The 72,089-nt window shown below is 42.3% G+C and overlaps 1 protein-coding gene across 1 annotated transcript; it reads left to right on the top strand.

The window, feature by feature from the left end:
* The first annotated feature begins 15,661 nt into the window (after positions 1–15,661).
* Positions 15,662–47,029, top strand: LOC128471998 (heparan sulfate glucosamine 3-O-sulfotransferase 3A1-like). Its single transcript, XM_053453986.1, has 2 exons — positions 15,662–16,205; positions 46,141–47,029. The coding sequence occupies exons 1-2, from the start codon at positions 15,682–15,684 to the stop codon at positions 46,760–46,762; spliced, it is 1,146 nt and encodes a 381-aa protein (XP_053309961.1). The 5' UTR covers positions 15,662–15,681; the 3' UTR covers positions 46,763–47,029.
* Positions 47,030–72,089: the final 25,060 nt, after the last annotated feature.

Below are 72,089 nucleotides of genomic sequence, written 5' to 3'. Positions count from 1 at the left end.
CATCTGTACGCCGCGGCACAGGGGAGACCGAATGCCACTTCGTGAAAAATAATAATCATTTTTACACTAGAAAGAGCAGAAAACTATTTACAAAACAGCAATTAAAATTAATGGCCCAAGAAAATAGAAAAAAAGATCTGCTCCTACATCATATAAAAATATCAATTATCACATTATATGGAAAAAGGTAGTCCTCTTGTAATGAAAACATTACAAGAAAGGTTTCTATATTTCTTGTAAACTCCTTAAATGCATAGGCTGTGTGTTAACCCCTAAAAAGTCTCAAGCTGCAAAAAATGAAGATTATGGGCCGTATCTGTGGTATACGAGGCAGTGTATCAACTACCCTTTCTGTTAAGTAGTTCCTCGTGGTCTTCCCGCTGAGGTTTAATGCTTTCAGTTGTCAGATCGCGACCACTTGTAAGGGACACACTTGTGTCAACTTCTGAAACAATAAACAGGAACCTGGCTCAGTATTTGATGGTTCGCAGTACGAGTCGGGGAATAACGGGGGCCGGTCAGTCCGAGCACATGTTATGCTAAGAATCAGTAAAGTAGCCGGCGAGGTATCTGAAAGGCCCACACTCCGGTCATCGGGTTACTTCACGCACAGGACACGTATCTGGGGTGTGTTAGATACTAATGAAATAAAATTAGAGCCGGTAACACCGTTTGTTACTTTGTTTCAAGGCTTTGACCCCTGGGAGAAGGTAAACTACCGACCTTTGAGGTTGTCAGGGGTCAAGCACTGGGCAGACGCTGTAGTTGGAGACATAAGGGTTCAGTCTCCTTCCCGGCAGACTTAAGGAAACAACGCTGCCTCTCACAGGGGTACGACGAGCTCTGCACATTTATATCCGAGGCTTTGAGGCCCCAATGGTTAGATAAAGGTCGGGCTATATCACAGAGGTGCAAGGCTAAATGAATGTATGCTTCAAGTAAGTACTTGGTATGAAGCTTAGTATTCCTTTCAGTGTAAAAATTAATGAAGAAGACATGCAGTGGACATTTGAATGCACGGTGATGTCATTTAATCGATGTGGAGTCTCTATGACACGATTACGGTTAACGTAATACATCTAGGGAAAACGAAGCCGTGTATAGGGACCCATAGAACCGCCAGGGCTGAGACACATTATTCCTGTTACTGTATATGTCTTCCGGGAATACGGAACAATAGCAAACAGGGAAAGCGATGGGGTCCTCTGCCAAAGTAGGGGAAGCAGGTGTTTATTGTCGTTCATTATTCGGGGCCACCCATCTGGCATTTGGTTGGTGCAATTATGGACCAAGCTGGAGTTTAGTTACAGATATAGGGACTGCCTTCTCTAATGAGAGCTGGAGATATTTATGTGCCAAGAAGATTGGCAGACGTCGGATTTTGAAGCTCTCTGGGGACTGGCCTTCAGGATCTGATCAGAAAATAGAAGAAATATTAGCGAGACGAGAACATTTAGCCCCTTTTCAGTTTGGATGAGAGCATGTATCAAATCTAAAGGCCTTAAGAAGGCTCTATCTCCACCCATACCTAGAGGTCATTTTCATAAACATTACTTGGCTTTGAGCGTCTACGTTTTCTGAAATCATGGTAGACTCATGGCAAAGATGGCCAACCTTGGAATTACTTGGGATAAATGGGCATATTTATGGGCGACAGACCCCTTATCATCTGTCGTCATACAGAGCAAAGTGTTTGAAACAAAAACACGTCAGATTGCATTAAAATCTATCAATCGTACAGCGAGTCACAAACGCATTACACAATGGGCACGAGGACAGCTGAAACAACCACATGGAATGGCTGAAGATTCGGAAAAACAAAAATAAAAAATAAACTTTTTGTCTTTTTTTCTTCCAAGGAGAATGAATATGTTACTTTACTCCATGGAGAAACAACGAGGTTTGAAAAGAAAATCCAATTTGAGTTTGTAGACTGAGTGCGGATGGGATGCTTGTAGGATGATCGTAAACAGATGCAGAAGCCTCGGGGTGTCTCGGCGTAACTCACTCGCTTAACCATGCCTTGCCAGTTAGTGACCGTACTCCAGAAATTGACCAACGTGTTTACATTCATAGGCATCTGGGGGCTGAATAAATTAGAACAGCTCCGGCAGAGGCGATGATGTGGAGGAAGATAACGTGGTCTCATGTTGAAAGATGGAGACTGCAGGTAACGGGTGTCTGGATGCAATCACTTTCAATAAAGCATTCTTTGTTCAAGAGAAGGCATGTGCCGTGTCTACGCCTTTAATGTTTGAAAGCTGCCAGGGTATCGAACCCCCTCGACGGCCATGAAGCCCGACCCAGTATTATCTGATTAAGTTGTAAGTTAAACGTCAATGTACCCAACAAGCCTGTTATACAATGTGTCTGCGTTGTCGACACTCCTAGAACCCTACATTTTAGGGGTATTTCCATAAGTATAATGGTTGGACCGACCCATGGAGATGTGAATTTTAGACTAAAACGACTGAAATTTAGTTGTAAGTGTATATTTGGTTAAAAATCCAGTTGATAGGATCAGGACTGTGTTTATAAGAAAAGCTGTGTTTTAAATAGCACTCCATTAATTCCGGCTACCAACTGATTAACAAGATGCTGGAATTGTGTAAAGAGACGACAATTCCGCTCATACATATTTCATTGAGTGGAATCTTTTGTATGTTCAATATGTTCAATATTTTTGTATTTCCTCGGGGCTTCTGTTAATGGTAATTAGGTTGCTCTCCCTTTATAATGAGGTCTTGTTATGCAATTTGTGTGAATATTCCTGAAAGTGACTCCTGTAATAGTATAACAACACCTTACACTGATGTAGCAATTTCCATCGACGAAACATTAGGCAATTTATCATAAAAAAAAAAATAATAGTGGATGATCTCTCCCAGACGAACATTATCTCTAGTCCTGTGGAAATCCTCTAGTGGTTCCACCGAGCCGGAAGGACCATTCCACTGGTGGGACGGTGAGGAGTGTCTGGTACCCGCTCCAGATGGCTGAGAGGTGTTAATACTGACATAAATGTTTGTTTTTTCCCCTCCTCTTTAATGTTATCTACTTTAGAAGAAACGGAACATGAGAATATCTGCTTTAGAACAAATTATTGTCATGTGATGGATTTGCATGCCCTCGCCTCTAATAACTATTTTATTTCTAGGCAGCATGCAGTATTCCATCTATGTAATTCCAGTACAGGGTTATACTACCTACTTCTTCCTTTAAGATATCCTCTGTATAATAAAAGTATAGCCCCTTTGTGCTTCACGTTCCTTTCTGAAGCATTTAGACGCTGGTCTTCATTTCTGGCTGCCGCCGTATTGCCATTTCTGCTGCCACGCACTTTTCAGGTAGAGTCACCAAGAATCTTTCACACATGGCCACCTTTAATGGAGCGTCCATGCTGCAGATTTAATTAAATTAACACATCAGAAAACAAATATGGTGGGGGAAAACACACACACAAAATATTCAGTGTGTGCCAGGCGTGAAAAAATGTATTACCTGCCAGTGACACCCGCAAAAAAAAAAGACATTCATTAGTTATTTTCCATGCGACCAGGTCTGCTACGCAGCAGAGAAGGGAATTCCCATAATTTCTTTTTTAATATTTTCTTTTTGCCTGATCAGTGATGAGAAACACCGAGGCTACTATAATAATTCAGTACATATAGAGCAAATGTCCATTTCTATTTAATATGTTTGCGTCCTTCTAAATGGATAAGCGGCCCCTGTATAGTAACACGTCATTTGTCCAAAAATGGAGACAATGCTTGACTCCTTAATCTGATCTGACTTCACCCAATATGGCCTCTTTAATGCTATAAACTTTTTAAGCAACTCTCGTTAAAATACCTGTCATCAACTTGAATGGAACGTTTCCTCATCTATTTGCAGATCCAAACTGGAAACATGAATCGAAGCTGCCTTAAATTGGCCCAAATCGGAGGTTCCTTCATTTCTTTTTTTTAACGCGGGTCTGTTTTGAGGCTGATCTGGCCAGAATCCGGGTACATTTCCCTTTGAATCCTGGTTACAGAGAGAACCTTTGGTATCTCTTTGTTTGGATCTGGCATAACCATGAAATCACTCTCAGATGTAACGAACAGAAGATAATTATTAACAACAAACGGCGCACGGAGCTAAGGGTACATTCTACTAAAAAAAAACTACTTCAAACAGGATGCAAAGCTCGGAGAGAAGGTCACAGCAGGACAAAAAGGTTCTGTGTAGCCTACACGTTCCATGCTGTGACAAACAGATCTTTTTGGAACCGGCTTGTTTTTGAAGCTATCAGGGAACTAAAGGCAATTTGTCCAAATTGAAATTGTCGATAAGCGCATGGGAGTCATCTGCATCTTTATCCAGAGAGGCTAATCCCGCGTATCCTCAATGTTACTCCAGCCATAGGGTGACCGTGAGCCAATGCAACACCCCGTGGTTGAAGGATCACCCCTAACCATCTTGTACTGTCAATTTGGAAATTGTTTTAGAACTCAATACAAACCTTTTGTAAGCCAAAGAACGGCAGAAAAACAATAATGTAAAAATACATTCAGCCTGGTCCATATTGGTGTAATTGGTGCGGAATGGTGGCAAATCCCAACTTCGTGGCAGAAAGTGTTCACTTTGTTGCAGGACATCAAAAGACTGCAAGTGTTAATAGGAAAATGGCTGGCTTTGTGTCTCTTGCCTGGAGGGCTGTGTGGGTAGGACTTGGGCTAACAAAGCCTTGCATTATTTAATAACATAAAAAGTTCTGACTACAAGGCCCTGTTTAGCTTAGATACCTGTTACTGTATCTGTGTTCATGTATCAAGCTCTTAAAGCACACGACACAACATGATGAGAATTAGGAGATATGTACTCAACATTTAGTGTAAACATAAGCATTCAGTCTGTCTGATAAGGTTTATAGTAAAAGACCCTTACAGGAGAAAATCGTACAGAACTTTATCATTTGGATAAACATTCCTCAAAACGTAGTTGTGGGAACCACAAGCCATTGCCTTCAAAGAGAAGTCCAGGTGGTTGAAGGAGGAGGACAGACACCACACAAACATGGACAAATGCCAAACCACTCCAAGATAACCATCAACGTTCTCGAGAAATGTATCATCCGGCCACATACCCACACTGGATCCCACCAGGACAAACCCTGGCCACCTATACTGCCTTCTAATCAAAGAACTAAACTCACAAGGAAATCCTGGAGCAAGTGGAAGACATGGTTTAGTAGATTTCCATATCTACCAGGATCTAGAATCCAGACAGTGTTTCTGGATGACAGTAGGACCTCCATCCTGACATGAGAAGAGATGTTCCACTGAGGGTAGAAGGTATCAATCCATTTTAAGAACAAGTCTATAACTTACAAGTCTTGCTACATTTAAAGTATCTCCGGCTCAACTGTATTTGACCAATGGAAGTCAATTTCAGTTTAATAATAATAATAATAATAATTACTTATCATTTGGGGGCAAAAAAAAAAGTAGAAAAATATCGGACTAACAATTATATGAAATAAAAGCAGATATCCAATTGAGCCGCTACATCTGGTGTGAAGACGGGCCGACGGATTCCTGACTCCCTTCAAATACTGGATTTCTCTTTTGCAAAGTAATTGGAAGCTAATATTTCAACGGATCCGTAAAGCGTGGAGCTCATTAGCTTTCACAACCCGCGAGCGATCATAATGATTAAGTAATGCTAGCAGCTCGGGCTTAGTGCACTATCTCTGGGCGTATTGTATCGCAAGCCGCCGAGGGCTGCCAAGTTCCTGGCCGCGTGACAAAGTGCCCAAGAAGAACATCGCAAATAATACAGGAAACAGATGTCACGCACGGAGATTTGTAAATATTTTACGACGGGCCTGTTGTGGAAAAAGAAAAGAACGAGGGGGGGGCATCAAGGTAAACTAAATAAAGTTCCACGTAATGAGATGATCACTAATAAGTTTTGCTGGACTAAACAGTGGTAACGGTGTTACCAATAAATGTTACGTTTGGCGAGATCGGGGTACTTTAACACAGGAATACAGTCCGTGTTGGGTGTATGCAAATATGTTCTTCATTAGGGATGGATTTTACGCACATCCAAAGGAGCTTAAATCATTTAAGAACAGCTTTGCCAACCCTGTAGAACGTATTTGTCGCTGTTGATCCAATCCCTTCTTTTTTTATGTAAATTGAGGGATATTCCACTTTTCGATGAGTTTTTTGAGGTCCAGGAACATATATTGGTGGCCTCTTGCTGGATCTACCATAGGGGAGAAACATTAGGCATATGGGGTATGGCCTGAGTTAATGTATCCCAACACGAATGTTATATTCTGACGATCTGTGCTCACCATAGCTTGGTTGTAGACTTGGTTGCGCATGGTTCAAGGCAAAGGCATAATTACTACCTTAAATTAATTACATTTGACTAGGGATACGGAAAAACGCAAGTATCCTCTAAGTAGACCTGTAGACTTGATATGAGTCAACGTGGAGGCCATTCCACAGAACCACCATCGTTTTTAAATGAAATAGTTCTTCAGCATCTCCTGAGAGTTAAGTGGGACTCTTTTTAAGTTTTGTAAACCAACGAAGAGCTCTTTGCAGGAAACCAGCTTGTTTGGATGAAACAGTTTATTTTTTATGAAATCCGATCCGTTAGAAAAATAATCAGCGCTCGGGTCTTTCATCAGTGGACGGCTGTTTTTCAGCTGGGAAATCACACCCTTCCAAGTGGAGATTTCTTGCCATGTGCCAACTCCCGACCGAGGAGGTGCCTGGACTCCCACCGTGCCTCAACTAAGTGGACTTTTTAAACTTTTGAAAGTCAACTGCACAGGTTATGACCTCACCGCGTTGGTCCAACATTCCTAAACACAATATCAATTTAAATATTCAACGTAGCCGACAACAAAAATACACTGCAGAAGAAATAAACAAAATGGCGTCACAGGACAGACACTGAAGCAAAGCGTGTACTAAATCTATGGTCAACTTGACCCTGGTGAGATACTAGCATCAACTTAAAGGGCTGTTTCCCCTCACGTCTCTGTTAAAGGGTAGAAAAGCCATCCATGCTTGAGGTATCTGGGCCATTTTGAGATCGAGGCAAATAATTGACTCTCAGTCAGTTCAAAGAGCATTCACTACATCTGCGCGGCCGTCATATTTCAGATGTTTAATCCTGAGATTAATACTTTGCTCTGTTACATTTTCAGAGCTTGCAGAAGGTGCTGCGCTGCTGAGTGCTTTCTTTGTTCCCCATCCAAGTGAGAGGAAGATGCTCTTAGGATGCCAGTAGTTACGTGCGGGATAATTACTGCTTCGCTGTATTTAGAAGAGGGCAATAGATTGTTTTCACAGGTGGAATGATTTGATTTGGTTACAGTGAGTCTCCCACATGCCCTGTCATTTAGTTAATAATAAGGGGTATGTAGGGGGGTGGTCCGCGCCTCTGCTGACTCAGCCCAAGCTGAATCTTTCTGTGTGAGAGGACGAGGTGCGCACCGCTTATCCGTCCCAACCCAAACCTCAATTCCCAAAGGCCGATGCAGGTTGGGGGTCGAGGTGAATCCTTTACTAAAATAGATTTCTGTACAACGTTTAAACTTGGTGGGTTTAAAATGTTCTACATCAGCAATAGAAGACAGGAACCCGGGACGGACTCGTCACCCATCTACTCCCAGAATTCCTCCATTTCATGCTTTGTGACAAATCTCTGATACCCTCTGAGTAAATTTGAAGGGGCGACATTTGGGAATTGTGGCCGCTTTGGCTCAATTATCCTCGAAAGTAAATATTTTGATCTCGGTGTACTTTCCGTTCCGTTCAGATGGACAATTCTCCTTTCTGCTAGCGCCTCGGCTCGATTTGCATCATTAAGGGAAATCGGGATAGAACAATAAAGTAGTTTGATAAATGTTATTATATTGGCGCTTGCGTGTTCTCTGCAGGTTCCTGGCGCTTAGCGGCAGAATTCAGCTCCTTCTATTTGCAGCACGATGAATACCGAGTCGGGGGTATTCAAAATTGTAACTTTATGGTTATAAAGATGTAGTTAGAAAGTTATTACTTGCTGAATGTTGTTAAGTGTAAAGGTGAGCTTCGTGTCTTCTTAAAGAAATGCCACAAAATTGAATGAGGTTGTGGCGAACCATTATGTGGAAAAAAAAAAGCTGCTTTGGAGAGCGTCTCCCTGTAAAGACTCCAATTTAACAAACCCATCCTTCTGTAAGATGATCGTAAGAACTTGGGTGGCACCGGCATTGTATCCTAAACCGTGACATCTGCCCATGAGCCACCCTTTCCTCCCACAAGCCTTTTCCTACTCATGGACTGCCAGTAATTAGGAAACTGGTGGCTCTTTCGTATGCAAAACAGCAACTGTGTCTTAGCAGATCTGAAACATTTGCTTCCATCCCTGTTCCTTTTTTTTTGTAAGGAAAGCAAAGAAGCCCTTTGAAGACGCAGAGGAACGGACTGGGTTTGCACCGTCGGCTTTCTCCTTTGGTGGGCCGTATGGAGCCGAGTTATACGTGGTCACGTCGTGCCAAGTATTTCAGATGAAGATCAGGAGAGAGGTGCGGCAAAACCACATCTAACGAACGCCGAGGAAGAGGAAGATCAGCCGCTAAGCCCCAAGACGTTTAGCCTCGAATTATCATTACTCCTGTTTATAAAACGCAAACCTTTTCATCATACTGCTCCAATCCACGGCTCGCTGCTTATATGTAAATTAATAATTTGGATCGGCATAAATCCGTGGAATCTGTATAAATAAACGGCAATCTTACATGAATTATTTGCTTAGCCTCAGTTACAATTGTATCAACAATGACACTCATTTTCTTAAAAAAAAAAAAAAATCGTCAACTATTTTTTACGCAAACTTAAAAAAACGTTACTACAAATATCTCTTAACATTGTTGCAAAAAAAATTACAATATTTTTAATGTCTAGAATTACACAGTTATATGAAGCCAAGGGGAACCGTGTGCAGCGATGACCTCTTTCCACGCTGCATGCAGACAGAATGTAGTACGGCAGATATTATTAATAAAGCACCAACATACTCCATGGCGCTGTAGGATATAAATGTATGAGTTTATGGAGATTATCCATGGAAAAGGACGCAAAAAAAAGTGCTCACCATATATAGGGAGACCGACAGGAACACTCTGTGTTACATCACACAAAAAAAATGAAATTGGAGATTTTGATGCATCTTCGCAAAAACCAATTCTTCCAATGCTGAGAGCAATTTGTGATCAGCCCCATTCCTGTCTGAGAGTCATGGGAGTTCTAGTCCCACAGAAGGGTGCTTTCCATAGGCTGCCTGTCCCTCACTTAGCGGTAAAGCGGCTTAGCGCCCCCGTATCCTTGCGACTCTTACACGTTTCTACCGACCACAGCTGGAATCTCTGGGCTTAGCCGCGGGTTCTGCTCACGTCACCGCCGCATGTGTCTCAAACATCTGGCTTCAAGGCTTCACCGTATTACACCCAGAGTAAAGCATTGACCACTTTTTCCACTGCCCCACAGTCTGCAAGATAAACCCAGGAAAGATTAGCTCCATTTGATTTCAATCTACAATCCTGTTCACCTTAAGACCCGGGAGAAGGCGATTTATAAAACCTGCGGCCAAGATCCAACAGCTTGCATATCCCTCCAAGTATGCACATAAAACATTCTCTTACCCCCTCCACCAGACTGTTACCCCCTCACCTGCCCCGGGGCAGCCCTCTGATTAAAATTAAGTAACAAGCACTGGGCTTACAGCATTATTAAAAGCTCATGCAGATAAGATAAACATTTTTTATGGATGAGATGGCGTTCAAGATGTTCCCGGAGGGAGAGAGAGAACAAAGGGGACCGAGGGGTGACATCATGTTCAGAGGTCCGAGGGGTGACATCATGTTCAAAGGTCCGAGGGGTGACATCATGTTCACTTCCAGTTTCTTGGGGAGCTCAATAATTCCCCGTGAACGTGAAGACAGATTGAGGTCTCATTAGTTTCCATAAAGATGTTTTCAGATTTTAGGAGGTCTTTAAAAGCTCTCTTCTGCATCAAGACAACCCGATGAAACACGGGGGGTTTGTAGGATGGCACCAGCTGGGAATCTTTGGATTGGCACTAAGCTACCAGGGGCCAATGGGTCCTAAATGAGATCTATAAGATTCCATAAGAATACGGATTACTGCGCAACGGTATCTGAAAAGCCTAAGAGAGCATTCGCTACCGGAATCTATTCAAAGCGCAGTTTCTGTGGGGCAGTCTAATGTTGACATTTGCCCCTGGGGGCTGATTTCTGCCTTCAGTCACATAAAATCTGCCGGCAGATTGGCCCCATTCGGCCCCCGTCTAGTCGCCCATTTCTCCTGCTGTAAAGACTCAGACCTTTATCAGTCGTTGGTCTCGTCTTAGATTCAGGAGCCGTATGTCTATCCCATGCATGTTTAATACCCCCTGTACTACCCTCTACCACTTCTGCTGGGAAGCTGTTCCACTTATCTACCAAGCAAAACTTGGCTTTTACAAGTCCCTGAAGGCTCTTGGCGTGAATGCGCACTTGTGGTCTGCTCTGCTTTCAGATGGTGGAATCCTAAAAAAATTCTCTCATTCTGGCTCGGAAAACTTTTATTTTTAGTACAACCCGGCCGGAGCCGGCTTTCTACCCCTCTCTCCCGGATATATAAGTTTAATTATCCTGCTTATTCCAGAAACACAACACCTAGAGAATCCACAACTGGGTTTACATGAATAGAGCTGGGTAATGAGGAGGAAAAACCATTCCCTTTCCAAAATGCAAACACCTTTGGTTCTACGGGGTGGTTTCTCATCCCGAAGAGTGCTAAAAGGGGTCAGTCACATTACAGACCTCCCTCCCTACCCATCATAGATATTATTCACGCGCCGAATAAATCATACTATTTTATCTGTCAGCCGGCATGGTTTGTGGTATAAGGGGAAACTTGATTACGGCTAATGTTCTGAACGCCGGATCTGGTTCCCTTTCCGTAACCCCGCGCCTGAGCGATGCATGACACATTTGCATATAAATCACGCTAATTCATTTGTGTCACCACTTGTGCGTCCCGCGTCTGCCACGTTCATTTGTGTGTGTATTGTAAATTATACGTATATATTTCAGCGCCCAGCATAAAGGCAAACTGATAAATTGCATGTGAATACTGACTTTGAACATTCATTATTTACAGGATAAGTGGAATATCTGAATAAATGAAATCAATCATTTCTGTGAAAGGAGGGGGGCGGTGGAGACCATTCCTATAAAACAAAACCTTATAGTTATAATATCCCAATTTATACCCCTTCCCTGCTGTTTCTATACACATTATCGGGGCTTTTAGAGCCGTAGAACCCTGCGATACCCTCATACCCAGCAAACATTCTGAGCTCCTAGAAAAGAGGGGCATCAGGAAGGATAAGCTGCTCTATTGCCCCTGGTCTGTATTATATAGTGGGGTACAGCCTGCACTCCTAAATCCCAAAGCCAAAAAGTGAGCGTGTAACCTCTCCTTTAAGCTGTAAAGCTAGCCTCCCTGGCGTCTCCTCTTACTCGCGCTTTATTAATTCATGCGCTCGCTATCTCCCAGATGCCCCTGGTCTTTGCCAAGTCCCTTATAATGCCAGGCTGCCCTCTCCCCTCCCCATGGCAGAGGTGGTATCGGAGTATTGTGCGTGCAGAACAGGTGGCAGGGCACTGGAACGAGATCAGATTAACCCTGTGGATGCCAGGTGAAGGGCTTTGCAGGTAAACTCAACAGGTTAAGCATTCTTACTGAGGGAGGATGGCGGTGATCCGCGGCTGGTGCATTTCTTTGGGTTTTCTCAGCCCACCTGGGTATCTTTTATGTGCCGTCTAAAGTCTCCCATTGTGCTCGTCGGCGAATTATCAGAGTGTGACGCTGGATACAATTTAACACCGCAGGGCTTATGTATAAAAGAGAGTTACTTATCACCTCCTGGCATGAAAACCAGGACAAAAATGCCGCATTGGGTTATAGATCCCCAGTTTCCACTTACAGCCTGTGTTCGATTGCAATTAACAGGCACGGCAACTGAATAAATTAATAAGAAAAAGGGAATATTTGTGAGTTTAAGAAGATTTTCTCATACATTGACTTTTTTGTCCACATTTACAAGCATTTGAAGGTTGGAAATTTCGATTAATGACAGCTCTTTAGTTATTAATGTCCGTATCTACTAAATAATGCTCTGATGTGAGTTTTAATAACTAAAAACAAGATATTAATGCTGATATGGCAACAGAGGCTTACAACCTATTAGGGTCTCTTCCGTGTATATTATAACTATGCATGAAACATGTTATGTGGCTCCATGCTCATCTGGCATTACCAGCTCGCACTGCAAACCTCACAAATACAACCTCCAACTTTCTAGCTGCTGTGGGCCTCCACTCTAATGACCCTCAGCCAGCTACGTAGCATAGTTTGTACCGTCTGTGACACCCAGATCCTCGCAAAGCCTCCCCGGCTTTTTGCTGCTAATACAAAAAGAAAAAAATATTCTTTCCACAAAACTCCTTTTGGATTTGACTGCAGGAGACAGATTGTAATTTAGGCAGCCGGGGCGATTAAAGCATTTTAATTACATCTGTGGTCAGAGATTTAGCGGAAGTATATTTATGAAAAGACTGAAGAGGAGGGGGCTTTGAATTATTCGGATATCAGTGTTTTCTATATAAAGCTCAGTTATAAAGTTGAAATTGTACGTGTTTCGATATAATGTGGCAGATACTGGCGTGCCCCCTGCCCGGCTCAGAGGATACGGATGGGATTTTGTGGCATAACAATGCCACACACATTACGGATTTCACTAAATATAAGAGTGGCATGTGCTGGAGAGAGGACCCTGCCTGCTGCTTTAAGGTAATGGCACAATCTGTGCGCCCCTTCTGTGTACCCTGATAACCTAGCACCCCCAGCCTGCTTTATGGGCATTTAAACGCCATCAGCTATAACCATGTTATTACGGACTCATTGTTACTATGGGCCGTAGAGCAGGTACGAGGCGGGTTGGCTCATGTTAGATTTTAGGGATCGGGAGCCCTAGGCACAAAGTGTTATGGGGGGAAATGTAGTATCAGTGGGGCCACCATTAAGCCCCTCCGTTTGCCCCTGTGGCTCCTCTAAAATAACTGTGGTTGAGACCTACGGCCTGCATTCTTACACCAGATTGCTGCCCGTCATTGTTACCGACGGTTTGTTAGCGGTGGATACACAATAAAATGTTTCTTTTTAACGGTAACATTTATAAATATCTCAGCGAATCCTAACAAATAGCGTGTTTTATAGCTCTATTAACATATGACATGAATCACACCAGCTATTACCCCTTTGCGTAAGTAACAAGCTGTAATTGTGTCGGGCGCGTTATTAATACAGTGTGTGCGCTGCGTTATTATATATTCTTTTACATCAGACATATGAAATAATGATAGCAGTATGCGCCAATGTGCGCACGTATAACTTATGGCTGAATCCCAGCTATACATATTAATCGCAGCTGTAAAGGATAGCGAGAAACACATGGATTGGTGACCCGGCCTCTCCGTATACAGCCGTTAGAAGGCGCTGGCACTCGCCGCCACCATCACTTCTGGGGAGGTTAATGGGCTAAGAATCCATCACTGACCTATTATAGGAATATTCTTCCTCTCGGCACGTGTAAAATGGGTATACGATGACAGGGTGGCCGGGGCCGGGCGCAGAGCCCTATTTCAAAGAGATTTTTTAATGTAGGATTTTAACTCCTGTGATGCTCAAGTTAATTTGGCTTGTTTAATTCTCCATATGCAGTCATATCCTTACTGGCTTTAAATGGTAACATAGGGCTCAGCAGCTAAATGCATCCTTGTAGCCGTTACCGAACTACAACCCCCTTCACTCTATAATACCATTTAGCTTGAAGGGTTGGCAATAAAAGGGTTAATCCCACATAGTAAATATAGCCCGGAAATATCGGACTTTATTCAAATGGGAGCGCAGCTTTCCATGCAAACTAAAGGCAGCTTGATTTCCATAGACTGCGAGGCTCGCGAGCTGCTAGAACATGGATCATTTCACTAACGCTTTGAATACATGAGACCTGCCCTGTGTCCACTACCCCTGCTCTCTAATGAGGCATGTAACTGGCTAGAGGAGAGAGAGCTTAATGTCTAACACAGCATGATAAGAGTGGCAGTCCATTGGGGTAGAACAAAGGGAATAAGGGCACACGAATTGTCTGGGTCTGGCAGTGACAAGCAGACTTTGCTACATCTCTCACCATGCACAGCACTTGCAATGCGGTCTGAGCATGATGTGATTTGTAGCTACAGTAAAGCTGAATGCCAGGCTCCTCTAGATAAGCATGATAGGAGAGATAGGAGTGGGAAGGATGAACATTATGGGAGTTGTAGTTTACAGCAGGTGAAGAGCCAGGCACCTCTGGTGAGGGGGTAATTAGGCACAGCGCCTGGTAATGCATGATGGGAGCTGCAGTGGGTCAGTGACTGCATTGTCAGTGCTTTGTCCTCACTTGGATCAGTGTGTGGATGAGACAAAAACAGAAGCAGGTGTGGTAGAGGTGGATGCAGAGACAGCATCCTGCGCGGAGAGTGGGTGGATTGGAGGTAAAATACTAGGAAACAGCTACACACACACACACACTCCCTCACACACACTCTCTCACACACACACTCTCTTACACAAACACTTTCTCACACACACACACACACACACACACACACTCTCTCTCTCACACAAACACACCCTCTCTCACACAAACAGTTTCACACACACACACACTCTCTCTCACATCCACCTCTTTAATTATAAGGACTATAATAAAGCCAGAAGCGGCTCAGATAGTGGGTGTCTCTCTGAAGCCACCCCCTTCTTTCAGCTTATTGGTTCCTCCCTTCTTCAGTGATCCATAAGCAGGTGCCCATTGGCTATGCGTCTGTCCCTGCTCAGGACTGTGATGTCATTGAGAAGTTTTGAGTAGAGAAACCCACGTGTGAGCAGCAGTGACAGCAGATGCCCGGCTGCAGGGGAAGGATACCAGACTGCAGGGGCAGAAGACCAGACTGCAGGGGCAGAGGGGCAGGACACCAGACTGCAGGGGCAGAGGGGCAGGAGACCAGACTGCAGGGGCAGAGGGGCAGGACACCAGACTGCAGGGGGCAGGATACCTGAATCTGATAACCTTCACCACAATAGAAGCCTGTGCCTCTGAGCTGACAGCAATGAGTGGCTCATAAGAAGAATAAGTTGGGGGCATAGAGGACCGAAATGGATTTTTCAGTCTGCACTGATGGAGACATAAGGACCTAGGCTGGATTACCCTGAATCTCCTGTTCTTCCCCAATGTGACATGTGCAGCCCCTTGGACCCTATACCCCACCAGCTCTCAAATCAGACTGAGTAACCAAAGCTCAAGGCTTTACATGGACTGCCATACACAGAAGGCTGCTGTTCTGTAGAGCTTGCAATCTGATTTCCGGCAACACAAGTAGATACATGATTTGCGTGTGAACTCAGGGAGCCCACCCCAGGACCATTCTCTGAGCTGGAAGCTGATGTGCCCCCATTTTTGCTAGGTGGCATACCCCACCAGGTGTGTGCCCCTCTCCGGGCAGCCTAGCATGGCGAGCTCAGCATGCCCTGGGCTAGCATGGGTTTCCCCGGGTCCCTGCCGGAGCCACTGCCCAGGGGCACATTGCGGAGGTTCATGCTGATGCTCTTCTCCCTGCTCATGTCCCTTTATGTCTTCTACTGTCTGGCGGAGCGCTGCCAGCCCCTGCCTGCACCCATCACTGGGGCTGCTGGGCACGGGGACTGGGTACTGGACTCCTGGCAAACTGTGAGCAGGAACAACCCACAAAGGGTTAAGGTGGTCCAAGGGTCACTCCTCAGCCGCCTTTTCCCCAGTTTTGGGGTGGCATACTCTGTGCAGGATGGGGTGCTAACCAGTAGCAGCAATGTCAACCTGGAGGGAGGCAGCACCCTCACCCCACTGGGGGAGGGCAGCAAGAAGCTCCCCCAAGCTATCATAATTGGGGTGAAGAAAGGAGGCACCCGGGCTCTGCTGGAGTTCCTGAGGGTGCACCCCGACATAAGGGCGGTGGGAGCTGAACCCCACTTCTTTGATCGGAACTACGACAAGGGACTGGAGTGGTACAGGTAAGAACTGTGTGCTGACATGGGTCTATACTGCCCCTCACTGGCCACAACCTGCATGCACCAGCAGCTGCCAGGGCAAAAGAAACAGCACTGGACACACAGTCCCCTGTACCCAGCACACACACACACACAACCCCCTCTACCCAGCAGTATACAGCACACACAACCCCCTGTACCCAGCCGTATCCAGCACACACACACAACCCCCTCTACCCAGCAGTATACAGCACACACTACCCCCTGTACCCAGCAGTATCCAGCACACACACACGCACACACACACGCACACAATCCCCTGTACCCAGCAGTATACAGCACACACACACACACACAACCCCCTGTGTCCAGCACACACACACACAGCCCCTGTACCCAGCACGTGCCTGGAACATGATACACACAGACCTACTCTCACACACTACATGCTGCTGTAGATACACAGACTACCAGGCCAACGTGTTTCTAGCACACTAGGTTTGGTGTAGAGATACCCGATATCACTATATATAGGATCACCACAGACATGCAAGTTACAGGCTAGGTGAGGCTAGTTGTTAGTGACCCCGGTGTCACTGAACCAGTTTAAAGAAAATCAGCGCTTACTATGTGTAAGATTTATACCTAGTGAGAATGTTATCCATTGTCCGTATCTATCTATCTATCTATCTATCTATCTATCTATCTATCTATCTATCTATCTATCTATCCATCTGTCCATCATGTAGATGACTTTGCGGTACAATGAATCTAAGTATTTACATCATATGCGGGGTATAATGTAAAATGTCCTCTATTTGCAGCCTTTATTTTTCAGGAATTAACCCGTTTACTTTGAGCCCCCCTCTATTGTGAGTATCTTGCGAGGAGGTAGATACAGACATGTAGATTTCTCCAATGCAGAGAAATAATGTCCTGATCCTCGGAATATTACAGCGAATGGGCATTGCCGGCTTGTGTTATGAATGTAATATTTGCACAGAGCTCATTCAGACGCAATCATCACGACTTCAAATATTTAACCATTTGTGCGTCTGCGACAGCAACTCAAGCAGTAGGGAAGAGATGGTGGGAAAGTTTACGAGATTATTCCTGTTTTGATATAAGAAAGGGCTATATGAATATATGTAGCGATTAACATTACTCCAGCCCGTGAGCCATTAAGTTACCCGTCATCGTACGTTCAATTATTTGGGACAAGTGAGCAACTTGTGCGTAAGCCGATCCTTTACAAGCCAAGTTTACTAATGTCACGAGCGTCTTCCATCAGCGTTAAAGCTCGGAGCCCTTTCATTACGGAGAGTAAGTCATCATTCCCGTGTTTAACAATCTTATTTTCGCACTTCTCTTAAAGTGTTGTCAGAAAAATCAATCTCCGAGGAGTTTAATCTTTGTTGGGATTTTTCTGACAGCCATCAAACAGAAATTGCCGTAATTGTGTAGTAAAAAAAAAAAAAAAAGCCCAAGAAACTTCTTTAGCGTCGAAGAATGCACTTAAAAATGTTACAAAAATGTAGTCTATAATTACGGGGAAAGGGTATTTTCTGAAATATTACACCGAGTTTCTGGATATAAAGGCCGTCTCATAAAAGCTCCCTCGACTCTTTCATTTTTGATGAAGTCAGAAGTATCTTTTCCAGCTGATTAACTCAAAATAAGCAATTCCATTATAATTTGCGAAGATTCTTTCTTGTTTTATTAAACCGCAGTCACTTAAAGCCGCAGTTAAGGAAACTAATTATTTTCTGTACCAATGAACACCGAGGTGATGTGTTTGACAGACACCTACGAGTAACGCTTTCCCCGCGAAAGCTGATCGGGGCTACGTATCGAAAAACGTTAAGTTTCTTTTGTTTTCTATTGGACGCTGAATAAATATTTGCAAAGTAAAAAAATATGTATTTTCAATTTTGGTAGAAAATTTTAAGGAAAAAAAAAATGTCATCAATGAGCCGACGCTTTGAAATGTTAATCGGGTGATAACAGCCGGTTTTGCTTGTAATATAATACAGCCGGCAAATTAAAAATAACAGGTTCTCGGAAATCGGAGATTTTTATGTGTTTGCATTAAAATGGTTTTGTTTGCTTTTTTTTAAATGTAGAATCCTCAGAGTGAGACTGGGTGTTATTAACCCTTTAAGAGACACCAAGTTTGGCGTTGCGCTGTCCTGCTAAATATGTTCAACATGTGGAGAACTTGTTTTGTTTAATAGTTGAACTTTCATCATGTGTTAAAATCTCCTCGGGACATTCCCACCACTGCTGGGTGACAACTCCTCGGATCCACTTATTGTGGGTTTAGTAACTTTGTTGCGCCAATTTGATTCCTAAGTTTTTAATGGATGCAAATAAAGTCAATTAAATGTCTGAGGATGGCAGACTGAGTCTACAAAACCCTGCAGTGTCACGGATGTTTCTTTGCTTTCTTTTCTTTTCATGATTGGTCAGAAGTTGGCGTCTCTGTCTTCTGGTTGCGCTCGTTGTAGAGTGTTGGGGCTGTTGCTTTGTGCACATTGGAAACTGGGAATTCCTGGCCAAGGGAAGGACAGCTATAAACACAACTTGTAAATTATTTCTTATGTAGCTGAAGTTGCTGAAAATAAGTATTTTCATGAAGAATATATTGTGGAGTCCACGGGTGAGTGCACAGAGTTGCTGCCAAAACCTGGACAAAGCAGGGTACTTAGAAATTATGTTTTGCTATCTGGCAGCCTCTGGCACCTCGGTAGTTGTGTTTTGGGTCTGATTAGGCACATGGAACAACCCAATGGAGTGTGCATTTGCTTCATCACTGCATTATATCCATGGGTACCAGAAGATTGAGGCTACCCGTCCTGTTGGCAGGGTATTCCACAACCCCAGGTCTAGTTCAGCAGAATGAATGCCTTCTGTAAGTGGCCAAGCACTTGTGCATTGACCACTTGTTCTGGACTATGACATCACCCAACAGCGGCGTTAATTATTGTGTCCAATGGAGGAAGGCTCCTTACCACTAGGCATTGAGTTGAAGGAGTGCAGGGTTTCCATGAGTCCATCCTCATTTTCAATCCCAGCTGCTTTACCCCAAACAGAACTGCTAGCTACACCAACCACAAACCCTTCAGAGCTTTTCTCATATCAAAACTTTTTCTTCTGTAAACAAAAAATATCTGCAGTCTGGGACCTGGGAGACCACAACTTTGGCTCAATGGAAGTTCTTTGCCTTAGAAGTAAAACAGATTGTTGTCTCAGTGTAATAAATTAACACAATTATGTAAAAGAACAAGAAATTAAGAAAGGAAAAGATTGCATGTGGAGAGTAACTCACAGGGAGATGTCTTATTAAGACCATGATTAGGAATATTTAATCTGAGCTGCTGACACCCGGGGGTCCGGCGCGTCTACGGATGCCTGAATCCACTGCAGAAATAAGAATTTTTTTTTACATTTATTTTTAACTATTAACAATTGCCGTTGCCTGATGTAGCAGTAAACCCACTGTCAGGGTACATACAATATAAGCTTTAATATATAAATATTGCTGTAATTTTCTGTTTTTATACTTAATGCACAACAAAACTAATATTCAATGATAACTGTTCAATATGATTCAGATGTTTGTGTTTGACTTGGGCCGTTGCACTGGAGCATCTAATGTACATTACGGTTCGGCATTTTTGGCAACATTTTAAACTGCACATCAATCTCGTCTTTACTAATAACTACCAGGCTGGTAAGGTATGGATGCTAAAACTGTGCCGTCACAGTCCGAAAGGATGGAGAAGACTTTATTTAGTCTTTTTCCTGGTGTTTCACGCTTTTTCGATTCAGTGTTACGTGTTCTTCGCCCAAACATGTAACTTTGCAAGTGCATGTTATCCACTAGCGTAGGGTCACGGAATTGTTCTCAGCTCACTACGGATCTTCTAAATTCCTTGCGACAGCTGTGTCCGGCTGTGTGTATCCATCCCACGATCCATTTCCAGCCCCGTATCTGAAACGTGTTTCACCCACAGAGACCATGAGAAGAAATCCGAGAGTTTGCGGAGGTGCCAGATTCGGTCTTCCACTCATATGTTCTAAAAATGCGCTCAGGATCATGCGTCGAAGGTCCAGAAATTCCTGCCGGTTCATGGCGTCTCTGCCGTGGTCTTTGAAATCATTGTGGCGAGAGGAAAACAGTGTGACAAAACACAAGGGACCCGACACATAGAAATACCTCTAGACTTCTTCTGGTATCACTTTATCTGTAGCCGAGAGACTTTGACTTCTTTAAATTACCCCAGAAGCTCCTTGGTGCTTTTGTTGTTTCAAACTAAGTAATATTTTTATTACTTTTCGGCTTTTACGCTGCCACTTATCATACATGCACATGGCTTGATCTGGCTTGGGTTGAAAATCCTGAACCCCCCTTCATCTCCTTCATTTTACCACTGATGGAGCTGCTTGGACGAACCGGCTTACACATAGGGGCAGAATAAATAGCCGTAGAAACCTGGTGTATCATGTATATTCTTGGCAAAGGGAGGAACGTGGCCCAGCAGCAAAGCTTAAGGTGGTATCTTCTTTCTCCGTGATGCCAGTTGTAGGGGTAACCAGGATGTCTATAACATATACAAGCCTTTAGACACTGACATTTCTTGGTGGGACAGGGGCAATCAGTGACACAGGACAATATTGATAAATCAGAGAAAGTTCTGGAAGTGCTGCTATTGCCATATGGAATCTTTCTACCGCACCAGAGTTGTGCAATAGAATTGTCCTATGTACATAAAGTCCTTGGCCATAATACCCCTCTTCACTCATTTAGGTTGGGTGAAATATCTCAGACCCCCTTAAACACTGCGTGCCACTCCTGAATGTGTGAGTCTACGTTAAAACAGGGATGCTTCTTGCAGGAAAGTTTCTGAGAATGTTACGAAATGCGTTGGAGTAAAAAGATCCATCGGCAGTCATTTGTCCTGTAAATATTTTGATAAGTCGCCCTCTGTTACTATTTTGTTTGCTCTGCCAATAACTTAATGTTCTCACTCAAATCTAATCTTGTTTGGGACAGAGAGCAGATTACCTGGGGGTCACTGCTCATTAGAGAAAATGACCTAATCTGCTTTAGTGAACTAGAATAAATCATCACTTTGTGTGCTAAGAAGGCAAAGCCGTCATTCTAACATGTATTGTTTAATTAACTGAAATGGTCACTGGTCACATGACCCGATTCCCCAATCACATAGTTTCTTAACATTATTCCAGAAGCCAACATAAGCACAGATGAAATGTTGTGCGTTGAATGCTTTTAAAATTTTCAGAAAATGCACACTTTTATAAGTCTTTAAAAGCAAAACAGTGACTCCCTGCTGTGTGATGAGTGACTCGTAGTCATTGAAGGCGCCTTCAGGTCCAGTGGTGTTTTTAGACAGAGATGGGCTCCGTCCCCATACAGAAGCAGCAGAGAAGTCATTTGTGTGCTTTCCAATGGATAAACCAAACGCCGTGTCTGTTTGTGTGAAGATTGGGGCAGTCAACGAGATCTGGAGCAGCACCAGCTGGTACCGGACAAGACCAGCAGACTGGAGCAAAGGACTCTGCTCAACAGCTTGGTGTATAATGTCCATGACAAAGACACTGGGTCTCTAAGGCAATAGTAATAGGAAGTCGCAGCCATCGTTGGTCATGCTGGCTGGTCCAGATAAGACAGATGCATCAAGCCTTCGCAATTTCCTCAGGGGGATGTAAGATCAGCAGCCAGGTCTGCGGAACTTTACTGATAATGGCCATAGTAACCGCTGCTTTCCAGAGACCAGAGATTAGGCACACGGTAGATGTCTTTAGGGAAAGCAGATTTCAGAATCCGTCTTTGGAAGTTTTCCTGCTCATTTTTAATTTAACACTTTTCTGCACACTCATTTCCTTTAAAATGTTTCCATTTGTGAGACAAAAGACAAGCGTTGAAGCTGTTCGATATATTGTTTCCTTTTCTCTTCTATTATTTTATTGGGGGTAATAAGGTTAGAACTCGCAGCCTGTGGTTTGAAACGTGTTCAGCCTTCGACTCGCATGGTGGTTTGGTGTCTGTGTTGGGGAAGTAATGAGGACATCAGTTTTTTTTTTCAGGTGTTGCACAGATGAATACAAAGCAGTCTGATATGTTGTGGTCTCACCCACCAAAGAGAGGTCACATTCACAAGGAGGTGGCCGCTCTCTCTCTGGTGGGTCATCAAGCTCCTTGCAGGTCTCTTCCATTTCTATAAACCTACTTTATATAATAGACAATGTCTTCAGTATTCATCGATGCCAGCAGTGTTTTTAACTTGTGTAGGGGACAGCTCACGCATGGGGCGGCAATGACAGTTTCACACAGGTTTCCAACGTAAAAGCGCGTTTATTTAGATGTTGTAGTCACAGAGCACCTTGTAAACAAAACAAACTATAAGCCTGTCCGGCTCTAACTAAACAGCAGGATACCTCTCTAGCAGCCTAAGGTCTGACGCAAAGCAAAGTAACCAGTTTTGTATGGGGTAAAGCTTCATACCTGGTGAGCTGCAGCGGTGGCTGTAGCTGCTCCTTCATTCAGTTTCTCCCTTTACCTGCAAACTTAACAGCCCTCTCTTTTAAGGCTTCCTCCCCAGTAACGAGCTTAGGAAGCCTCACCTGAGAGCACCTGGGTTTGCTACCATGCCTGGCTGAGGTAACCAGGTGAGATATATATCCCATCAACCACGCTCCCATACACTTTACCACATATCCCCCCCGTCGACTCCAGACCAGAGGTCTGGACAGCGTCAGCAACCATACAGTACACCCTGGACAACGCATCCGCATTCCCATGTAACTTCCCTGGTCTATGCTCCACTGTAAATCTAAAATTTTGCAAGGAGAGAAACCATCTGGTCACTCTTGCATTCCTCTCCTTATTCTGTTTCATCCATGCCAGAGGAGCATGGTCAGTCACCAACACGAATTCCCTGCCCAGGAGATAATATCTCAGGGACTCCAACGCCCACTTGATGGCGAGACACTCCCTTTCCACTATGGCATAATTTTCCTCGGCTGGGGTCAGTTTCCTACTCAAGTACAGCACTGGGTGTTCTTCCCCATTAACCACTTGTGACAAAACTGCCCCCAAACCTCTAGCAGACGCGTCTGTCTGAACCAGAAATGGTTTCCTAAAATCAGGGGAAACGAGCACTGGCTGGTCACACAGGACAGACTTCAGACTCTGAAAAGCCCTTTCTGCCTCGGGGTTCCACTTTACCATCACTGACTTACCACCCTTTGTTAAGTCTGTCAATGGTGTGGCCATGGAGGCAAAATTGGGCACGAACCGACGGTAGTACCCGGTTATGCCAAGGAAAGCCCTCACTTGTTTCTTTGTTACTGGCCTAGGCCAGTTCTGTATCGCCTCAATCTTATTGATCTGGGGTTTAACCAGCCCCCTACCAATGATATAACCCAGGTATCTTGCTTCCTCCAGACCCACTGCACATTTTTCAGGGTTTATGGTTAGGCCTGCATCACTAATGGAGTCTAACACGCCCTGTACCTTACGGAGGTGACTTTTCCAGTCAGACGAAAAAATTACCACATCGTCCAGGTAAGCAGCGGCATAATCACGATGTGGTCTCAAAATCAGATCCATCAGCCTCTGAAAGGTAGCAGGGGCCCCATGTAACCCAAATGGCATCACAACATACTGGAACAGGCCCTCTGGAGTGGAAAAGGCAGTCTTCTCTTTAGCCTCCTCAGTTAACGGTATCTGCCAATAGCCCTTTGTAAGGTCAAGTGTTGTAATGTACCTTGCCTTCCCAAGCCTCTCAACCAGTTCATCCACTCGGGGCATGGGGTACGCATCAAACTTTGAGACCTCATTTAATCTCCTGAAGTCATTACAGAACCTCCACGTCCCGTTGGGCTTTGGGATTAGCACTATGGGGCTTGACCACTCACTAGTAGATTCCTCAATAACACCTAATTCAAGCATGCGCCTGACCTCCGTGGATACCGCCTCTCTACGGGCTTCTGGTATCCTGTATGGCTTCAGGTTCACTTTACTGTGAGGCTCAGTTTTAATATGGTGTTTTATGAGGTAGGTACGGCCAGGTAGGTCCGAAAACTTTCGTCTGTTTTCCTGCAGGAACTCCCTCACCTCCTGCTTCTGGGGCACTGACAGTGCCTCTCCTATGGTTACTGGGGGAACTGGTTGCCCCACTTCTTTGACCCCTGCCTGGGTCGCCCCCAAAGACTCCCGCTCTTTCCACGGCTTGATCAGGTTTACGTGGTAAACCTGGAAGGGTTTTCTCCTGCCCGGTTGATGGACCTTGTAGTTCACCTCACTCATCTTCTCTACAACCTCATAGGGACCCTGCCACTTGGCTAAAAACTTACTTTCAACGGTGGGCACTAAAACCAGGACCCTGTCCCCAGGATTAAAGGCCCTCAACCTGGCAGATCTGTTATAAATTCTGCTCTGGGCCTCCTGCGCTCTTTGCAGATGCGTTTTAACTATAGGCATCACCGTCGCTATTCGCTCCTGCATCTGAGCCACATGTTCAATAACACTCTTATATGGGGTGGCCTCGGTCTCCCAAGTTTCTTTGGCAATATCTAACAAACCCCGTGGATGTCGGCCATACACTAACTCAAAGGGGGAAAACCCTGTAGACGCTTGGGGCACCTCCCGGATAGAGAACATGAGGTAGGGTAATAGACAGTCCCAATCCCGACCATCCCTTTCTACCACCTTTTTTAGCATATGCTTTAGGGTTTTGTTAAACCTCTCCACTAACCCGTCTGTTTGAGGGTGGTACACTGAGGTACGGAGGTGAGTGATTTTAAACAACTTACACAGGTCTTTCATGACCCGTGACATAAAGGGCGTACCCTGGTCAGTAAGAATTTCTTTAGGGATCCCCGTGCGAGAGAACATGTAAAACAACTCCCTAGCAATATTTTTGGAGGCCATGTTTCTTAAGGGTACCGCCTCTGGGTACCGGGTAGCATAATCCAAGACAACCAAAATGTATTGGTGTCCCCTAGCAGATTTGACAATGGGCCCTACCAAATCCATGGCAACTCTCTCAAATGGTACTTCAATGATGGGAAGTGGCACCAAGGGGCTACGGAAGTGTGGTGTTGGGGCACTCTTCTGGCATGTGGGGCATGACTCACAATACCTTTTTACTTCTTCATATACCCCAGGCCAATAAAACCTTTGGAGGACCCTCTCTTGTGTTTTATTAGTCCCCAAGTGCCCCCCAAACACATGGTTATGGGCTATGTCCAGCACCAGGTGTCGGTATGGTTTTGGCACCAGAAGCTGTTCCACAATTTCCTTGTTAACTTTGGTGACCCGGTACACTAGATCCCCATTCATGGCAAAATGCGGAAATTTCTGGTCAGCTTCGGGTTCCTGTGGTACCCCATTTACTACCGTGACATTTGCCCGTGCAGTTCCCAGAGTGGGGTCTCTCACTTGCTCGGTCCCGAAGTTACCCCGAGACATTTCTAAATCTAAGACCTGTTGGCCGGGTAGGGAAGTTTCTTCTTCTTCCTCCCCAGCTAACACCTGCAAGGGGAAAGAATCTTCACTATACATTTCAGGTGGGCCTAGATCCTTTTCATCATGCCCCTTACTGGTATCATTGTTCCCAATGGCCGTCTCACCTGACCCATTATTTACAGGGAGGGTTACAGACTCTGCCGGAGTTTGTTCCCCAGCTGCAGAAACGTTCCCCCTTCTCCACAACTCCCAGAACAAGGGGAAATCACGGCCTAAAATAACCGCATGCATAAGCCTTTTTACAACTCCGACTTCGTAGGTCACAGTTCCAGATGGGGTCACCAACTTAATGGGGGCCACAGGGTAAGCTACAATATCCCCGTGGATGCATAGCACTCTTATGTGCTTGTTCGGCACGTAGTCCATAGTCACAAGGCCAGCCCGAACCAAAGTCACCAGGCTACCCGAGTCCAAAAGTGCCTTCACGGAGCAGTCACCTATCTTCACCGTACAAAAATGCGGCTCAGTCTCTGATTCTGGAATGGCTGCACAAACAGGTTCTGCAAACAGGGACTGACGCCGACTAGCGTCACACACCATGGGCTCTGAGTTAAGAGGGCAATAGGCGGCTATGTGTCCCCACTCATGGCACCTCCAGCACTGGGGGGTCCCTGGCCTCCTTAGTAGGGAGCCCTTTCTAGGATTGTGGGGTCCCAGGGGTTCAGGATCAGTCTTTTGCCCTTGCCCAAACTCTAGAGCCCTGCTCTCTCTCACATTTTTCCATACACCTCCAGCTGGAACTCTCTTACCCAAAGATGTCGCGGGTCTGACAGTCTTTGAAGGTGTTGGTGCCGCAGGGACCTCACGGAGGAAGTCCTCGGTTGCTATGAACCTTTCCACCATGTTGACAAGCTGCTCAGCAGTTCTGGGGTCTCCATGCCCAACCCACCGTTGTAGCTCCGCCGGGAGGGCGCGGAGGTAGTGGTCCACTACCACCTTTTCCACAATCTGGGCTGGTGTAGTGGATTCTGGTTCCAGCCACTTGCGTACAAGATGAATCAGATCATACATCTGGGACCTGGCAGGCTTGTCCATGGTGTATTTCCAACAGTGGACTCTCTTGGCCCGAACAGCGGGCGTAACACCCAGGCGAGCAAGGATCTCCATTTTTAGTTTTGTAAAGTCCCGGACATCCTGCTCCCCGAGGTCATAGTAGGCCTTTTGCGGTTCACCAGTCAGGAAGGGTGCAATCACTTCTGCCCACTCTGCAACTGGCAGTCTCTCTCTCTCCGCCACTCTCTCAAATACGGTGAGGTATGCCTCAACGTCGTCGTCGGGTGTCATTTTTTGTAAGCCCCGCTGAACGGCCCTCCTCACGTTAACAGTCTCAAGGGGGCTTGCCTCCACTTGTTGGGACTGAGCCACAACAGTCTCTCTGAGCGCAGCAATCTGCTCCATTAACAGGCGATTCGTTTCCTGTTGTTGGGCCATAGTCTGCTGTTGCGCATGTTGCTGGGCGTGAAAAGCCTCTGCATGAAACTTCCGTTGCTGTTCCAAGGCCTGCTCATGTCTCAGGTTAGCCTGTATCAGCTGCTTTATCACTTCCTCCATTGTGCCGGATGGGCCTTACAGTGCTGCAGCCTTCACTCAGGACATATGCTTCCGGCCCTTTAAATGTCCACAAAATTCAGATGCTGTGTTTTGTCCTGCCGTTGCTCCTAGCACCACTGTGCCCGCATTCTCCACCAATTGTAGGGGACAGCTCACGCATGGGGCGGCAATGACAGTTTCACACAGGTTTCCAACGTAAAAGCGCGTTTATTTAGATGTTGTAGTCACAGAGCACCTTGTAAACAAAACAAACTATAAGCCTGTCCGGCTCTAACTAAACAGCAGGATACCTCTCTAGCAGCCTAAGGTCTGACGCAAAGCAAAGTAACCAGTTTTGTATGGGGTAAAGCTTCATACCTGGTGAGCTGCAGCGGTGGCTGTAGCTGCTCCTTCATTCAGTTTCTCCCTTTACCTGCAAACTTAACAGCCCTCTCTTTTAAGGCTTCCTCCCCAGTAACGAGCTTAGGAAGCCTCACCTGAGAGCACCTGGGTTTGCTACCATGCCTGGCTGAGGTAACCAGGTGAGATATATATCCCATCAACCACGCTCCCATACACTTTACCACACTTGGGACAACCCGGAAATCTTCTATGATCCAGAGGCAGAATTCGGGGAGAGAATGGCACTCCTTGGCTTCCTCCTTGGAAAAACACTTTCTACCCTGACCTTTATCAATTAAATAAAAATGGAATAAGCGGCGTCTGAGTGAAATCTGGCATTGAAGGCCCTTTATCATAATAATGGTGTAACCCTCCCCAGATTTCCCGAAAAGCACTAAGTATTATTACGCTCCAGGAAATGCTCTATCTGCATTATCAGAATGGAAAACTCCAGACATATTTTTGATCCGTCTTTCTGAAGACGTTCATCCATCAGCGAGTAAATGCTTTTGACCAGATTCTGTTGAACTACAACTCCTATGACTCAAAGTTGTTATAGTAAGTAATCCGAGAGGTGCTGAAGGCTCCCAGTTAGCTACTTCATTTCACCAATCCATCCCAATGTGTTATCCGGCTGCTGCCCCATTACTCCGGGGCTGGATGTTTCTTTGGATTCTGCTGAAAAGTCTGAAACTCATAAATACTACAGAAAGCCCAGCAAATTATCAGGGAAATCTGTTAAAAACTATCACCCACCGCTCGGATGCCTGACCTATCCCTTCATCCACTTTACCACTGGTTTGGTACCAAGATTTTCTACACAAATTGATTCCCTTTTCTCGATTCCTGCACCGGTATTTACACAAGTTCCAATAGATTAAAAATAATATTATTTAACTCTTCACATACACCGATTTGTATGCTCTCTTGAGTAATATAATGATTAATATGTAGCCTGGGCCGTGCATTGTTTAGCAGGGTTATCAGAGGCTCGAGAAGCATTTATTATGGAAGAAAATGTATCGAGTTTGGCAAATTCCCACACAGAACAAGCAGATGGACAGGGCTCGTTAAAACCTTAAATTACCGGATCCCTGATCCGGCCACCAATACCTCCCCTGCTCCTTTTTTTAAGGACGTTAATCCGGGTTTTGCCTCACGTTTAATAGCAGGTCCTTGACACAACAACAATGCGATTAGGAAGGACAAAAAAAACTGATAATGACAGGTTATCGGAGCCCTGCGGCACACAAAGGAATTCTGTACAATGTTTGCCTGCCATTCTCAGGGGCCCGGACCCGCTCCTCCTCCTGTCAGAGGGACACATTATCCCATCACCCCATTCCCACAGGTGTCAGATCAAACCTTAATTGAATCAATCCATATATCGGCGCACCTGTGAGAAGCTATAGAGCTTTTACGTGCAGGTTTCTAAAGGTTCCGGATACACCAGGGTTGGTAATGTAACCCCTTTTGTGGTTCTGGTTCCCTATGCTTGCACCTGAGCATTTATTGCATGGTCCCGCTTGCATTATGCGGCAGGGGCCCTAAGCAGGAGCAGAACCACCAACAAGAACTCAGGTGCCTTCTCACCCTTCCTTCATTTATTGCATCACATGAGTTCACAGTGATTGGCAACCCTGCTTATCCAGTCTCTCTGACAATTCCCATCACGAACAACGACAGAGATGGGATAGCCCTGGCCGTTCCCTCGCCCCATCAGAGAACACAGCACCGCTGCCATCTTCCCAACACGCCATAAATCCGTGTCTCCATACTAGGTGTGAATGTGATTCCCATCTGAAGAGAAAGCAAATTATTCTCATCCTTAGAGTGTTAAAGGGTGTCTCTTTTCACATTCCCTTCCTAGCAGTTTCAATGAACTCATCTCAGTTGGGCATTAAGAGACTGTCCCTAGAAATCCGAGCCAGCTGGCAGATAAAATATTGTTACTTCGATGATTTCCCTTCTGCATTTTCTGTGATTGTGGAATTATTGAGGCTTTTTTTGCCCCTTTGCCCCCTTTCACTTAATCATATAAACTTTTTACCAGTAATAGTCCCATCTCTTTGCATTTTATGTGAGGCTGCTACGGTTTGCACATATTTCCGATTTATTTATTTAATAGTCAGATTTCATCGCACGGACCTGGCTTCTTAAGAGTCAAATCAGAAACACAAATGTCTTGAAAAAGAGATTTTTCTATGTAAGTTAATCAGTGTTATGTTTCAAATCCTCAGACTTTAGCTAAAATGGCATTTAATCTCCGGGGATCGGAGGAGTTATTTAATCTAACTGGATCAGACTTTCTGTTTAATGAAGGAATTACTCCCTTGAGATGCAGTTCAGGGTTGCAGAACTACCCGTTTCTGTGACGGATTTTAAACCTAAAAGTTCTGCTGCCCCAAAGACCGATTTAGGTGAACGACGGTAGATTATATTATATGGAATATAATTAGCATTTATTTATTTTCCCTTATTCCAGTGATTTGGCCCCTTAATTCTTATGTTTGTAGCCCAGTCGGTGGGGGAAGCACACGAAAGGCAGATGTTTGGTAGCCCCCCAAATCCCCCTTCTTTCTTCTGGGGCCATTGAAGGCTGTCTGTGGACTACAATTCCCATGACAATTCCAGCCTGACATTTGGTAGAACACGGCGATGTTACGGTCGTTTGTAACAACCAGTTTGCCAATTTCCACATAAAAACATAGAATGCTCTGACAGGTCGGCCCCATCGGGCCCCCGTCTAGTCGCCCGTTTCTCCTGCTGTAAAGACTCAAACCTTAAATCAGTCGTTGGTCTTGTCTTAGTTCAGGAGCTGTATGTCTATCCCATGCGTGTTTAATGTGTAGGGTGACACTATACCCTAAAGAAATGCTTTGGCCGGATGAGCAGTTGTCGGTCGGAGCTGTGCTGCAGACCTTGTCACCCGCTGATGTGTGTGTTCATTAAATCCCACAAACCGCATCCATTACTTGCCTCCTATATCCACTTATTAAGAGATCACGTCTCTCTCTCTCTTTTCTCCGGCTACATCTCACTGGCAGTTCAATTATGTCCGGGTTCCATTCTCTATTTTACTCTCGGGTCGGTCTATAGGAGTCCTGTCACCCACCCAACGCCTTATAAAACTGTCACGATAAGGCTTCCTGGCGGCTGAATACTAATGCCCCTTCTGCGTCGGGCTTGACAAATACGCATGGTAGTTATTAACCAAGCGATCATTCCGATCCATTAACGACGCATACATCAGAAGCCTTTCGAGGAACATTATTACCCACATTCATCTTTTCATAAACAATTATGTGACAGGGTCCGAAGGTATTAATGTTTTTTTCTGGGGAGTTGCTTGCCTTGCCTGGGATTAACACAAAGAGGACGTGCAACTTAACCCCTTGGGTGGCTGAGGGGATCAGGGTTAGAAAAACTGACGTTTTATTTTGTTGCTAATTACTCAAAACTGAGGGCAGGTGTTGAGGTTTTTCGACCCCATCACGTTATTTCTTATCAGCATTTTCCTGCGGCTGCGCATGCTCTTTAATTATATATAAACAAGACAATCTACAATCACTTCATGTGGACTTTAAGAACCTACAGAAGCTTATGCACAAAGAAAATCGTTTATTAAGAACAAATATTGTATTGATGTTAATAAGCCGTGTGAAGACTGACATGATGGGGGTTTGTATACCGATACCCGGTATCATGGAACTAACGCTTTTGTTACAAAGCCAACTTTTATTTTAAAAATAATCAAAAAGTTCAAAACTGAGAACTTAAAATTTCATTTTTAGTCGTTCCCCTCAATAAAAATATCCATAACGTGTATTAAAACAATTCAAAAGGAGAGTATTTTGCAGAGATCATGAAATATTTGAATAAGAGATTTACTGTTTTATATAGCGCCGCCATAATCTAGTAACTATGTGTTCGTATAGATGACATGTATAGGGATAGTGTTCTTATTGCTATTCAATGTTAATTGTTTCATTGTATCGACATTTTCTTCGGGGTAATACGAACAGAGCGCAAGCTCTTTTTGTACAGAGGTCAAACGCACTTGCAAATAAAACTGACAACTATACCTAGAAAGCTCTGCATAAAAAAAAGGAACATTTTCAACATAGTGCAAGTGAATTAGACCATTGAAAAATGATCCCATAATCCCGGGCGCATTTGGGTTGACGAATTGCTTGACATAAGTGAATGGGAAACCATATATTTTACACCATAGCCCGAGGCGAAAAACTCCTCTTTATCACACATGGGAAGATGTGAAATATATCGGTCTGTATAAAGGATCACCTTTCTTGGGTAATTTGAGAAACAACCTTCTCGCCGAGCTCTTCTTCAACTATGAGAGCTTTCCATCAACGAGATAATGCTTAGCAGAGATGGGATTCGTGGACCGGGAGACAGAATTAGACCCTTATCTTCTGCTAGTATCGCATTTGTGGTTTTTTTTTGAGCTTGATGCGAATTGTAGCCTCGTCCTGCAATAAACCACTCGAACAAGGAGGCAAATGTTGCAGGAGGTTAAAGGTTTAAGAAGAATGCTGATGTTAGCCGTGCTCTGAAAGAACTGAACACTGAGTTTTTACAAGTAGAAAAAAAGCTTAAAAGAACTGAAATAAAACCTAACAAGCTATTTTTGTTTATTTGAAGGAAAGGCGTTATTGAACTTGGTTGTGGCTGGTAGCCCCTTATATCCTGGTAACAATCCAAAAGCTGATTTGGGCCCTTGCAAGAAGCTGTGGGATCCTTTAAATCCCTTGGAAGAATCTGCTAGCTGGTTATGGCGTTTAGTTTGTTGATTAACTTAGATCTTTAGAAGAAGATGGTAGCTGGTAATTGTATCAGGGGACTTTCCGGTCATAGTTCTTTTGGAGAACCCAGTAGTTGTGACGGCAGTCAAGTCCCTTGAAACAGCTGCTAGCTGGTTATAGAACTTTGTCTTAGTCTTTGGTACAATGTGTTATATGGCGATGGACCTCCAGTCCAATCTTACGTTGGTTAGAACATCTAAAGGAATCTGGTGGTTGGATCCTAGGTAAAGCGTCCACTTACACCTAGAGGTAGCGTATCATACCATCTGATGTCAGGAATGTCCAGGTCAATGCTGGTAGCAGAGGATCAATGATGATTAGGCTGAAGTCAGGGCGTGCAGGGATCGGTACAAATCCAGCAACTAACCATGATCAAGCTAAATACAGTGGAGACGTGGTCCAGAATATTACATGATTTTTTGTATGTAATTGACATGTAATTATATGTATTGGTGAGCAGCGTCTAATATATTATCCTGGAAGCCTGGTGCGCATGCTTCCCTTCTGATAACATTCATGCTGGTGGCTGCATGTGCTCTGATGTTTATGAAAAATAACTATAACCTTTTTCTAATGCTTAGCAATATTTAGAGTTTGGGAAAATGGACATTCTAGCGAAGAATAATATCTAATGTTCTGTTCTTGTTAGTGTATCGAGTTATGCCTGTGCTTCCCAATTAAATGCACATTTGCTTATTAGGATAACAGTTACGTTTAGTGTACGGAGACCATGAACTGTTCCTTAAATAAAGACAAAGATTTGATTTTCTGATTGTGTTTGTACGCGGCATGTGCTAAGCGGAGCTTCCTCTGTTACAGACGTCTGAAGCTGAGAAGAGTTAAAGGCATTAGGAAGAAGGCATCCCTTCGGCACTTAAGGGATTAAACGCTAAGCTACAGCGCAGTAACGTCCCCTTAAAGGAGATACATTCATATTTCTCCAAGCAGACAACAGGAAGCAGAGGGAGGGACGCTAATAGGAATTTGATGTTGATTGATACACCTTGATGGAAATTTACGATGAGAAATCTTTCCTGAGGCAGGGCTGATAGAGGAACAAGCTATTTTAGGGCCCTAGCCAAGAAATAAAATGTCTGTCTTAAGATGATATAAGGCTACACTGTGTCTTGGGACCCTGTACAAATGTAGCGTGTGGAAATATAGATTCCATATGAGAACCTGGGAAGAGCCGGAAGAGTCGCGTTCTCCTGTTAAACTATTACCCGTGTGCTTTGTGGATAAAAAAAAAAAAAACACCCCATCAACTATCCTCCTAAATCAAAATCTATCCGCAGGACACTGTGTATGCGATGCTGTTTTAACTCACCAGTGGTGGAATTATAATAATATTTACAGCATCCTTGGGCATGGGCTTAGTGGAAAAGGGTCCCCCGTATGTACATAACCCCTGTCTTATGGTATATCTCTATATTACATGCACAGAAGCACCGCGGGGGTTTTACTGAAGCCGTTTGGTGGGAACCAAATCAACATTTTATCTCAACCTCTCCAAATTCTCCCTTTCTGGGTAACGTCCATTAACTGCCCCTTTAGCAGTAACTGACATGTCGTTGTATCTTAAGGGACATAAGCTTAGGCCAAGTGAGTGAATTATTAAGGAGAATTTCCATATTCAAGGCACAAAAAAGCGCAACTTGGCCGAGATAACATCTCCATGCTGAGAAATGACTAAATAGCGAAATGGGTTAGAATCTGACATTAAAAATAGACCGTATAACCCAAGGGGCCTGCACACAGAGCAGTAATCTGAAACATTTAAATTAAAGAACCGGTTATTTATTTGTTTCTGCGGGTTACGGTATAAAAGGCGTAGAGTCCGGTAGACCATCAGTCACACCCCGGGATGGAGCTCCTAGATGTTCTCGTGTTTATTCTACAATCCCGCTATTCAGCAGCAGAGAGATTTATCATTGAGCAGTCCCGTGCATTCCCCCTGACCATTGTCTCTGTGGCTCTTGGAGGCATTCCTGAGGAGTCTTTCGTCTTTAACCTTCATGTTTTGATGACAGAATGTGTTGTTTAGCTGGGATTTCTGGGTTTTAGACTCTTCTGTATTTTCCATTGACTCGTAAAAGTTTTTGCACGGTGTCGTTTACTGAATTTGAGCTGCCCCATGCGGTGGGGTTGGCAGTCTGATGGGTTGGTTCAATAAATGCAGTTTAGGAGCCGCAAAAATAGTTATTTTGTTTCAAGGTTGGATTACACCTCGGGTTCTTTTAGCAATAAATTTTATACACCTCCAACCTATACATCTAGGGGCGTCAGTCTAAATTCTAATGGTTAGACATATTTTCAGTGAAGTACAACATTCTTATTTTTTAGAAGTGATGTCGTGTGTCAGACAAGACAGACAAGGGGACATGGAGCTTAGAAGAAGTCAGGGAACGTCTATAGAGCAAAAACAAATCTAGAATGCTAGAAAAAAAAACTAGAATGTCCGATGACATTCCTGCATCAATGCAATCTTTCCTTCACCGGTCTGGACACTTTGTCTGCACTCAATAATACCATTGTCCAAACAATTATCAACAAGGCGGGGACGACAGCGCCGTTTAGAGCTGTTAAGATTACATAAACTTGAGAGATTTTCTTGTTAAAAGACTGAAATCAATGAGAGGCTTAGCTAATGGCATTGGAAGATCTTCTACTTGTCGATAGCACTTAGGAACTGACAGTATCCCTGACATGCTCAGACACAATTCCCGTTAATGACTCCTCTTTTTTTGTACTTTTTTTTCCATTTTGCCTCCATTCTGGAAGTCGTCTGAACATGGCGTCTCCTATTCTGTTGACAACCAGTTTGGTAACCCCTTCCATGCCATCTGTGGCTTGATACATCCTTATGGAATTCCATGAAAAAAGTGATTGGAAAGTGTAACCTTCAAAGTATCAACTTTTGATTCAGAAGCTTCTGGTGGTTTGTAGCTGGCGACACTGGTTACTAAATCCCACGGAAGCAGCCATCTTCATCTGAAGGATCAGTCCACCCCGTTAAGTTATTTCCCCATGGTAAAGTTACTGAGTTTTCCTCCCACCCGTAAAGAGGGAGAGAACTTCCCTGCCCAGTTGGCTGGCATTCCGTACGGGTCACTGTCAGAGCTGTCTTAATGCTGATGTTTTAATTAAGTCTCATTTATTAAAGGCTTCTCGGGTACTTACTGATGAGTGTACGGATGTGCTGAGTTTGCGTGAATTACCACAGCGTGAGGGCAGGGGTACTGAACCTGCCCTTTTTTAGCGAGGTCTCTGCTTCAAGACGAAGAGTGATTCTGGAATGAGACAGGCGCTAATGTGTTACAGGAGAGGCGCCCACTTAATGAAATAAGACTAATTAATTGGGTTTCACGGTACAAGGCTGGAGCTGTGGCCATAAATAGCAGTGCGGACTGTCAAAACCAAGATCCGGATCTATGAAGTAAGAGGTGCTGACAATGTCTGGTTCTATTATTAACAATAAAGCAAGGAAAATGTATTAATACGTCTGCAGCAGTGAAACAATATGAATGAATGGGTTTATGGTCGGAATAGGATGTGTATAGACATGGAGGGGCAGGGGTAGATTTTACACCTGCCAACTTTTCTCCATAAAAATTGCTAAACAAGGCACATGTCTGATGAACACAGTGCATTTCCGTCTGTGCCTAGAAGAGGGAATGGTCTGTATTCACTCAGAGCTTAGTTGTCGTGAGATGAAAACGTTGCTAGCATTAAGAGGGGTCCGCTTCACCTGCAGGACCTGCCTGAGGTCGGCCATGGAGAATATATAGGTAAACAGGTGAGCGGTCGGCCGGTATCCGTCTCTCTGCAACAAAACTGATACATGACATGTTTTCTTCCAATAAAGGACATTAACATTAGCTTCAAGCTGCGACCAATGAGCCGTACGTTCCAACATTTCAGACCCACGATCAAACAATGTAATAGGAGCCATTTTTATACACGTCCAACGTGTGATTATCATTTTCAGAGCAAAGGGAGGTGGGGGGAAGGGGACTGAAACACCAGATATTTCCAAAAAGGCAAGCTGGGCATCACTTTTTCCGGCAATCGGCTAATTCTTAACCTCTGGTTTGTAGAAAGGAGAAAAGACCAAGACTCTGCATTATATTCTTAAAGCAGTTGTAGGCAGTGCAGCAATCTGGGGGGCCCCTAGGCATGTGCGTGATAGAGAGGCTGTCATGGATTAAGTATCAGTACATTTTATTTGGGGGGGGCATAATGGGTGGAGACACTGATAAGCAAAGATATAAAAGAAGTATTTTAGGGCGATGCCGCTGAAAGCACTTTAACCGGCGCAGAACTGTAAATGCAACATTTGGATCACTCTGTACATCCTTGAAAGCATTTCAAATATTTTCAAATCAAAGCTCTATAAAACTTCACTTACCGGCTTATCTGCAAATCTCCAGCACGTAAAAAAAGAAAACAGAGCAGGGAGGGGGAATCGCAAAACTAATTAAACATATCTCAGAGATTTAAACAGCGGCAGAACATTGAAACAAATTGTTTCAGTAATTTAAGGTCACAGAGAACTCATCGGCTGAAGACTTCACAACGGCTCAATTACCCGCATTAAATATCTGGCTTCATTATGTTGTTCTAGACGTTCTGCACCGTTCGTAGTCCTCCCAGGGTAGAGATATAACAGAAGAAGCCTAATCTTTCTACATTATTTATATGAAATATAGAACACGTTCCTATCGACGATTTAGGTTCTTACACGTTTTTATTAAAAAACATTACTAAATGCTTTTGGCGAACCTTGCTTATCTTAAGGGCAGCAAGGCCTATGGAGAACAATTACTGATTTAGCGTAGGATAGGGGGTCCCCGATGAGATGTTTCGTAGGGAGGACAAATCTGTAGATAAGAAACCGCGGGCTTTCATTTTAATAGGTTACATAAATATTACAGGTCTTATGAAATGCAGCCTGATCCTGCAACCTGCAATATCGAAGGCACTAGACTTCCTAGCGGTTCTGTGCATTAATCATCATTTTTAGAGCTGGTGACCTATTCCTTATTGGAAAAAGCAGACCCCGGGGGCGTTTTCACGAATGTCATTTTGTCCCACTCTTACTTCCCTCCTGGTCTGAATTTAGGGACACTCCAGCCATCATTTGTACTTTAATGCATATGAGAGTTGAGTGGTCCACTTACATTTATGTGGTGTCCTCCTTAAGAATACTTTTTTGGGGCCACTTCAAGGAGCCAATCGGTGGTGAGAATTGTCAGACCACAGAGGAGAAAACAAACACATATAAAAGTTAGGGCTGCAACTAACGATTATTTTAATAATCGATTAATCAGCCGATTATTTTTTCGATTAATCGATTAATCGGATTAAAAAAAACAATATTTAATAATTTAATGAAATGCCCTGCACCCACCCACACTCTGCCCCATCAGTTTCCCACCCGGCAATCTCTCTCTCTCTCTCTCTCTCTCTCTCTCTCTCTCTCTCTCTCTCTCTCTCTCTCTCTCTCTCTCTCTCTCTCTCTCTGTACCTCCGCTACCGCAACGTTCAACCGCAAAACTTTATTCAAATCTTCATCGTTCACGCGCGTCACATCCGTCATTACGTAACTTCAAGCAGACGGACACTACAGAGCTCTGCAGCAGAAACGGGGGAACGCTGGCGGAGGTAAGTGAAAGGAGCCGAGCGCTCCAACGACGAATCCATCACTCGATTAATCGATAACGGAAATCGTCGACAACGATTCCCGTTATCGATTATTATCGATTTTATCGATTCGTTGTTTCAGGTCTAATAAAAGTACTCCTACGGTAAATGTTTTTTGGCGAGGGTTATTAGGACGTTATACTGTCTCTTTAATTCTAGGCCAATGTTACTCAACGAGAGAGCAACTCATAGGGTCAGTTGCCCAGGAGAACAAACAGCTTCTTAAATTTCTATGCTCCCACATCAGCTGAGGGCTTTCTTTATGTATAGTGAACCCGTATGTCCAATTGTGCCTCTTAGTTTACTGAACCTGATGGTATTTTTAAAAACCATAATGAGCCCAAATATTTTGTTAGATCGAAATCTATTAGCCCTGTTAAGGCTCCCCCTCTCCAAGGCTGCGGGGTCAAATAATTAATTTCTTTTAAATCAGTTAGTAGATTATCAGAAGGTAATCTAACTCCAGTGCTGTGCCTAAAACACAGTCCCGGTGCGGTGAAGTTTAATCTGCCTCTTGCTAATGCTTGGGGTTTATCGCTGTGGACTCGTAAATAGAGCCCCTTTTGTATTTTGCTGCTCAGCTAGTAAAAGGCTGCAAAGAGAGAAGTCTCCATGACAAGCCTGCCAATTCTTACATGCAAATCCATCTCATAACAGTCCCGAGCTGGAACTCGGTATCGGGGGCTTTTGAAGTTCCCTTACGGGCAACAGTAAATGCATCTATTCAGGGCGATTCCCACCCACTAAGAATTTTGGAAACCATGCAGAGAGGTGGCCTTAACAAGACTACCCCAACCGGCTAACAAATCATCAGTAGGAACGGCCAAAAATACTCCTTTAAATCACGTGGATCTTATTTGGATTCCGGATACACTGACCTGGGGGCCAGGAGACATTTAAAACAAATAATAAGAAGCAAATAATGTGGTTTCCGCAATCTACTGTTTTGGGCTATGAACCTTGCGTCTCTACCAGCTACATTTTGGCAACCACTGCTAAATGTTCTGCAGGAAAGGAAGCCTGAAGTTATTTTTTTACCTTTGGTAAAAAAAAAATACATAAAAACAAAAAATTCCCCAAGGTCTTTTCTGTCTATTGGGATATAAGTTCTTGTTTTTACATTCTGATCCAACATTGTAACAAAATTAAAAAATAAAATAGCCAATCCGTATCAGAATCGCACAGAAGGTACGCTGATGCCCCGAGTTTGCTCAATATATTCCACAACTCAAAAAAGTGACCCCCTGCTGTGTTTCACACCCTGCTTCGCCCCTCAGTTTGTCATTTAACGTTCGATTTTTATCCCTCTCCCAAAGCAGTGGCGTCTGATGCCACATAAATCCCAGAGAAAATATTCCATCCTAACCAATCTTCTGTATGATTTCTTTTTTCTGCCCCCAAATCTAAGGGAAAATGAATTCCCCCAAATACATGGTGACCCCACAGATCTTCCGATTCCACAGGAGTGGTGTCTGTTCTGTTTAAAATTTCTAAAATAATTGAATACCTCAGTCCCACGAAATGACTCCAATGCTGAAGTTCCACCAGCAATGTTACCGGCAGATTATTTTTATTAGATGAGGATCTTTCCTTTTAAGACTGTGAGGTGGAAAGAATTAGAAACATAATATTCTCTCAGTAATATCTGCGCTGTGACTAGTCAATAAGCTGAAAGGTTTTCTATGATGTCTGGATAGCAGCGAGGCTGTTACTGTGAAATTTAGAGCGATTTTCTAAAATATTCATTTTACAAGAAGTCATCCGTTTTGTAGTCTTCGCATTTTCTGTCCTTATTACAAACTTCTTGGGAGCCCCAACTGCCCTCTTCTCTTCTAGAGAGGATTCATCCGTTCCTCAGACATCCAGAAAGCCTGTTCACAGAGGAAGGCTATGAACGTCCAGCCCGTGGGGATATCTGGGCCAAATGTACCTAACTATATGCCAGCCCAAAAACACAATGGACACGCAGACAACTCCAAATATTAACACACGTTGAGCACTTCTATCCAGACAAAAGAAACTGTACAGGTAGAAAACCCACTGAAGGAACATAGCAAGGATCAAGCCATAGAGGGTGCTCTCAAAAAGACGAGCTGCATTTTATTTTAGATAACTGTAGCCACATGTGTCACAGAGATCGGAGCCTGGTGACATGAAGCAGCTCATTAGCGACACGATTCTGGGCCACCAATGAAACTATCTTTATTGGTTCACGTACATTATCGTTCTGCCACCGGTAGCATGTCACACCGTGCTGGACGGTGGCCTGGAGGATGTGGAGACATTTAGATTCTGGCAACGGCTGAAAGTCACAGAATTCTAGAGTTTTTAAAATGACCACAAAGCTTCCATTTGAAAATCAATTTCCTAGCAATATCTATCTATCGGTTCTAACATCCTGAAACATTGTATGTGAAATTTTGTGGCATCCCATATCTGTTTCTTTATTCTTTTTTAAAGCGCACACAATTCTAACGTTCATTTGGCCGGATGCCTTGATACACAGGCTGCTCACATTCTGAAATAACCAGCGATAGCGCACAAGGGAAATGTTACATTACCCAGCAATGTCAGAAAACGAGCCTATATAAATCAAAATAATAACATTTCAGCTTGCAGATTCCCCACGTTCCCCTTTCCCTTTTACTGACATATACTTCATCTGTCTGGGTTCTGTAAAACACATTTGCGTTATCAGCTGAGCTTCCATATGCAAAGGACCGATAATTCTATATTAAAAAGAAATCATTTTTAACCTCCAGTCATTCCGCAGCTGGAGCAGAGAAGGGGGAAGTAGCAGAATTCAATGTAAAATGTGATTAAATCATTTATTAGGCTCCGTGTTAGTAGTGTGAAGATGATGGAGGTGATCGGAATATTTACATAGCAGAGACTGGCACTCCAGCTGCTGTAGACCACAACTCCCAGGATGCTCACTTCTAAGCTAATTTACATACAGGAGATATTTACATAAACTTTCGGACAGGAGCCCTTTTTATTCTTTTCCTGGCTTGATTTATTCTGGTGAATATCCTAGCGGCTCATTTACGTACCAAGCTGGATGTGGAAATCAAATACTTGAAATGTGTGATACTTTGTCTCGAGATTCCAGGTTAATCAGAGACTTGGAACAATACGGTGCTGAAAAACACTTTATCGGTATCATCTCCCAAGAATTTACTGGAGACGGCTCAGTGAGAACAGAACTTAAATGATTAAGGCCTCATCCAACATATGTATAGAGACTAACACATGGCGGGCATCCGAGAGAACATCTGTATATCTGTACACATTCGGCCATAACATAAACAGGCCAAGGGCTGTGTATACAGGAAGTGAGGAACAGCCTCAGACACACAATGTCATCCAAATATAAATCAGTATTACAAGGAACACACCCAACGTAGAGGTCGAGGACAACACAGACTTCCCTCGTCTCTTCCTTTTCTATCTATATGTTCAAGAATCTGACACCAAAGGCTATCGTTCTAAAATGGAATGGTGACCCCACAGATCCAGTGATTGGCTGATGCTTATGGCCTTCAGTATTTACCAACCTGTGCTAGGTGTTATATACATCACATGTGGTCTATGGACCAGCAAATACTTGTAAGGTTATAGATGGTGGTGGTCAGGATAATGCCAGTATGACAAATAGCAGGTAGAATCGGGAGGAAAAGGTTTCTGAAGCAGAACTTTGGACTTTGTATTCAATTGAAACTATTACTAGAAATTACATAGATGTATGGCCCAGTCCTTCAGGTTTGGTCTGAGGATTGTGGGCGTTCCAGTCCCAGAATAGGTGACTCTCTTCCTACCATGCATCAGTTAATATCAAGAGTTGGCACCGAGCCGCACCGTCCCTAAAAGTGTCACAAGCTGTACCGTCCCTAAAAGTGTCACAAGCTGTAATTGACGGATAGACTCAGAGTTCTGCTAACGCCTTTAACATCCCATCTGTTCTCACAGCCCGGCACACATGAAGACATGAGCCCATTACAGCTTCCAATTAGCCGGAGCAATTTTACAATTAGACAATTGATTTAACAATGGATTATGTCAGACTAAAGTGATGGGAGATTTGTGAGGCTGTGAGAAAAAAAGGTCAGACAGCGCCTTAAGTTACAGAACATGTCTAGAAACCTTTACTTGTATTTAGTTTTTACTTTGTGCGCTTCCATAGAGCATGGTTATATGTGCTTTATGTCACAGCTACTAGGACTCAAACCTGGATTTTTAAATGCAATTAGAATAACTTTTTCAGAGTTGTAAGACCTCCAGGGGGTGCTGCCTAGCGGCGTAGATTAAGCAGCGTCCGAAACCACACAAATATCTTCTCATCGGTTTCCTATATAGACTATTCCTGCAGGTTACTCATAGTTCCAGATTATGATCTAAGTGCCCTCAAAATTACGATGCTGGTTCAGGATCATGACCACAAAGATTTATGCAAAGTAGCCAAGGGTCTGTTAGAGTGTCAGCTCTTTTGAACAGGGCTCTGCTTAACATTAGCCCATGTCTTACACTAGTACTGTTTGCCCATGCACGGAGGGGTAGAATGTATTTTTTAGTGGTGGGTTGAAATGTCCTTATAGATCTCGGTTTCTCATTTAAGTAGGACATATTTGCTACATGCTTTTTTCATTTTAAACTTCAGCATCTATAGTATGCAGAATGATGAAGGTAATTAAAATAATTTCACCCTTTCCACAAATTCCTCCGCAGAATTGTTTTGGACAAATCCAATTGACCTCCTGTACCCGACGCGATGTATCTTATTTCTTCCCCCCTGTGCTCCTTATCCCTGGCGGCCCAAATCAGGCTGATCTTACTGTACGAGTCGCTGATACAGAGTAACAGCCTGTAATATTTCACCAAGTTCCCGAGAGAGCCAAATGTTTCAAGATAAATTACCGATTCGTAGCATTAGCAAATCGAGCTAATTATCTGAGGTGCCCTGGGCTCTGGATGTCAACTCCAGTTTTCTTTCATTATATGAAGTGCTAATGGCGTGTTTTGTGATCTGAGCGGGAGGAGGTTTGGGTCTCTGATAATTCGGGTTTCCTCGTGCCTTGAAGTGTATGAGAGTATTACCTCACCAGCTCGAATCACATACAATTACTGCAGCCATCAGCCTCACAAATTGCACAACTACATAACTTCTTCATGTCTCTCTGTGTTAAACAAACGCGAGCAGAGTCGGAAATTGCCTGGTCACAACATCTCTGAACCCGGGACCAAATTGTTCCCTCTTTGTGTTACAGAATCTAACATTACACAACCGTCTGATACACTGCAATCGCACGAGTACCGACAGACTGCAATCGCACGAGTACCGACAGACTGCAATCGCACGAGTACCGACAGACTGCAATCGCACGAGTACCGACAGACTGAAATCGCACGAGTACCGACAGACTGCAATCGCACGAGTACCGACAGACTGCAATCGCACGAGTACCGATAGACTGCAATCGCACGAGTACCAATGCATTGTAATCGCACAAATAACCATATACTGCAATCGTACGAGTAATGATACACTGCAATCGCACGAGTACCGACAGACTGCAATCGGCTGAGTACCGATAGACTGCAATCGCACGAGTATCGACAGACTGCAATCGCACGAGTATCGACAGACTGCAATCGCACGAGTACCAATGCACTGTAATCGCACGAGTACCGATAGACTGCAATTGCACGAGTACCAATGCATTGTAATCGCACAAATAACGATAGACTACAATTGCACGAGTACCGATAGACTGCAATCACACTAAAATAAAACATGCGGTTAGTGTCAGATTATAGATTATCACCCAAGGGATACACTCCCCTCTTATAATAAAAATATTTTATATAGCACCATCATATTCTGCAGGGTTGTACAATGGGTACTCTTGCTTACATGTTATGGTAGGATGCTTACATGCTAGCACGGGTGCCCCCAATGTGCCTATGCCTAGAGGCCCCTCTTAATCTGGCACTGTCTGTGTGGTCCAAAGAGCTTACATTCATTCCCAGGTAGGTCAAGCTACCAGCCCCTTTTAATGCACCAAACTTAAACATTTACGTTTCCTGTGGCTTTTCCCCTAGGGGTGGGTAATGTATACCCAGAGCGAGGGGCTCTGTAGACTCTATGCCTATGGAAGCACTGCCTCAGTTCACTGTATCGCTATGAAAATACATTCTTCAGTGTTTTATCATGTTTTGGATCCATTAGAACATCTTAAAGTAGTCTCCAGTGTTCTATTTTATTGAAAACTAAACAGTCATTTTCCTGGTTGTAGATTGCGTTTGAACATGAATAATTAACCCAGTATTCCCGCAGTTTTTGAATTTCAAGTTTCAGCCTAATCTGTAAAAGCCACGTCAGTAACCAGATGAAAACATTGCCATAATGCTGCCTCTCACAGGCTTCCAGCTGGCTCGGCTCGTATTTTTTTATGCAAACTTGGAGGTTGAATAAAATAATTTCACAGTGTGTCCCGCTGTGTTTCATTAGTGTCATTACAGAATTAGTCATTCTCCCTTTCACGCAGCAAATAGCTTTCTGTGGCTTAATAGAACATGTTCCGTGATTTTAAAAAACATTCCATGGTGTAAAACTGTGGATCATTTGTAAAAATATATAAATCTATAAAGAAACTAGCATTTTATTCCATAGCGACATTTTCCAGAGAATCTCGGAAGAGTTGACAAGGTAAATACGTACGTGTTGGTACAAAGGGGGAGCTGCCAGTTTTAATGGCTGTATATTTTTGGGGTCATTGTAAAATCCAAAATTGTAAAACAAAAAAAAGAGTCTACTTAAAGCGTGTGTTTTAGCTTCTGAGGCAATTAGTATTAACACTGAAACATCCCACCAGGTTACAAGTCCAAAGACCTGGATGGAAGGCCATGAGCATTGGCCATTCATGAAGCGGTTTGTAAAAAAAACTATGGTGGCCCAAAAAAGCAAAAATACCCATTCACTCCCTGTCATCCACACCTTGCTTCATTCATAATGAGTTTGGCTGATGGAACAAGGGGACTTTGCTATTCCACAAGCAGCTCAGAGTCCTGTTGATCTTGGCCAAGTCGAGAAGACGGAAGGTTTTCTACAGAACGAGGCTCATTATGAACTTGACATGAACTTTGGTTATTCCAAGCTTTATGGGACGCATGCAGCAGATTAAATGCACTGCATCGGCAGGGTCCCAGTTAGAGGTCAAACGCTGAGTCCAAGGGGCATGTGCTTCATTAGGACTCCCAACACCTAATGATGAAATTGAAACCCACCCCAAGTTTGGTTATTATGTCCCAAGTCCTTAATGTGCGTTTACACAAGGAAAAACATACAAAATGTCCACAACAATTACATAGGCCACAGGTCCTTTTGTAAAATTGTTATTTCGTCTCGTGTGAGGATCTCCACATCATCATCGAGGTTCACCTCTGTACACGTGTTCTAAAATTAGTCACGTAGTTAACTCAGTAAAAGAATCATAAAATACTGAAGCCGCAATGTTCACATCCTCTGCTCCGTGTAACGTCCCGTTCCAGTGTTTAGTTCATTTGATTTAAATGGAGATTTATTTATAAATAAGACAAACATTTCCTAGTTTGATGTACTTGAGATTTATACTGATGTTCCAGTAAAGCCACATCATTATTAATGGCATCTTTTATTTATAAATCACAAAAATATCATGTCGTTTTATCACAATCATAACCCTAAAAATTGTGGTTGGTCTTCAGAAGGTCAAAAATAACAACTACTTAGAAATTGTATCCAGATATTAGAAAATTACCAAAAGCAGATGCTGAAATAAAACATTTCCATTTACTACACGAGCCGATAATGAAACACAGATCTACTGCGAAAATGACGAGTGATCCTTATGTACAAACTGTTTTTACTCTATGAACACATTCTTCTTTCTTTTTTTCTCCATAGAGAGTTAATGCCGAGGACTCTGGACGGTCAAGTCACGATGGAGAAGACTCCCAGCTATTTTGTCACCAAGGAGGCTCCGGCCAGAATCTCCGCCATGTCCAAGGACGCCAAGTTGATCGTGGTGGTGAGAGATCCAGTGACCAGAGTTATATCTGACTACACCCAGACGTTGTCTAAACGGCCAGACATCCCTACGTTCGAGGCTTTAACTTTCAAAAACAGGACTACGGGTCTCATCGACACAACGTGGAGCGCCATCCAGATAGGGATTTACGCCAAGCACTTGGAGAACTGGCTACTCGACTTCCCTATCGGTCAGATGCTGTTTGTAAGTGGGGAGAGACTCATTACGGACCCGGCCGGGGAACTTGGGCGCGTCCAGGACTTTCTAGGACTCAAGAGGATTATTACCGACAAACATTTTTATTTCAACAAGACAAAGGGCTTCCCGTGTTTAAAAAAGGCAGAGGGGAGCAGCAAGCCCCACTGTCTGGGCAAAACGAAGGGTAGGACTCACCCCAACATCAACCCCGAAGTGGTCAAAAGATTACGAGAATTCTACAGACCCTTCAATATGAAGTTCTACCAGATGACCGGACATGATTTTGGCTGGGATTATTAGGAGAATAAATATAATATATGCCTATATATTTTTCTTTACATACACAGATTTGGGGAGGGGGCATTTAGCACCTTCTGGAAAATATTGTCTTCCCAAGTACAGATGTATTTCAACAATATCACAATCATCTTATTTTTTTTCTTGTTATATAATTGGTTATTTTATTTGTTTCCAAAACCAAGTGGGAATGGGAAATGCTAATTGATGTTTGTATGCCTTAAATCTAAAATTATTGCAGCAAATAAAATTTGGTATATTTTATCAGTACTCAGACTAATAAAAATATTTCCTGTAATAACATTAAATGGTGAAATATTGAAGTTAGAGGCAAATTACAAATGCTTGGTTTACAAATCTTACATATAAAAATCAATGATGGTCAGTTTGTGGTAAAATGGGGTTTTTAAAACCGATTTAGCAATTACATTTTTTTTTATGATAAAACAAAAAGAAATTTGAGACACTATGTAAATCACAAAATGTATTGAAAAGACCAGTTTTCAGTAAAACTAATTTTGGAAGAGAAAATAAAACTTCTTAATATCATTTTTTTAAAATGTAATATTCATAAAGCCCAGAAATTATCTTGGTTTTTGTTTTTTCTGTGTAGAACAATTATAGCATTTTGTTTACAGACTGGAAGGTTCACACATTGTAGATGGTTTGGTTGTCTACAGTAGAATTTCAGACAGTGTGATACCTCCACTAAGATGGATAAAACAAATACTGGAGTAGAATTTTTGGATATTTATATATGACAGGTGAGTGTCATTTGATTTTTTTATATTTCATTTTAGATTTGCATCTAAAGTGCCTTATTTTTGGAAGGTAACAAAATTCCATGAGAATGACCAGTTGCCGACCTCTGGCAAATTATATTGGACAACCTCAACATAGTCATGTCATTTTTGTAATTGCATTATGGCCATTCTAGCCAACAGAGAATACGGCCACCCATCGTCACGTACGAGTGCAGAGAATGCTTTTATGTATTCCTAAATTAATTGCAAGCCCACTGGGCTAACGCTGGAGACTCTAGAATTCACTAGTGGAGAGTTTAGGTAGGTAGTTTGGATTTGAACAGAATAAAGGTTGAATCCTAGTTACTCGCCATCCTCTTATGTCATTACAGGTTTGAAACATTGTGGAATTTGTCTAAGGCAGGAAAGTTTTATGACGAAAAAGAGATTTAAAATGTATCAACCTATTCTAGAAAGTAAGTATCTGTATCAGAATGTATACCACACCTTCACTGAACGAGCATAGTTAATTATTGTTTTGGAAATTAGTTTTTTTCTACCCCATTCTAAAGTGGCATCAAATAAACTCTATATTTAAAGACCCGGATTGGTCACATGAGGTTTTTGTTTTATATTGTTCTAGCGATAACCGTTTTGACTTCTTGAGTTGTTCCAGCAATGGTTATAAAGATTAAATGCTAAATTAGCTTCACACCAATTCACTGTTCATTCTGGCACTTAAGAAATGAGGATATATTGTCTTCGTTTTTAAAGTCGATAAAAATCATCTAAGTCGGCCTTTATTGCCTTGACGCCGGACACAGCGGTGTCCACTCAGGTCTCAGAAGAGATGGTGGACCATGAATCCGCCGACAGCAAGGGGCTTAGAAAAATCAGCAAAAGTGAAGTTTACAAGAAGATTCATCATATACGAGGCAACAAAAGAGCACTTTAATTGTCTTGTTACTCACGGAACGCGGTGTAATAAGGATCCATTAGTCTGCTGAACACATCTTTGCTGGTAAATTGTTTTAATGTGTAAAAATTGCGGGTGTCTTATTACAGGAAAGCCTTTTGTTTTTTTGGCTTTTAGCAAAGTGGTACTTTGAGCAAATCTATAAAATACGACCAGCAGAACCCACAGGTATTAAGGTGCTGCTACAATAATTTGGAACGATTGTCCAGCACACAAATAAATTGCTTTGGGGGAAAACGCAAGACACAAGAAACTAAATGAGTTTTGACTTGAAGTTCTAACGTTCTCAACAAATTAAACTTGCTGACAATATACATTCTCCGTGATGTCATGGCTCGTTTTACAAACCCCTGAGCTCAGCAGAGTTTAAATTTGAGTTTCTTCCCTCCTACAAATACAGGACAGCGACATGGAATGAGAGACGGGGGTATATACTAAGGTAATACTCCCATAGGGGTAGGCAGAACGCATCTTGGCCCAACTGGCTTCAAAGTTTTAATTGAATTGAAACACTTGGTGAATTCATGGGAACCCAAGACCCTCGTCAGTTGCGCTTGATTAGTAAGTTGAATCCTTTTTCTACTCTTGGTTTAATTGCTGATATGAAAAACCCAACTGTCCAAACCTTGCCTGCCTTAAAAGCCAAAACCTTTAGTTTCAATGTTACGCCTCTCACTTTCAACCCCTGCACCCACCACAGGAAACCTGTCCCATGTATCCACCACCTAACACCAACCAATATGTGCACAACATCACCACAAACGTGAAGCTGGAAATGTTGCACGGCACAGAGCTCTGCCAGTATGGACTTCATCCTATAGAAATGCAAAGCATGAAACTTTCCTTTCAAAGATAAGTCCTGCGGACACTCGCAGGATCTAACGACGGGTCTACAAAAGAGTATAAGAATTTATACGATAAAGGTAACATTACTGAAATCATGTATTAACCAAACCCTATCACTTGACGGAGATGAACAGATTTATTTCACTTTAACAAACTGTCAACAGGCCAGACAAAAGTATGATGTATAAGATCATGCTACTGTACTTGCTGGAATAAGATTTACCTTGTGGGCAAAACATGTAAATGTAGCATTTTTTCAGCAAGTGAGCTTTTTATCTCTAAACATGTTGTTATATGGACTGTATGAAATATACCGTCAGGACTGTGAGCATACAGTCAGTGAGGGGTTAAGTGCTTCTTTTTAGCATGCCCCAGAAAATAACTAATTCTATTTGTCTTTTCCCTTTGTTCTCTCTAAGTGATCATCTCCTTGTGATCAGCATTTCTTTTCTTGGCAATCCGCCTTCACTTATTTATGACAAACATATGCATTGCATATGGACACGGTGGAGAGGCAGAGATGTGTATCAGTCTACCAGCAGACTAAATGAAACTATAAGGGGGAAAAAAACAGAAAAACTCAATATGTCTTCAATTCTCTATGCCATAAAACAGGTTATTGTTTTCAGGGAAAGGGGCAGTTATGAAGAACATTACTTTTGATGTGTAATGACTGCATAATGGGCCAATATAATAATATCTTTTTAACATTCCTTCAGTCCTAATAACCATCTTTCTTTTGTCTGTTACAACGTATCGTGTTCAGCATCATTCTGTGAATTCCGTTCCATATGGTTCAGAGCAGCAATGCATGTTCCCTTTGAATAAATAAACCGTGATTTGGAACTTATGAGCCTTTATTGAAATCTGCTTTGTCCCAGCCGCAAAGTTAACAACTGACGAGCTTTGAGAACTAAAATCAGTAGCCTTGGGGTCTAGAAAACTAGAGAAAAAAAATCAACAGCTAAGTTCTTCCTGCTTGAATCGTTCAGCCGCCGTCAGATCATATGGTTAATATAGAGGAATATAGAGGATTTGCTGTTGTTTGAAATTCAGGAAATAAAATCCATCTAGCGTGCACATCCAGACCGCGTGCCAAGCATGCAAAGACTCCGACGGAACGTGAAGCTATAAAGATCTTATTTATTGGATACAATAATATAACATTCGATGCAATCTAGCCCATCAAAAAATAGAATTGGCTTATAACAAAACAATCTCTATTTTAAGACATTTCTTTCAAACTAGAGCTTTTTGTTGTTGTTGTTACAATAAGAGATTGTCCTAAAGCACTGACGTTACCTTTTGGTTGAAACGCTGTTCTGTTTTAGATTATAAATTCCTAAAGGCAGGCGACAACTATGTGAATCGTGTTTACTTTAACTCCCTTGTATCAAGCGGTGTATCCACAGGGGTGGGAAGGAGGGGGCAGCTTCAGCTCAGGTACCCTTGGAGTCCCCGGAGACCTGTCGCCTTCCACCCCCTAGTGGGTAGTTTAGTAGCAGCAGGATCCAACGCAGACCTCGGGGAACTGGGGGGCATTGTTACGGCCCCTTACATGTTTTTACACTTGTGTTGACAAGTACAAAAATTACAATTAAAAAAAAAATAACGTTTACGTTATCCAATTTTTATATTTTCTGGACAACTCTCACATGATGTTTAAAAATGGTTGCAAGGGTTAAAAATGTCCACTCCTGGACCACCCAGCGGAGATTCTTGTGAAGGAGAAAAGATGATGATGATGGTCTTTTTTGCTATATTTGGTTAATTTTTTGGCAATTCACTGTTACATTCACGGGCACGTTTGAGACGAGCATTAAAAACCCCTAAAAATGATAACTGCACTTCTGTAGGATACTCAGGAGTCACGATGTCACTTCCATGTGCAGCCATCTAACACTTGTGATCGCTTCGCTCATGTGCGACTCTTGTTTGGCCATAAAACAGGCATTCCACAAGGACACCACCAGATCCAGTACAATTCCATGGCTGTTTAATGGATGGTGTTTAATTATTTAAAAATCTGACTGTGAATGATGGGTCTAAAACGTGGCTGGAGAATTTGCCAGGACAAACATGTTGGGAATGACAGCATCTGAGCCATTGATCAAAGTCCTTCCCTGTAAGGATCTAATAGGACATGAAATCCCAAACAGCTGCCAAGGCCAAGTTGATGTTCAGTTGTTTGACAAGCTGTCGGCACGGCACGCCATTCACAACACACAGATAGCAAAACAAGTTCTTTGCCAGTGTGGTCTGATTAAAAGCCCGGGGTGTGAAACATTCTCAAAAATAAGATTCTACTAATCCTGTGTGTATGAGATGGAGCAGTATAATGCAGGAAGGAGCGCCATCTCACCGCTGTATCGGCTATGTATTAGGAAGGGACAACTAGGTCCTCCTGGAAGAAGGTTAGACCGTTCATAATGCGTTGTTTCTTTTGCCTCACCCTAACTCAGAAACTCATCGATTCTTGAGCTTTATAGTATTGCCAATGTTGCTGTATCAAAGCAAATGGCAAATTGTTCCAAGTCAATACACGATGGTGAGGGTTTCGCATGTCACGGTCTGGAATTCTACGAGACTTGATGAGCTCCTGAGGTTGCAGATGCCCCGAGCGTCACTGGCTCGTGGCCTTAATGGGAATTGTCAGCTGATGAAAGTTCCCATTCACGACCCCCATGAAATGTCACATTACTGAAACAGAATGCACAGTGGCTCGAGTCTAAACACAAGGGGGTCCGCGCTCTGCAGTCTTCTTTCCCCAGGGGCAGTTTGAGGATCTCGATTAGCAGGGGCGATTTCCTGTGCTTGCATCAAAGCCGGTTTCTGTAAACAGTATGAAGTTTAAATGACTCTTCAGCTCTTGATTTGGGGACTGAGAGAAAGCCACAGAGCCGTTTCTAAGGCACTTTTCTCTTGCTAAATGAAATGCCTGTTGTATCAGGGCTCCATATTACATTTCAGCTCTTTAAACCTGATTATAACGTGTGCTCAAGTTGCTCACAGGAGTTGATTGGGTATACATTGAAATGCAGCGCATTGCGACTCTAGTTCCTACTTGTAGATTTTAATACCAGTGAAGAACATACTTGAAAGTTATTTGTAAATTCAAAGCCTTTTAAACTTCCTGCTAGCGTAACAAACAGCGTCCTTCCGAGATTTGATTATAAACCAGAACAGACCACTTCTCCAATATGCATAGGATTCCGGTTTCCCTTGTCAGACCCTCATCTGCTGCTCTGGGTCCATACAAAAAAACTTAAACACATGCTTAAAATCCGTTTTATGAGTAAATCCCACCTCATCCCCACTTCATCTGCCGGTTCCATAGATATCCCCTTAACTTTAATGTTTAACAAATAAAATAGTCTAATTGTTTGCCTTAGACTGAAATCTCCCAGGGATACATTTTATGAGAGACGGCTCGTCAGCAAATGTACTGAAATTATTAGGGTAATTACTCAGGAGAGGGAAAATCTTATTAAATATGTATATACTTTTTAATCTTTTCTGAGCCAGAGTATCTTACAATCCCCAAAAAAAGTTTTGGAATGTTTAGGTTTGTTCAATAAAGTATGATTTATTTAAGAATTTCTCATAAACTTAATGATTAAGGGACTTTCTATTCTAATTTTTGGGTACCATTGTGTAAAGAAAGATTAAATGCCGGTATTGCGAACTGTGTCTGAAACTTCCAAGACAGGGAAAGCATTATTTTGACCCGGGGACGCAGGGGGATAGTTGTACAGTCCTTTTCACTTGGCTGCCCACTTTTAAAATGATAACACCCGCTTGTAATGAAATAAGACAGATGCTTTGAGTACAAAGCAAATACAAGAAGTGTGTCCCCTGGGGGCCCCGAGTGCTAAATAAATAATCAGGACTCCGCCAGAGCAAACACGTGGGTGGGGGGTACGCCAACCTCATAAATAAATAAGGAGTCTTTTATTTAGCGGAGCTCTGTATTGTGTGTTACTAAAGGGAATTTCTTCATGTAGATCCAACAGCGATCATCATTAGAACATTAATCAGGTTTCTGAGCGAGCAAGACCCCCTTTCTACATTAACCTCTTCACCGCCAGCCAAGGCAAACATATCGATTAGCCCATTTGTAAAGGGATGTGCAGCTTCGTGTGTGTCCCGGGAAGCCATCTCAAAAACATAAGTCTGCTTTGAATGAATTATAAAATGTAAAAGAACAAAATGTGAATATTTTTGGCTCTGTACATACATATATACACGTAGCTATATATAGAGAGAGAAAGAGACTGGTTGTGTAGGGATAAAATCTTGGGCATCATAGAGCGCAGTGATAACTTTTTTATTGAGCAAGTTCTTTTATTTTTATAGCCAACTAGTATTAGAGGTCGATGTGGAGAACTCTACTAAAAGTGCGGACTGGAAGACCTCAGAGCTTTCTTCTTCTTTCTTGGCTTGAGTTGGAGGTCAAGAGATATTTGACAAACGGCATCCTTTACCTGCACCGTATGGCATAAAATATACAGAGTGTAATCTCAGAGCCTTTGATCAAAACACTCGGGACGGAATAACTGTGTACAGAGGCCATCCCGGGAGATTGCTGTATTGCGTATCACAAGCAGTGAAAAGATAAAGATGATACATATAAGAAACTAAGTGATCCAAAGCAAACGGAGGAAGATGACAGTTATAAGAGCTATGATTCAGACGAAGTTACAGCAATAACATCTTTCTGAGCTAACGTGAAAAGAAATTGCAACTGCGGGGCAAGGGAAGGCGAAGTCCATCTCGGGTGCACCCTTTACACGCAGGGTTTGAATGTAGTATTTTAGATTAAAAATAAGATGTGCTGGAATAAAGAAGATGTAGTAACAAATAAGTCAGGTTTTTTCCCCCCTATGATCTATAACCGCTGCATCATGTTCCTGACGAGGACAAATAAACGGTATAAACATACCATATGCAGCCGTAAAAACTGGAAAGGCTGTGATCTCTGTATAGGAATCCCAGACCGGTAAGCCTGGCACCGGATACTGATTAACAGCACAATCATGGGGGGGAAGGATTGGACATGTTGGCCACTGTTTGAATTTAGAAAATGTAGAGAATGCCCAAGAAGCAAATGAGGACGATGAGGGTCTTCTGAGAATATTTTGGGGTCTTCCAACCACTTCAATATTTACCCCCTAACTGATCCCTCCTATGAACCGTTTTTGTCCTGGTAATATTTCATTCTGCTTCCTAACCCTTTTATGACGTTTTTAATTTGTAACGGTATATAGATATAATTCACTGCCTAATGCAGCACTAATTCCCTTTGTTTTACCAGAACCGCCGGCTTTGGCATTGCAGAAATGTTGTTCCCCTTGTGTAAGGGTGTTACGAATGAATTATGGGAACGTTTTCCATGCAAATCATGATTTTACGTAAATGTAGAAAAATCCCAGAGGAAAACGAAATGTAAATTCTAATGTTTGGAAACATCTGACTTTGTCCTATAAATTCATATTTACCAACACAGAGGTTAATGTTACAATACAGAATGTGCAGCTTTCTGTGCAACTGTAATAATCAACAGCAACAGCCAATCCTAAACCACTCCATGTATCATGTGACACAGCTAAGCCAATCCACTAAAATACCTTAATTCTAACACTCTCTGATATCATTGGACCGGCGTAACTCAAATGCAAACTTCTCCAAGACAACCCCGAATGATGAATAATGCGGATTTCTGCTTTATTTATAAATTTTTCAGCAAAAATACTGTTTTTTTCCAACTCAAAAGGAAAAAAGAGGGATAATTCCAGTTTGAAGTGCAAATTCGGACCAATCACCGTGGAAATCCATAGATCCAAAATATCAGCTCAGAGCGAGCCCCTGAAAATCCCCGCTGACTCTATCTACAAGGTTGTACAAGGGCCGTTTCTTTCTTGTTTCATGTGCCACTGATTTAATAAACCTTTAACTGTCAGCAAGCATTACACACGATCCGTATAAGCTTCTGTGTTTGCTAATATGATTGCAGGATCCTAGGGAACATTACTGTATAATGGCATTTCATATCATTCCTCCCGAAGTAATACCAAGGGACAAGATAATGAGAAAGCCATTTAGTCCCAAGATCACAGGCTGGTGAATAAAAGATGCACATTTTGTCAGAGTTAAAATGTTTCCGTACGCATCAGAGGTTGTTAGTGAAATTGTAAAGAAGAAATCGGTGTTGAAATATTTATTCACTGACGGGCAATTCAGGCAAATAGCACATCAAGCGGCGTTAAAAAACGCTAATCTGTGTTCACATCCATTCAGGACGAGCCCTTCCACCGTTCAGAGGCTGGGAATAGCTATTCCGTCGAGGGCTGTGCGAAGCGGTTCCTCTTGCTCCTTTCCAGGTTCATGTCTGACTCTGGGTCTATTAAAGCTGTTTTTCATGGGGAGGACGCTGGTCTGTAGGAATCGCTCGTCTTGATGCCAGGGATGATGTTAGACTGGGGCTTCTTATGATGGGATATGACTTAAATACCCCAAAACAAAATGGAACACTTACAAGTTCCTTCTAATATGTCTAGCCAGGGGAGGGCTATCAAGGGGGCAGGGGAAGAAATAACCCCCTGTGCTGCTCTTCTAATGAAGCTTTTTTGTGTGTTTTACCTGCAGTTCTACATACAGCCACAAGGTGGACATGAGTAACTTTAGGGATCATTTACTACCAACAAGGTCCTTTACATGCTCCTTTCATGGAATGTTCTACAAAGACTCTTTTGCTGAATGAGTGTTTTGCGCTACCGGATATTCAGTAGATACGTTTTTAGGCCCGTATGTTACTGGGTCATTGGTACCAACCCTCCCCTGTAGGTAGCAGTGTCTTATACACAGATTAAACTGGTGCAGCTTAAGTCCCCCAGTGATCTCAGCAGAGCGGAGGGGCAAATCCCACCCCAAGTACAGGTAATTCTGTAAAATATTCACACAATAGTCATCTGGAAAAAATAGCCTTTTTTATACAGCATCTATGACAAAACTGTGAAATAATATATTTTCCTTAGTGTAGCTGCCCATTGAGTGACTCAGTCTCCGTGTATAATGGAGCTAAAACAGCAGCAACATAAATGCTCTTTACATTGCCAGTGCGTAAAAGTATTGTAATGTATAAATGAAGATTTACAAGAGGCAAATGAGAGCCGTGTCTTTCCTGTACTGGCAAAGGTTTCAGTATGTAAGTGCATGCTTGGCCGCGGGACCATCAAACGACTTCAGTCAAACTGGCCAGATCCACGTAAGGATGCCATAAATTATACCGCGTGTTTCACATTATTATACCGCGTCTGCATGCACCAGAACCTTATGTCATAAGAGTCGCGGCTGCCAAGACTAATACAGGACATGGGTTTAAACGGCGTACAGAGGCTGAAACACACAGAACTTTGTATCCAGGTGTCTGTTTGGAGTCTAATGCTATTTGTATGGATACAATCACAGCGTGGAAGGCTTGCGCTGTACTTTAGAGTTCTAGAGCAGGAGGGTAACGTTCTCTGGTGCTGAGATTTCCCAGGCTGGGGGACTCGCTGCCATGTTAGCTGGAACATGTACTGTACGCTCAGGTTCCAGAAGGGAAACCTTAGAATCAGCGCATGGACTTCCCCGTGTCCTCCAGGGAGTTTTCTCACAGCATTTCACTTCTGGCATCGCTCGGTAATTTGCGAGCACCGGGAAACTCTCTGCTAGTAAGCGAGGGATCAGGATTCACAATCGCAGAGCGACGCATTTTATTAGGCATGCTGTTTTTCCAAGACCTAGGCAGGAATAGTATACACCCGATCCGTAATGGCTGCATAAAAATATAATTTCTCAGGTTTTTCCTGCAAACCTGTTCCTATAATAAACGGGTTCATCATACGAGTCGCGAAAAACATCCGCGACCGACCACAATATTACGAGCATTGCTGGCAGGGGAAGAGAATGATGCACACGCCTTGTTAGCGGTTCTCATACGGAATCCAGCGGTGCATTGAATTGTACATGGGAATGAACATGGAAAGCAGCAGATTAAACTCTTAGGATTTCCTTGTTTAGCACAACCTTTGAAGGGTGATCTTGTTCAGCAGGTGCACCTTGGGAGTGTTAACAGGCCAGGAACTAAACAATACAGCCATGGCGTATCCAGAGACAAGACCAGCCAAAAGGCCCACAAACATTCACCAACAAGGACCTCACAGAAAAAGGATCACACAAAAGATCCAGACAGCCCTGGATCACCAAAACACCCTACTCAGAGTACCCAGAGAGCAAAAAGCCCCATCTCCCTCCCAGCCTGCTTCCCAACGTGTGATGTTCTTGTTCATGAAGAAGCGATGAAAAATATACATGAACTGAGGATTAGTAATTCATTGTAGCTCCTTGTCATTAAGTGAACACATATTTGAAACTATTGGCTCGAGCGATAAGTATTACAAGTCTTTGCAGCAGAAGATAGTCACAGAAAGAAATCTCTCGGAGTGGTTATTGTTACTGGAAGGCTCCCATTGCCTTGTGATAATGTTTATTGTAACTGCATGAAAGCACACTCATAAAGTCAAATAAATACGCTCCTTAAATCTCCATTATGTAGCGGAATGCAGTGGTGCGCCTGGATACGAAACGCAGCAGCTGTATTGTTCATGGACAGTGTTGGAATGAGTTCTGCCAAGGCGGCTGTGAGACCGAGCGAGATTTTGGAGAAATCAATGGAAATTTGACCATTAGGAACCAGGTTAAACCGAAAAAGAAATATTTGGTAACTTCGGTAACTTTTTGGATTTTCAATAAAATAAAAGTGCACTATTAATTTCTAACTAATCAGCATCATCAAACACCACCACAGTAATCTGCCAATGTTTTCATGTTGGCCCATTCCTATCGGCCCCGTGTAAAAGACGGAGGTGGACAAGTTGTTGCCCACAACTTTGGATTTGGAAGGCTTAACCACACATGGAATATCTTGGTGCTTGTTCAGCAGTGTTTGTAAAATAAACTAAGATACAGAAAATGAGAAGATGGAAAAAAGATCTGCAGAAGACATTACACGGTAGAGAAACGTCCACAAACATATCAACGACTGCGTGACGGACTCAGGCAGGGCCGGCGTCAGGAGAATATTCCATGTGATGTCTCTGGCAGACGTATCTTTACATTTGATGGACAGCGATGTTTCTCCTAACTTTAAGAGAACACAAAGATAATCTTTGTGGTGCTGTCTTCCTCTGATGGTATGGGTGATATATAGAAAAAGGATATCCGTTACATTATTTCTCATTTTAAAGTCACAGATCGTAATTTAAAACGTTTCTTCGATGGGCTTCATACAATATAGTGGAATTAAAAGGATTGGGGATAGATCTGGAATCGTGGTACAACCGACTCATGATGAACGCAGTGGCTGAACATTATTGACCATTTACACGGACAGCATCAAACTCATCCGAGCGACATTAATAACGCAATCTCTTTACCCCTGATCATAGTCCTTGCATACAAATGTTATGTCTTCCTTCTTCAGTTTGTGATTGAGAGGGAGCTGGCCAATGCCCATTAGGCCCCGGACAGATCTTAGAACAAGAAGGATTAGTAACAGCAAAAAACAAACAAAAAAAATGTTATGGTAAGCGAAAAGTCCTGGATTCACCCATTTCCATGGCCCAGATTGCCACATCTTCACACTGTGCAGTTTAGAGATGTCCCAGGCAAACCCCAATAACTGACACTCTTCAGACATTCGGTAATGATTAATCTGAGCCTTTTCTGGACACGGCCACTACGCGTACATGTTCTTGTCAAAAAGCTTTCTAAGAAGCGATTCCAGACCCGGAGCCTGAGCCAAGCTGGGGTGGAAGCGTGCACCGGATATATAAATATATATGTACAAAAATTTGTACATTCTTATTTCATTAAATCGACTCGAAGAAAATAAAGCTTTTTAGATGTGCCATTTGGCTGCAGGACAGCGTTAACCACAAACCGTTTGCAGCAAACAATGTCCCGTTTTCCGTGGACAGCTGTAATATTTCTGTATCGATTATGATGGTTTCACGGGGAGTATGAATAGAGCTCTGTTTTAAGTCTATAATAATCATGTTAAAAGAGTTAAGCTGGCCACGCTGTACTCAGTATCTATTAATATGTGACTTTTTAGCCATTTTAATGTATTTAATGAAATCAAAACCCTTTGTCGCTGAAGCGAGAACGTTATAATTGATCATAAACATGTTCTTCTCATAAAGGCCCTGGCAGCCAAGGGAGACCCTATATTAACATCTACCTCAATGTCCAGATTTTATAGATCTCTGGCCACCCTATTTTTAATGTCTTAAAAGCTTATTGTAAGCTTGGGGAAACTTCAACCTGTTTGACTATAATGCCCATCATCCACTGGGAGTTACAGGAGTTGTGTAGTGGGACACAGGTCTAAAGTTTGTCTTTGACCCTATGCCGCCGTGTGATTAATTCACATCCGCCCCGCTTGCTTTTCTTGTCCGTGCTGCCTTTAATGTGATTCTGTTTATTTTACTGTGTTATTTATCAGTTTTAAATGGTTCCTGTGTTTAGAATGAACTCATGTGATCTTCATTAGGGGAAAAGCATTATTGTTAAGAAAATAAAGTGTGTGGTTGGGTTGATTCTTGAAAATAACGTAAAGACAAACAAAAGGGAGGAGAAAACGAACTTATAAAACTTCAAAAGGACATTCACCATCAGATTGGGTGTATTTTTAAAAATCTGATTTAATGAAAAAGCACAAATGGCAAAAAAAACTAAAATCAATGATTGTGATATATATATATATATATATATATATATATATATATATATATAGATAGAGAGAGAGAGAGAGAGAGAGAGAGCACTATAAGCGATTTTATATTAGCTTTATATATTGTTTATATTAGCTATCATTATATAGAATATGTTTATCCCTGATATCTGGTGATTAACTCTTCCAAAAAGCTGCTGATTACTGGGTGCTTGTCAGAGGAAAACAGATTTATATTATATATATTTTTATCTACATCTATATATACACATACAGACACACAATCTTTTTTTCTGATGTAAAGAAGGTTTAATATCTATTTTTCATTGTCTCGGGAATAAAAAGCTTAGGATAAATGTACGTTGTTAACAGGGAGAAAAGGCAGTATTAAAATAGAGTAACAGTGGGGGAGCTGTATAAAACCGTCAAATGTGGCAACGAAACAATTAACACCTGTACATATGTATATAGGGATTATCGCCCGTGTGTGACAGCTCGGCCGAAATAGAAAAGGCATCTAATTATTATTACGGAAAAGTTTTTTTGGGGTTTTTTTTTTTTTTTAGATAAAATGTATTTTAAAACACTGCAACAATGTTACAATTTTTTCATCTCAATTGATTTCTGGTCTGGCATGTTCTTATTTCATTCAAATACTTAACACTCATTCAAACAATTTAAAAAATAAAGCAAAAGTAAGATTTATACATGACACCGTTATTAAAATAGCTCGCCCCTTCTTATGTTATCGATTATGTTCTGGATTCCCTTAAAAAAATAATGAATTCAGTCTAGTTATTCGGACTATGCTCTGTATATGGCAGGATAAGATGTCTGGCATATACATGGTTAAAAATGACATCTATTGTATATTCTGATAAGTTTCCGAGATTGCAAGCTCCCAAGACCAGTGCCCTTTCTCCTTTTGTACCAGTTTGTTTTTGTGTATGATTCTAATTTATTTTATTTACTCTGTTGTAACAGCGCTACGGAATCTGCTGGCGCTATATAAATAAATGTAATGTAAGACATTCTCTTTCTTTCTTAAGATGAGCTAAATTCTGTACGTAGACGCCCATCTGCACTATATGTAAGATTTCCCTGTCTGCCTCCAAGTTCTTTTCATCAAGGAATTCAAAAATAAAAAAAAATGTGTTTTCATTGCAAAAGATTTCCCCAAAGATGGAAAAGAAAGCAGCGGCCAAGACTTGCGTAAGGTGAACGAGACAGTATTTCTGGAGTCATTCTGACATTGTAAGCGTAGCTGGCACGAAACGAACCCCCCGTAATGATGTGTGATCTGCGAACATCCAAGGAAAGAGAATATGTTTGCAACTGTATTTTGCACACGTGATAAATCCAACATGGTTATACCCTGATGTTATCCTGGGTTCACTCTTAATGCTTAATCCAGACAGGAGATGATCCAATAGTTTAGGGAGGAACCAGTAAATTGACTCAATTTTATATAGAATTTGGAAGATGTTAAATAACAGGTTCAACGAATGACATTAATTGCACCGTTAGGACGATGAGAACCAGATATGTAATAAGTTCACATATTTCTTGCACTTTAAATCGTTTGAAGCACCTAGAACCTATGAGTGGTATCCTGTGATCTAGAACCAGATGAGAAAATAACTTTGGAACGAAACTTAATGGGGAAAGAGGTGGTGGTGCTTTAATTCCAGCACCATTGTCTAGAATGCAGCTCTGAAGTATTACTCTACTATATGATGCTCAAGTTATTTAATTTACACGAGAGAGTGGAGATTCCGGACTCAATGATAGCTCTAGATTGTATTACCCAATAAAGTTTTTATGGTTACATTTCCTGTTGTAGATCATTTGAGAATAATTACAGTTACTGTAGATAAATGTATCTAATGCAGATGATTCTGAGTGTCTACTCAACAATAGTTGGACTTGTGCCAGGATTTCTGTGTCCCGTGAAATTTTAGGCTACCAAGAGTAATGCTCTTTAGGGGGCCTAATGTATAAGTTATGATATCAAGTCTGTTTGAAACGGGACACATTGTTAAACTTTATGAACAATGGGTCTCATCTGCTCAGGGATAGCTTCACCTGATGGGGCCCCTAAGCAGCTGTTTAACCACCTCAGCCCATACACCTGGATAGGGTAATTTCATAAATTGTGGAAATGGAGTTCTCTGGAATCAATGGAATCCAAGTCTGGAATGCGTTGAGATAATGTCCCCCAGGATTACGGGAGAATTCTGCTTCATGCAATATGCCTGGTTGCATGTATTTTTTGGAATGTGGAGCATCTGCTTGGGACAAGTTTTGCTTCGACACGAGTCACGGAATTCTGTGGGCTAGCAAATACCATGAAATGAAACAAAAATGCAGCGTTCACGCCACCAAATACTTCCTATTTTAAGTACAGTTCTGCATTGGAACCCCAATCAGAACAGAAAATGCCTTGAAGGCTGCCGTTTACACAGTAAATCTGTCTAAAAGGGTAAAATGAAAGCAGGAGCAAGAGGAAAATATCTTTGACCTTGTGATTAAAAACACGTTTTCACGGACTTCGTTGCAGTAAGATAATGTGGACAGCGTGGGCCAAAATCTTTTATGATGCCACAAAACATTGTTAAAAAAACAATTACATTAATAGGAGTGGGATATTTCATAAGGTGGCTTTCTGAGCATGATGGGAGTCCTTGTCAGTTTGCTAGCTTGCCAGACCTGTTTACAATTTGATTGCAGAGGGAGCACAGCACCGGAACGAGTTACTTTTGTACAACTGAAACATAATAAACCTATAAGTCCCTCTGCCGCCAGGGGCCCCGTACGCCATGGCTGAATAATGCATTTCAGGGTTGTTTTTACGAGGAAGGGTTAAAGTGACAAGGTGCTGGAGTATTTGTTTTAAATTGTCTTTTAAGTCGCGGACTCCTGAGACAAACGATCTCTTTCAAGCAGCTATAAGCTGAGTAATGTGAGCAGGGACCATTATGAGCCACGTGCAATAAACCGATTCCTTAAGTTTTCTCCGCAAAGAGCGTATGCTCTTCTAGCCTGGGCAATTTGGCCATTATAGTAATTCCGTCTGGCAGGTGTCTCTACGTGCTGCACCGTATCGGAGGCACTGGGACATGTCATTGTGCAGATGCATTTGGAGCCGCCGATGAAAGCTTCCCTTCTGATGCCGTTGCTGGATACGCCAATTTTCCCACCACTCTCGCCTCCTACGTACATCCATCCCCAACTCTACACGTCTTTGTGACTCGGGTCCCCGAGCGCATTGCCATGGAAATACGTGACATGGGAGATAAATGCTCAGCAAATCCTTAAACACAAACCATATGCCGGAGTAAAAAGCGAGACTTTAATGGCTGTTCCAGGAACGTTCCTACTACTTAATCATCCTCCTTCAGATGGGCTTGAAATTGCACTTCATCTAATACGGCTCCGTACACTCCTGCTTCTGAATTTCCATGCGCGCTTTTCTCCTTACGCTTTAATATATATATAGGAAACATTTGCATTGCTGCCCAAATTCTGAGTACTTTTCAGTGAGTTCCGTAACACTCACCGTGTCCACTCCAGATGTTCTGGGTTCAGCCGGGGATCAGGCCCGGCCAGCCAATGTATGCATAAAAAAACCTTGAATTCATGAAATTCGAACCCAAAATCCTTATTCAATTATTCCAAAAACTACAGGTATTTGGATGGCTCTTTAATGTTGTTACAATGTTCAGTGTTTACACTTGTGCTGTTTTATTAGCTGTTCTTATGCGCAGAATGTGCTTTGAAGGGTTAAACGGTTGGCTGGATTAATGAGGCGCCAATTTGGGCGATGCCAATCTTGCACAGATTTAGGGCCAGGAAACCACATTTATAACTTGAAACGCTAAACAGTTTTGCTTCGACTGCAATCTGTTTTGGGTAATTTGTAATATCAGATTCCAGAACTCAAGGTCGGAATATACATTGTCCCGGCGTCATGGGAGTTGTGATCCTGTGCAGATAAAACTAATAAATTGTTAAAGGTGTGCTTGTCCTCTGCAGTAATGCCTTTAGTCTCCGCTCCTCCATATTGTAACATGAGTTTTCACGTTAAAGTGACCATCCTCTGTTTAAAATACTTTCCAGAGCCGAATTCACAACAATCCATCCTTCCCTGCGACGACATTCCGTGATTTCTTTTTTTACAGTAAACTCATCTTGCAAAGAATACGTTAAACATTCCTCCGGGCGCCAGGACGGATTCATTGGAGCAATATTCTTAGTATATAAAAAAAAAAAAGCTTTAAATGTTTAATTTTTACAAAGTCTTAACTTTATAATGTTGTTAAACAAAAGAATGTTTGGAAGCATTTAAAAAGAATGTTTTGTGAAGTAAGGAAGGACGATGAATGATTCAACTTTTTTTTTTTTTAAAGTGAAACGGTTTGGCTTTGTGGAGTAAGCCGGGCCCTTGTGCAGACGGGCTGGCAGCGAATGGGTTAGGGCACGGTCTCGCGGATGCTGATGCCCACTTCATGTTCTTCAAACCATGGTCTGTTGGGTACCGACCCTCAATCAGATACGCTTCAAGCACCAGCACCGAGAAGCAGCCAGCTCCTGTCAGACATCTTCACGCAGCCCTGGCCGCAGCTAATTAACGGATGCAAAATTCTGCATTATAGAGAGATTCTGAAACAAGAAGGTCAACGCCGAAGCTCCGTATCTCAGTCGCAATTCCAAAAGGCAGCATTAATATTCAGGGGATCTCAGTTCTACTGCCAAAGAACACGTTGCCCATAACTGGCTATAAATGAACCCTGGGGGTACCCTGGGGTACACTGCCAGGGTAGTTGGGGTCCTGCAATACTCCCAAAATGAACTGCATTATTTGGGGATGTTTCTGATAACCGATCGATTTGCTGCATTTTTTTGGCTCTCTCTGTGAATTTTGGTATTTTTTATAACTTTACAACTATAAAAGCTTTGAAAAGCCTTATTACCTTCACATCCAGTGGAATGGTTCAAACAACATGAATAGTCCGTTGGTTGCTCTAGTGATAAGAACCCTTTTTAAACTTTGCACCAGAATCCCCCCATTGACTATGTCCGGCTGTTTTAGGGTCTTCCATGCTTTCCAGTAATGCAGGAAACTATTAGCTAAATAAAGATTCCAACATGTAAAACTTTAATAAGCAGGTTGTTAAGTATCGGATCCACGAACATGCACCAGCACCATCTGAGAAGAGTGTCCAGCTGCAAGCCGATGAATTCATCTACAGGAAGACGGGGAAAAAGACAGAAAAGTCCACTGGGTACGTTTCCTACTTTCTCGCGTTTCACAATAATGGTTTCTGCCACTTTCGGTGGGGAAAGAACATTATCCAAAAATAGCAATCACTGTAATGTATTCAGCATGTCAATGACAGCCAGGAAAATAAATGTGTAGTGAAATTAACAACGTATCCTGAATGTCAAAATAGCTCTGAATGAGCCTGACAGCCTAAAGTGGCCGGTCTAATGGGGGAAAGATTGTGGAGGGGACCGGTGCTCCTAATTAACTCAAGCTGGACTCTCTGCCGGCAGTGCCTTTTGATGAACGCTCACGCTTGCCGGGCCACGCCAAGCCTCCTAAAGCTCATTTTCGAAAGGACTTCCATTTTTATTTATAATTTACATACCGACACAGAAACACAGATTTTCATAATAACCTGCTTCTATTCTATAGTACACAAGCGTAACCTTCATTTTGTGTTTTATTTATCCAGTGCACTGCAGTGCAGATTTTACAGCGGCAGTAAAGCAACGCTGCGCTGTATTATTAGAAATAAGACTGTCTATTAAAATAAGTAGACGGGTCTGATAGCAGCTTCTGCAAAATGTGACCCGCATGGAAATTCATCTTCACGTCCATCGCAGGTGCAGGCCATGGAACGCTTCTTACCGTGCGGGATTTAATTAACAGAACATGTAATAGGGTGATAATGTCCTCTTAATGGATCTTCAAAATGTCCCCGACTCTCAGATGGCAGTATTAGCAGCTCTGTGCTCACAATACCATGTCAGATCATACAGCATACAAAATGAACGTTTAATGACATTAGATTAACATTTAGATATCACTTTCATAAGGTACAGAGCAGAAACCTTCTGCTGAACTATGCCGAGCCAAAAAAACACAACAAAAAAACACAAATGAAATCTATCGCAAGCAGTAACAATAAATATGGAATATCAAGGTCCCAATCTTTGAAAATGATATTTAATAATAATAAAGTATTTAATACCCTTTACTGTTCTGGATACTGGGTCTTCTTCTGGAAAGTTGCTCCATGTTTTTTATCCCATCTACTTCAAGCTTGGGAGTCTTGACAATTACAGGAATGCATTTTTTGCATGCCGCAAATAATACTATATTAACATACGTTTAAAGATTTATGTTACATTTGTAAAGAACCAAGTTATTCCATAATCTTTATGGAACAAAATTAAGGGAGACCCATAACTCAAATACAAAAGATCAGAAAAACATGGGGGGGGGGGAGAATCCGACCAAAGGAGCCAAACCATGCGTTCCAATAATGTGGAACTAAAATATCATTCCCACAATAAAAGAAAGGGTCGCTGAAATAGCATATTACATGTTAATGAAAGACACATTATGGTCCCAATGGCCAGATTTCAAACAAATGAGATATCAGAGAACAATAACGGCTAAAAAGGAAACGTTTTTGGAAAGTGACGTGAACCAACAATGCTGATGATAGGATAACATTCCTTAATAGAGTCTCCTGCAAAAATGAATATGCATAATTAGCCACGCTGTGTAATACTATATGATTAGAATAAACCAAAGCGCCTTAATGTTTGTATTTAATTTCCCTTGTGAGTTAGTTGTGCTATTGTAATAAACCTTGGCGAAAAGCTAAAATGACCAGATTCTCCAAATTATAGGGGATTTTTTTTCCAAGCAGCAAATGGAGGGACAAATATATATATTATAATATATATATATATATATATATATATATATATATATATATATAATTTTTTGCAGACAATTAGCAGCCATTTCGTTGGATGCTTTACGGTGCTCTTAAGACAGACATTCTAAAATGTCTTCATTTCAAGACATTCAATTAAAAAATATATCAACCATAAAATGTTACTTTTTTTATAACTTAATTACAAAGCTATTAAAAGTTAATCATGATACAAAGTAAGCATCCAAACAGGATTACACATTTACTACGAGTGATCTCTATTACGTTATCGAACTAAGTTTTAGGTTGAAGTCGACTTCATGCAGCCCCAGAGCCCGGCACAATGTATGATCTGCTGAAAATAATCATTTCTCTGTATATTACCAAAAGAACCGATTCCAGCTGCAGCGAGCGAGGACTTTTATTTACGTTACAATTTATCTAGGATTTTTACGCATTTTATTTTAATCTGGTAGATGCCAATTTTTGTATTTTGGAGCGAGTCCATAACTAGAGATTTATTTCAGAAAATAGCCATTATAAAAGTGTAGATTTTTTAAATATTTGGTATACAAGGTAATATGTAAATCAACGCACTGGGGTCCATGTGTTAAAGATTAAACCCAGGAATAAAATCTCTTTCCAAAGGAAGGTGCTGGTGCTCGTTTATTACGCATTACTTAGTAGATAATATTACTTATTACCTCATGATAGGGCGCTCAGTGTTTAGAAAACCTTTAGAGCCATGGGGGAAAAAGCCCCCCAAATCATCATCAATGAACATAAAGCGATTACGCTGTTCAGTGCCGAGGGGAAACATGCGGCACTCGTCCCGTGTATGTGTTCTGTGCGAACAGAACTCTATCGCAGCATGAATATTTCTGGAAGAATAAAACACATCCCCAAAAGAGAATTTAAGGACAAGACATATTCCAAGGCGCTTTAAGCAATGACATTATCAAAAAGTTTTGTCCACATTACGTTGGCCTTTCCGGGAATATAATAGTTAATAGGGCTTAGAACGCACCAATTTCCCACTTGGGTATATTTTATCATTTTCTCAATATTTGCAGACTTTCTATATATTCCAGATGGAATTTCTTACTCGGTTTCAGACAGGGAAATCAGATCCACGGCCGACTAACTGTATAATTTGTTGTGTGACTGGTGAATGCGTGTCCCCATTTTGCATGCCACATTTTGAACCAATAAAAAAAGTAATATTGCCTTTCCGAACTGATTATGGTATCTCGTTTTAATCCATGTAATCCAATATGTTGGAAAGCAGGGCCAGATCTGGCAACACCTGATTTTTTTATGCGATTAAGAAGGATTTGGGGTCTAGGAAACCCTTGCGGCCATGGGGGGGGGCCTGCTGGCAAGCCTAAACATGAGGGGCAATTAGAACCAAACCTGTTGGTATTTTCTTTAAACAGGGAGCAGTTTTCCTGTTTTATAATAAAGCAGTGATTTTGTCTTCATATAATGTGCAATGTCTCTGCCGCCTGCTTTTTTGGTTGATTCTGCTGGGAACTGGTGCGGCCCCCATAATACTGGGATGTTTGAATACAGTGCTGGGGAAGTGAAGGGTTATAAGTCTTGGTTACTTCACCGGAGATCATCAGAGCTCCCCGGCACATGGGACTCAGTGAAGTTCCCCCAAACCAATAAGCACAGTTTGAAGTTGCGATTCAGACACAGAAGTAAATCCGGGGACAGAAATCTAGAATGAATGCATTACGAGCTGATGTTCTCATGCACCCAGGTCGCATTTAAGAGAAACAGTGTTGCAGCTGTCTTAATTTGAAGAAATTTACACTCTCTCTGGCTAGTTAATGGAAAGAGGGTTCCCGTTTTGGCATCCCTAGTGTAGTTCCATGTGATTTAAGATGACATCATGAATTCCCTCTCATTTTTGGAGAGTTTATTTAGCTGACGTAAAGATGTTTTTTCAGAAGTTTATACGAACGCTCCAAATGTTTTATCGAGTCGACTCAGAGTTTCCTCATTCCAACGACCTGCAGTATCCACTCTCGTCCAGACACAAGATCCCGGTCAGCGTAACTGTGTGAGGTCTGTTTTGAGATTTAAGGATTAAGGAATTATAACAGAGGCACCGCAAGGGGACACAGATTTCCTTTCTGCTCTCCAAATTTTCTTTGTAATTGTATACAGAGTAGAGAAATCAGTAAAATCAAAGTTTTTTTTTAACCTCATCTCCGCCATGGTGGGCAACAAAATATGGCTCCACCATGTGCTTCCAGCAATCTCCCAGAGCTTTGCGGGGGTCTGACTAACCCAGCTTCTGATTTTAATTGTAATTACGTACTTAGTGTTTGATGGTCCATTAGTCAGAATGTGTGGTGCTTCTTTGCCACTCTTGAAATACTGTCTTTCCTGACCAGCCACAAGAGATTGGAACCCAATCATTGAGGATCACATCCCAAACAGAACAAGATAGGGCTGTTGTCCTTCCTAGATGTATGAGCATGGAGGTAAACCTGGAGCCTTTCTTTGTAGATGGTATCTTGGAAGGCAAATCACTTGACAATAACATCGACTAATCCTGAATAAAATTACTCTGATTCCAATGTAAACTCACTGGGACATGGTGAATGCAGCAGCAAGCGTTTAACCGTATGTTTAATGTTAAAGGGACCACATAAAAATCTAGGCCCCATACGGCCCCCGTCTAGTCGCCCGTTTCTCCTGCTGTAGAGACTCAAACCTTAATCAGTAGTTGGTCTCCTCTTAGGTTCAGGAGCCAGATGTCTATCCCACACATGTTTAATACCCTCACTGTATTACCCCCTACCACTTCATTTACTGTAATCCTCGACTATGTAACATTTTTACTAAACATTAATATTTACGGCACAGATTGAGATATTTTTTTGATACAGAGGGGCGCACGGATTTCTTAAGACTTACAGGTACCCTGTACTTGTTTGAAATTCTTTCATTCAATCAGTATTGCAATCCATACATTTAGTCCGTGACTGAGAATGTAGGTAATGCCTCATATATCCATTAGTCTGTTTCAACTGGTCCAGTTTCACAGATCCCTCAATTTCCCTGAGATAAAATTTAAACTAATACTCTAATACACTTCTTATAAACTAGAAACAATTGTGTTTTAAATGACACAAGAGCCTCCATTGTGGTCACTCCATTGAAACATTATTTTCAGCGGTATATAATTTGTTTGTCTGAATTCTAACCATCGAATACAGATTATTAGAAATCTTTGGTCGCTGTCTATAGCGGAGCTCAATGTGTCTTTCATTAACATGTAATATTCTATATCAGGGACACATTGTTTCATTGAAGGAATCATTTTTTATTCCAGTACAGCACGATCCAACGGCTGTGATAGTCTTCTGCTGCCTTGGATGTTTTGAATTAAGATGTAACATGAGTTCTGTGATCCAGCAAAATAAACCATCTGTATTTTAGGAATTGATGAGAAAAATGTCTTCTTCAGACCCCTCAATCAATTATTCTTCTAAATAATAGTAGGTACAGCAGTGGTCACGAGTGTTACGGGAATATCACTTGCACTGATTTTATGCAATACAAACATGCCTATATTTTAGTATTTGCCTGAAATAGTAGGCTGAATAATAAAGTGTTATTTCTGCAAGTTAATACTTTTTCAATTCTATATCAGCATTTTAATGTGTAAGAATTCTGGATATATTAGAGAAGTTATTATCACTCAAGTAATGATATTCTCATTACTTCAAAGAGCAACGTTCTGCTAAATCACTCACCTGTATTCGGCTCTCTCCATCTGCATCAACCTCTGATGCCCTCACCATTTATTTTTTTTACCGCTGGAACATTCATGTAAAGCCGTTAAGGATGAATGCTTTAGGTGAGGCGAGGGTTTTAGATGATTAAGTAACTGATCCACTTTAGAGACATTTGCCATTTTTTTCCAGCTAAAAATAAAACAAAATTCTTAATATTAACCGCTATTGATCATTCTTTCCTCGCAGTTTATAACAAATGGTAACGTGAAGGAAAGATCCGGGGAGATAAAAATTACAATCTTATTACAACATTACAATCCACGGTAATAATATTGATTTCTATTAAACTTCAATAAAAAAACAACAATTTCTTATCTCTTAGGCTGAGTAATAAATGAAAAAATACAGAAACTTTTTATAAGAGCGTGCTTACATTTTTGATACATATTTTTATGATAAATTTCTTTTAAATGTGCCGTAACGAAAAAGCTAAAAGGTCTTTTCTCACCAGACCTGGCTTTAGAGTTACCTGCAAAGCTGCGATTTGGATTGCGGTGCTCTGCATACCACGATTAACAAGACTGACAATATATGCATTCCTTTAACCCCGAAACGCTGCGTTTTCACCCATCATTCACAGGGGTTAAGCACATGCATGCACCCGGGGTGTAATAGCCCCCTTTAGGACAAAGAATCTTTAAGCAGAGTTCTGTCGTAAACACTAACAGATGTTAATAAATTGACGATATATTAGAGATGGAGATTTTATGAGTGGGGGTCCTGTGCGCTCGTCTGTTGGGCTTTGTAACCAGAAGTGTATCTTATAAACGGGCTTGACTTATTGGGGTCCCCGAATTAAACCAGCCAGAAAACACGGTTTATCCCAGCACTGCAACAATGTAACTATAGAAAGGCTTGTGTGGAAAACGATTCCCATAACTTCCAGCCATGACCGCATTAATGGTTATTGATATACACAGACATGCGGGGTAGTTATTCAGGCTACCGGGGCACATGCTTATTAGAGATTAGCAGACATCTTGTGATTGAATATGCGATTGAATTCCCCGGGACTAATAAAACCTCCGGGTCATTTAACTCTGTGTATTCACTCACAGGTCAGCAATGATCCATTGGTGACAATCAGATGGGGCCGGAAATGAGGAACGCTAACCCGTTAATTATATTTTAGAGAGAAATGGCATCTGCCTTCATATGTTTTTATTCCAAAATGAATGCAGAAAGCGGAACGGAAAACACGGTTCACATGCAGTTTTGAACAA

The sequence above is a fragment of the Spea bombifrons genome, chromosome 13 (genome assembly GCF_027358695.1).
Source record: "Spea bombifrons isolate aSpeBom1 chromosome 13, aSpeBom1.2.pri, whole genome shotgun sequence".
In the NCBI taxonomy this organism is placed as follows: Eukaryota; Metazoa; Chordata; class Amphibia; order Anura; family Pelobatidae; genus Spea; species Spea bombifrons.
Note: the sequence above shows the minus strand (reverse complement) of the source record. Positions and strands in the feature narration are given on the sequence as shown.

Bases quoted from the DNA above. Each gene is read 5' to 3' on its own strand.
- LOC128471998 (XM_053453986.1), top strand. From the start codon at position 15,682: ATGCCCTGGGCTAGCATGGGTTTCCCCGGGTCCCTGCCGGAGCCACTG. The intron at 16,206-46,140 runs GTAAGAACTGTG...TTTTCTCCATAG, and splicing joins AAGGGACTGGAGTGGTACAG to AGAGTTAATGCCGAGGACTC.